Here is a 71921-nt window from a genome sequence, read left to right on the forward strand (position 1 = left end):
GGAGGCTGCAAAGAAGGCTGCTTACAAAGAAGGGGTTGAGGCGACAGAAAATCAACTGACAAAGGAGTTCGTCGAGCTATGCCGGGAGTACTGCCAACAAGTGTGGGCGGAAGCTCTAAATGTGGCAGGGATTCCCACAACTTCCGAGTTGAGGAAGCCTGAGAACATTTGGCTTCCTCAGGACATCCAAGTGCTCGAAGAGCTTCCTCCTGTCGCACCTACCCCCGAGACAACGCCTTCAACGCATCCATCCATGATTCCATTGCCCATTCCAACTCCTAAAGAACCTGCTGGTTCTAACAAAGAGAAGGAACAAGGCGACGGAGCCGAAAGTCTCAAAGCAAGAGTGCCGAGCCCAATGTTCCTCCACCAATGGCCAAAGACAAAGGAAAACAAGTCCATGCCTCATTCGAAGCAGAGCTAAAACAAACAGAGGAGGACAGCAAAGCAAAATGGGCTGCCAGCACATCCAAGCAGGACCCCCCTACCAAGGCTTAAGGATTAGGCCACTTAGGACCCCTTTTCTTTACGTCATAAGTTTTTTGTATTTAGGACTTTCATTTTAACCTTTTTATTTTTATTTCCAATGTATCCATTGACAAAAATTAATGAGAAATGTGAAAGGTTTGATCTTCAACAGACTTTTAACCTTCAGTACAACAATACTACTTCGCTTCTCCTTAGCGCTAAATTACATGAGTGGAACAATTAACTCCACCCCCTTAATACATAGTAAAGTCTTTACAACATTTCGATTAACAGTAACTTCAAATAAAAGTACATATACTCAGTATCAAGGTTGTCAAAATCGGGATCCTACGTAGGATTGTGGGAGGTAGGTAGGATCGGAGATCGTAGGATCGGATCGTGGATCGTAAGATCCTACTTATTTTCAGATTTTAAGAAAAAAACTTATTTATAGTGGCTTTGTATGTTATATAATCACTTAAAATATGAATCCATCCATTAAAAAAAAATTGCATCATAAAATGTAATTTGCACGCACTACATCGTTCTTATGTCATTCTAACGAAGCAAAATATATTTAACTTTTGACATAATGTATCTAAAAAGTTCAGTACATGTTTAATTAGCAACTAAGTACCAAAATATTATCTACACATATGGAAAGTTCGCTTAATTTTCTTTATAGCCAAAGTAGACATTGTATATTTGTACTAGAGCTGCAAAAAAAAGACACCAAGATATAGAGCATGCTAAAAAAATCACACAGAGAATTCATCAAACAGGTTGTGTGCAATTCTAAACTACTAATTGTATTTACTAATATTTCTCAAAGATTGAAATACTAAAGATCCTGTTTCATATTTTTTCAAATTTTACTTAATTTAGTTAACAAAATAGAAAAATAAAAACCTTAAAAGCTTTGTCAAAATCATATACACAACACAACAATATGGAATCAAGCTATCAAAGTACAAATAAATGATAAACTATTAAGTACTAACTACCAAAACAAATTACCAAAAAGCTTAAAGGCAGCGATGACTCACGGCAACATCATTGAGAGGGCTAAGAGGTGCTGAGTTTTTGACAGAGGGCTGAGGAGGCGCAGGACAGAGGTGCGTGTTGGAGCTTTGTGTTTCTAAATAGTTTAGGTTTTGTTTTTGAAAACGTTAAACTTATACCATAGGTTTTTTTTGAGATTTTATGTTGATATAGGGGTAAATTTGGGACTTCAATTCATTATTGGGCTTCTAAAACCCGTTGGGCTTGTGGGTTTAGGTTTACCTAAATGAATCCCACTTAAAAAAAAAAAAAAAAATTCAAGCCAAATGGTAGCATCGGTAGGATCTCATACGATCCTATACGATCCTACACTATCCTAACATTTTTACGATCCTGCTACGATTTTAAACTTTTTGGTGAGGTGGGATCGTAAAATCGTGCGATTTTACTATCCGAATCGCGATTTTGACAACCATGCTTAGTATATATATGTAAATTATGCCTCAAAACCACAACATACGTAATACAGCAATACACAATCTAAAATTTAATTTAGCATTTAGTTTGGAGCATAAAGCAATCCATCAAATTTACTGTGGCTCATCAATACATCAACACTCATGTGGTATGGTCTCTGCTAATTTCTCCAAAGTAGAGGGTCCGAGGACCCGACATAACTAAGGTTCTGTTTAACAGTCTATAGGATATCAATTTCCATGAGGTATGTGGTCCGAGGACTATGCACGAACAAGTTTCTATTTGATATTTATGAGTAGCGAATTGAAATGTTAATTTCCCCAAAGTAGAAGGTCCAAGGACCTGACATAACTAAGGTTCTGTTTAACAATCAATAAGATATCAATTTCCACGAGGTATGTGGTCCGAGGACCATGCATGACCAAGTTTCTGTTTGATATTTATGAGTAGTGAATTGAAATGTTAATTTTCCCAAAGTAGAAGGTCTGAGGACCCGACATAACTAAGGTTCTATTTAACAATCAATAAGATATCAATTTCCACGAGGTATGTGGTCCGAGGACATGCATGACCAAGTTTCTGTTTGATATTTATGAGTAGCGAATTGAAATGTTAATTTCCCCAAAGTAGAAGGTCCGAGGACCCGACATAACTAAGGTTCTGTTTAACAATCAATAAGATATCAATTTCCACAAGGTATGTGGTCCGAGGACCACGCATGACCAAGTTTTTGTTCGATATTTATGAGTAGCGAATTGAAATGTTAATTTCTCCAAAGTAGAAGGTTCGAGGACCCGATATAACTAAGGTTATGTTTAACAATCAATAAGATATTAATTTTCACGAGGTATGTGGTTCGAGGACCATGCATGACCAAGTTTCTGTTTGGTATTTAGCAATAAGTAAATCGAACTGCATAATGAAAATTTGAATAACGAATGACAAAAGTGCTTTTTATTAATAATAATACCTTCGCAGGTTATTTACATTCCAAGGGCGTTGTACAATTTTTTCATCTAGATCAGCTAAGCGATATGACCTTATATCCGCTACAGAAATGATCCGGTATGGTCCTTCCCAATTTGGTGCTAGCTTTCCCCACGCTGGATTTTTGGAAGTACCCATGATTTTCCTCAACACCAAGTCCCCAGGTGCTAGTGGCCTTAACATCATATCCTCGTTTGAGCTTCTGCTGATAATAAGCCATTTGGACCATGGCGGCCTCTCGCCGTTCCTCAACCAGATCCAGGCTTCTTTCCAAGAGGCCATCATTATTTCCCGGGCTGAAAGAACTCATCCTTAATGTGGGAAACCCAGATTCCAAAGGTATCACCGCCTCGGCCCCGTAAGTCATGGAGAAGGGTGTTTCTTTAGTGGATCTTTGCGGCGTAGTTCGATATGTCCACAAAATGTGTGGCAATTCCTCTACCTATCTACCCTTTGTGTCATCCAACCTCTTCTTAAGTCCACTAACTATAACTTTGTTAACGGCCTCGGCCTGCCCATTTCCCTAAGGATAAGCTGGAGTGGAGTATCTATTTGTGATGTCCAAGTCATTACAATATTTCCTGAAAGCTTTACTATCAAATTGCACGCCATTGTCTGAAATAAGTGTGTGAGGTAACCCAAATCTAGGGATAATGTTCTTCTAGATAAATTTCTTGGAGTCAACATCCCTAATATTTGATAAAGGCTCAGTTTCGACCCACTTGGTAAAGTAATTAGTTTCCACAAGTAGCCACCTTTTGTTTCCCACAGCCCTCGACAAAAAGGCCCAACTATATCCAGTCCCCATTGAGTGAATGACCAAGGACTAGACAAAGGATTAAAGATACTACCAGGCTGATGAATATTGGGAGCAAACCTTTGGCATTGGTCACATTTTCTTGCGTAGTCTTGAGCTTCTCTCTGCATATTGGGCCACCAATATCCCTGAGTTAGAGCTCTATGGGCTAAGGATCTCCCCCCAGAATGGCTCCCACAAATTCCCTCGTGCAATTCTTCCAAAAGTGCCTCCGTTGCTTCAGGATGTACATATAGCAGGTATGGTCCAGAAAAGGAGCGTTTATACAACTTCTGATTCTCGGACAACCAGAATCGAGGTGCCTTTCGACGAATTTTATCTGCTTCAGACTTCTCCTCGGGCAGAACATCGCTTTTTAGAAAAGTAACCACGGGGTCCATCCAGCTAGGTCCGGGCCTTATTCGATGGATATGGACGGCACATGTGGTGGTTAAAGTCGGTTTCAACAAGTCTTCGACGAGGATAATCCTAGGCAAACATTGAGCCGAGGACATCGCCAAAGTGGCCAACGAGTCCACATGCGTGTTTCCATTTCTAGAAACATGCGAAAGGATGAAATGATCAAACTTGGATTGTAAACATTTGACCTGGGTCAGGTACTCTTGCATTCTTGGATCCCTAGCCTCCATGGTCCCCGTCACTTGGCCCACAACTAATTGAGAATCCGAGGACATATGAATTGCCTTTCCCCTCATTCTCCGTATCATATCCATATCGACTAAGACAGCTTCGTACTCAGCCTCGTTATTAGTGGCCGAGAACGCTAATCTCAATGATTTCTCAATGGTAATTCCTTTAGCGGATACCAAAACAAGTCCAACGCCTGATCCCTTCTGGTTTGCTGCCCCATCAACATACGCTTTCCAAATTGGAGGGCCTTTGCATGTGATCATGCCAACTGATTTTTCATCCACGTGCGATTCCTTTGCAGTTTCTTTTAATAATGGTTCGACGAATTTTGCCACCAAATCAGCGAGAACCTGGCCCTTCATTGAGGTGCGTGGCATATATTTGATATCGAAAGCTCCCAGAATAGTTCCCCATTTGGCTACCCTCCCCGAGTAGTTAGCGCTTCGTAATACTGACTTGAGAGGCAATTGAGTTAAAACCACGACGGTGTGGGATTTGAAGTAGTGAGAAAGCTTTCATGTAGCATGGACTACGGCCAGAATTGCCTTCTCTAAAGGCAAATAACACACCTCAGCTTCATTTAAAGATTTACTAACATAATAAACTGGTCTTTGTATACCATCGTCGTCCCTTATCAGAACCAAGCTAACTGTATGGATAGCTACAGCTGGTATGCAAACAGGATTTCATCGACCTCTGGCCGAGACATGATGGGTGGCCGAGAAAGATATTCTTAAGTTGCTGAAAAGCTAAGGCGCACTCCTCGGACCATTGGAATCCTTTCCACTTATTTAACAATTGGAAAAAGATCTACACCTATCAGCGGACGGAGAGATAAATCTGCTGAGAGCAGCAGTCATCCCAATCAATTTCTGAACTTCCTTCGGATTCCGAGGAGGTTGCAAGCCCTGAATGACTCTGACCTGTGCCGGATTTACCTCTATTCCTCTATGAGTCACCATGTAGCCTAGGAACTTTCCAGAGCCCACCCCAAAAGATTATTTTGAGGCGTTAAGGCGCAGCTTGTACTTCCTAAGTGTTTGAAAGGTGTCGTCCAAATCTTTCACATGCATAGGTACTGTCTTACTCTTCACAACCATATCATCCATATATACCTCAATGGTCTTCCCAAGCTGCGATTTGAACATCCTGGTCATCATCCTTTGGTAAGTAGCCCCTGCATTTTTCAAACCGAATGGCATCACTTTATAGTGATAATTTCCCGTAGGAGTAATGAAGACAGTCTTTTACTGATCACCCAACGCCAAAGGTATTTGGTAATAACCTTGGAAGGCATTTAAAAAACTCATCCGAGGATGCCTAACCGTAGCATCCACTAGCTGATCGATGCGAGGCATTGGGAACGAGTCTTTTGGGCAGGCTCTGTTTAGGTCTGTGAAGTCCACACATACTCTCCACTTTCCGCTCTTCTTTTTTACTACGACAGTGTGCGCCAACCATTCTAGGTAGAAAACTTCTTTAATAGCTCCAACCCTTTTAAGCTTGAGCACCTCTTCTTTGACGGCCTCGGCATGTTCTTTCGAAGAACACCGAGGTGGTTGCCTGCTGGGAATAACGGCAGGGTTGACGTTCAAATGATGGAAAATGAAACTTGGGTCAACCCCCGGAGCCTTATAGGGATCCCATGCAAAAACATCGATATTGTTCTTCAAAAATATCACCAATTCCATCTTCTCTTGGTGTGGTAGCCGTATCCCAACTTAAAAGAACTTTTCGGGGTCATTATTTATGAGAAATATTTCCAACTCTTCACATGTGGTCTCCTCTGCTGTCACCGCACCTGGCGCATCCAGAGTTGTTAATTGCTATAAGTCTTCCACAGCCGAGGTTGAGGATTCTGATTCGGCTTGATGCAGCACTGTGGCCGATATGCATTGCCTTGCTACTGATTGGCTACCAAGAATTTCTTCAATCAATTCACCCGAGGGAAATTTTACTTTAACATGTAAAGTAGAGGAGACAACACCTAGGGCATGCAGCCAAGGCCTGGCGACGATGGCCGTGTATGGAGAATATGCGTCAACCACAATGAAATCTACATCAACCGTTTTTGGGCCCGACTGTACGGGCAAACGAATTTGTCCCTTCGGTATGACACCCTTCCCTTTAGAGCTTATCAATGTCGAATCATAGGGAGTGAGATCCTTCAGCCCTAACTTAAGCCCCTTGAATAAGTCAGGGTACATAATATCCGCACTGTTACCCTGATCGACCATCACCCTCTTGACGTCATAATTCCCTATCCTCAATGTGACCATCAGGGCATCGTCATGTGGTTGAATAGTCCCAACCTTATCCTCTTCAAAGAATCCCAAAATAGGCGTACTCCCTTTGATCCTCTTCGGCCTCGAGCCAGACTCCTCGGCCTGGGAATGTGACATCGACATCACCTTTGTAGGACATGAACCAAGCCTGTCAGGTGCAGCAAAGATGACATTAATCGTTCCCAAGGGCTACCGAGATGAGTTGTTCTTCTGATTATTTGAACCTGAATGATTTCCTTGTCCGTTGGGTTGATACAGGTGCTGTTTCAATTTTCCCTCGTTAACAAGCTGCTCTAAATGGTTTCAAAGGGTCCAACAATTCTCGGTAGTATGACCCACATCCTGATGATACTAGCAAAAGAGGTTCTGATTTCGTTTCGTAGGCTCCCCTACCATCTTACTGGGCCACTTGAAGTAGGGTTCCTTACGGACTTTCTCCAGCAATTGGTGCACTGGTTCTCGGAATACGGTATTAACTACTTGAGGAGTGGCTGAACCAGATTGCCCAGAGAAATCTCTCCTCGACTTATTGTTATGGTACCTGTCCGACTTGAAATTCCTTCTCTCTTGAGGGATTACCTTCGCCTTACCCTTACCTTGTTGTTGATCTTCCTCAACCCTTTTGTACTTGTTGATACGATCCATGAGGCGACGTACACTTCGCACGGGCTTTTTAGTCAGAGATTTCCTTAAATCGTGATCAGTCGGGAGGCCCACTTTGAAAGTGTTAATCACCACTTCGTCGAAATCACTGTCAATTTCATTAAACATTTTCCAGTATCTGTCAAAATACGCTTTCAAAGTCTCATCTTCTCTCATGGCCATGGATAACAATGAGTCTAAAGGCTGAGAGACTTTGCTGCATGTAATGAATCGAGACGCAAATGCCCTAGTGAGTTCCATGAAACAATCTACAGACCCCGGCTTTAGTCCGTTAAACCATCTCATAGCAACAGGTCCTAGGCTCGAAGGAAAGACTTTGCACATCAAGGTTTCGCTCTGAGAATGTACCGTCATCCTCTGATTAAAATGGCTCACGTGTTCGACTGGGTCTGTCCTGCCATTATAGATGGTGAAGGTGGGCTGAGTGAACCGCCGTGGGAGCCTTCCTTTCTCGATCTTGCATGAGAAGGGTGACTTGGAGAGTTGGTGCAACGCTCGGCTCATAGCATCGTTTCCCAAGCCCTTGGAGGGAAACTTTTTATGCTTACGACTTGGAAGCTTACCCTCCTCGTAAGAGAAGGTTTCGCTAGGGGGAGTCCTGGACCTTGGACTGTAACTACTTCCCCGGGACCTGCCAGAGGAAGGATTGGACGGAGATGAAGCCTGCCTTCATCTAACACGGCGTAGCTTTTTCTTAAGGTGGTGAATCTCCCTCTGCATGGCCTTGGCATCATCCTCATGGGTGACCCTGCTTCTACTACACGAATGGCTTGCATCAGGGTGTACTGTATGCACACTTCCCTCTTGATCCCTACGACGCTCAAGACGTTCAAAATGATCTTCGCGCTAGGACCCCTGAGACTCTGCATGATGTGAACCTAAGCCTGCCATGATGTTTCAATTCCTTCAACACTAGATTCCCACAGACGACGCTAATTGTAAGTGCACAATTTGTACCCGATCCGATCACTAAATGGACCCAGGACCAAAGAGTCTTATACAATGAAATTTGTAGAGTATGAGTTTGAAATCTAGATTGGGGATATTGGAAAATTGATAAACAGGCTAGAATACCGCAATCTATGCAAGTAATAGATGAATATGACAAAAAACTCTTCTCGAACGTAAGCCGATGACCATTTGTATGGCCTTTCTTTCTCTAAGCAAAAGATTACAATTTTGTAGTTTCTAAAAAAGGTTCCCCTCTTCTTTCCTCTCTCCTCTTCTTATAACCTTCTTCTTCTTCCCTGTTTCATCCACGTGTAACACAGATCTTCTTCCTAGATACTTGTCCCATCCACCACCTTCTTAAAGTCTTCAAATAATAGCTGGAAGGCTGAATACTACTGTTCAGAGGTCATTTCTCCATTAATGTGGCCAGAGAAGCAGATGCAGGACCTTTAATGCGGTGGTAGCAGTTTTTTCCTCATATATTTCTCACACGTTCCTCCTTCTAACGAGTGCTTGGAACACGCCTTTATCTAACAGATCTTCCAGAAGCCTGTTTCTAAATCCTTTAGCACGTCCCATGGCCTTTACAGGGTCCGTTCGAGGAGATACTCCCCCTCGGACAACTCCTCTGCCCCCTGTAGTGCGGACTGGCTTGTGGGTCTCGAAAACTCTGATTGAACAGACTTATACCAACTATCTAGGCCCAAGGCCCAAACGTGCATTTAAGCATTTTTACCCTACACAAAAGCAATAATTAACTTTTTTTTGCCAATTTACTATTTAAACCCTATTTTTAAGTTGTTGGTTAATTAATTTAGGGGCATTTTTGGCAGGAAAAAAAGTAATAACTAACTTTCTGAATCTTCTTAATATATACAGATATACAGATTATAAATATCTATACATATAAATATATAATATTATATATTTTAATAGAACCTCTTCCTTGCAAGTTTGTTCACAAACACGTTTAATTATTTTTTTTGTTTGAGGAAGACATTTTTAAATTTCATATTAGAGTAAAGATTATATTTAATAATCAAGATTATACTTGTATTTTTTTGAGAAACAATAATTGAGATTTTTTTTTTGAGAAAGTTTTAACCTATGTCATAAATTTTAACAGTGAACTAACTGATACCTACAATAATTGAGATTAAACTTAAACCTAAGTTTGGCTCATTTTTCTTTTATTTTTATTTTTTTCCGAATCAAGCTGTTGATGTACGGTCTTACCAGAATTTAGCTTAGACAATAGTTAATATTGCTGATAATGTATATATATACTTTTTTTTTTGTTCTCTTATTTCTTAGTTATTATTTAGCCAAGAAAAATGGGATCACTTGAAGTTGAAGGTTATATGCATTCATGATACATGCCCTAATCCTTTTGTTTCTCTGATACCGAAACATCGAATAAAAAATGGGAAGCGAGGAAGAGAGAGTTCTAGAGAACCAGCTGGAGATTCAATTGCAAGAACAAAGAGACTCACTTGCTGCTATCAAGGAAGCCCTAGCCTCCGACCCCGCCAATCCCGAGCTTCTCACTGTATGTACATCAAAACGCCTTCGTTTTGTCTTCACACAATATTCGAGTAATTGTTTTTCCATTTATTCTACTAATTACTTATGAAATTAAATTATACTGCATTCGTATTAGAAAAAAAAAAGGTTCAAATTATCAATCGCGCATAAATTATATTCCTGAATCAATAAAATGAATTTTGTGAAAGTTGAAGGTACAAAGTTACACGATAATAAGGCATTAATATTATTATTATTATTATTATTATGCTAGCTAGTGCTTAAGAAATCGTGATCTGGATAATGTTGTACTTTAAGATGTGTTTGGTGCATATGAATTAGTCTATGTGAATGGAATCGCATTCACCAACATTGATCCCGTGTTTGATCTTCTTTAACGAACAATTTTATTAATGAGTAGACGTTTTCGTAAGAGTTAAGGAAATATTTATGTTTCGATGATGTATCATCGAATGTATAGTCGGAGATAGGAATTTAAGTAAGGAAGGACAGTTTTGTTGGTTTTTCGGTCCAAACAATCATTAATGTCAGCATTGGTTTTGTGCTTCCGGCTTGTTTTGCTCGGGTCTAATGGTTTTATAGTACAGTAGATGTGTTATATAGCTTGTGACGCTTTGCTATTCCAAACTTTAAATTAAACCTTGTTAAAATTTAAATTGATTTAAAAAATCCGGTTTTGTTTACTTTCTTTTTTTTTTTTTGGGTTCACTGCTGCCTTCTCTTTATAGGCTGGTTTTGCTGTTATTGCCTAATCCTTCCCACCAACTGAAGAGTATCATATTTTCAAAGATGTTATATGTATTGATGCAGCAAAACACCCTTGAATCAATTTTGGAATGCTTAAGTGTGTCCATGGTTGTCAGATTTTTTCTCCTCTTTACTGATAGTTGTGTTTGGAAATTTCTGGGAAATTTTTGTATGATGATGGTCTTTAAGTCCTAGGGTATGGAAGATGCTTAGGGCATGCGCGCGTGCACACACACACACATATAGTTATATATAGTTATTGCACATTCCTTTTATGGAACGATAGTCTTAGATCAACTAACCAAGTTTTATTGTTGGTAATAAAGATCAGGTTGGTTGTTTATTTATGTCCAGATGCACACACAAGACACTTGCAGATGCATATGTTTATAATTCTTACATATTTTAAGTCTTGAGAATCTATGATTAGGTGTAATAGCATTATGGATCCTGCAACTTGATAGACGCTACTGTTTTATTGTCTCAGGTTTATGATGAGCTTGTTCAGGTAATTAAAGATGCAGAGGAAGGGCTGTTTCATTTAAAGCGTGCACGATTACTACGAGAAGCTGATTTGGTGCTAAATGGCTGCAATCATAAATCTGAGGATGTTAAACTAGAGTCTCTTGATCCAGCAGATGTTGAACCGGAACCGCTGGAGGAGCAAAGTTACTTAATTGGATCAAAATGTAGGTTCCGTCACAGCGATGGCCGTTGGTATAATGGTCAAATCGTTGAGTTGGATGATTCTGATTCAGCAAAGATTTCTTTTCTCAATCCAATATCTGAAAATATGTTGGTATGTACAATTTTTTGGTCCTTTGTTTTCTTGCATGGCTGTTTCAAAATTGTATATTTTTATTTTTTTTTATTTGGAGAAAAAATATTGTGTGATTTTTTTATTATCTATGTATTTTTGTGTGTTGTGTGCCAATGAGCTCTAGCTTAAATGACACCTCCTCTCATTGTAAGAGCAAGGTGGAGGATGAGTTCATGGTTTCAAGACCCATCGGCTATGTATGGAATTGACCTAAAAAAATTTGTGGATTGCATGTTCAATTAGGCAGAATTATCCTCAAGATACTTGGGTTTAGTATTAACATCATGTGGTATTCTCCTTAAAGCTTCAAAGGTTTGGGAGAGTAACATTTTGCTCATGAGATATGCACTTTTCCTGAACTTTGGTGGTGAAAGAGGAACACTTTCTGATTTTGTTTATGTGTGTGTGTGTGTGTATATATATATATTAGTGCTCTTTCAAATTTTAAGAAGGGGGAAAAAAGAATAAATCCAGGACATCATTAGTTGTGGGGTACTCTACCTAGATACTTGTTGTCATCTTTTTTGTTGAACCCTTGAACTCAGTGATTTATGCCCTACAACAAGATAACTGAACAATTCTACGCTTACTTGGAACTTTGGGGGTCATTGCAAGCCTGATGTAAGCTAGTTTAGGGAAAGAGTGCTGAAGGTAATCATCTGAAAATTTTTATAGTTTGTTTACAATATACATATCTATATGTGTGTGTGTGTGTGTGTACATAGAGACACATATACAAAGCACTACATGTCTCTCTTCTTAGCGAATAAGATTAGCTTTTGCTGACAAAACCTTTGTTGGCATCAAGCTATAGCCTCCTCCCTCTTATTTTATTTGTTTTAGTATTCAGTATACAAAACAAGATATCCTACTAAAATAAAAATATTAGTGCTGGTAATAGATATCCTACTAAAATAAAAATATTAGTGCTGGTAGGAGTAACTTTGTAATAGTGGTAAAAATTAAATAAAACTTTTGGATTCCCCCCTTCCCCTAGGAGGCCTGGCTACCTTAGATTAGCCAGATATTTTGTTCTTTTCATCTTCTCCGATCAGATATGGGGGGCTATCGCAGTTTCTTCATTGAATCCAAGCCTTTTCAATTAGTTATAGAGGAAGGGGGACATTATTTCTCGCTACAGATTTTCAAGCGTGGCAAATACTCTGTGAGGTCAGTTTTCATGGGGAAGAATGTAGCACAAAGGCTGATGAAGAATATTGAGCACATTGTCGTTGGGGTTAATTCCAAACAGTTTTTTACATTTAGGGACGGTGATATAGCTTTTACTCTCCAAAGGAGGGCCAACTCTTTTGGGCAGTTCTTATTATTGACTGAACTCAAAGCTGGTGGCTCTAGGAGGTCGGTCATTATCCCTGAAGGCGGAGCAAAAAATGGTTGGAGGATGTTTGGGATTGAATTAAGAAAGATGATGTATCCTTCACAATATGCGGTGGGTGGCTCAAGCCAATTGAAATTGGTTGCTCCGTTGCACAGGCAAAATTCGGAGATTTAGAATGCTAGAACTTTTGCTGAAATGATGCAAGGCTATCATGTAAAAGTAGAGGATAGAAAGCATCCGATGCAATTATGTGCCACAGATAGGGGAGGAGAAGATGGTGGTGCCGAAACTTGAACATGCAAAGAAGGTGGTGAGCGGTAGACTGGTGGTCAATTCTTGCTTGTTAGCTACTGGTGGAAGGGTTGTGAAACCTTAGAGCATTAATGGGGATATTAATTTGGGAGAGAAAATATCGGCAGGAAATAAATTGAGATTTCCGTTACGGTTTAATTCAAATTCAAAAGAACTGTTTATGGTATTGGGATTGATTTAAGGATTGCATGCTAGAAAGGGAAAGGTTTGACTGTGGAGATAGATGAGAAAGGAAAGAGGAGGGTTTCGTGGGATTATAACAAAGGTGGACCAAAGTGCTCTAAGTGGGCTCCATGGGAAACAAGTAAAAATTAGCCAACTGTGGGCTTAAGTTTGAAACTCGAGTTGGCCCAACCTTGTTTGGGATTTACTCAGCTGACCGTAGCAAGCTTCTCAAGCCCAAGCTCTCATGAAATGGGCGAGCCATCTGCCAAGGCTAGTCCGACACCCTTGGCCCACTCAGTGACAACGGCAGAAGCTCTCTCAGACAAACCCAAGTCCCCGATGCTCATTGAAGTGGTGGCAGATCGACAGGTAGAGCCTCCGATGGTTGTTCAACGCAGTTGTCTGTCTGGGACCAGCTTTGATAGTCTCACGGTGGCTTGGATGGAGGTTGGGATTAGCGCCGATGGTTCTGCGGTGGTTCTAATGATGGTCAATAGTGATTTATCTGTTGGTCTTAACTCCGATAGGCTTGTGGTGGGTCGGATGGAGGTTGGGATCAGCTCCGATGGATTTTCAGTGGCTTCGATAGAGGGTAGTAGTAGTTTCTCTAATGGTTTCAACTTTGCGGGTCTCGTAGTGACTCAATTGGAGGTTGGGATCAACTTTGATGGAAGTGCGGTGGCTCTGACGAAGGTTGTTTGTAACTTCTCAGATGGTTTCAACTCCGACGGTCTCGCGGTGCCTCAGATGGTGGCTAGGAATAGTTATGATTGCCTTGGGGTGGCTCCGATGGTGGTTAGATGTAATTCCTCTAATGGGTTTAGCTCTAAAGGCCACACAGTGACTCAAATGGTGTTGGATAGTGCTGGGTTAGCTTTGATGACTCCGTAGTGGCTCTGGGTAAGGCTGACAGGGTAGATACACCACTTTCAATGGGTATTTTCTTGGCAATACCCCTTCAGAGAATGATGGAAGCTGGGTTGGTGGATTTTGGTGTCAATGGTGTGGATAACGCTGGAAGTGGGAGTAGAGTGCATTTGATTCAAGGGGTGGATGACAAGTGCACCAGGGAGATAGATGTTGTAGAGACTGATCAACCCAATTTAGCGTTGATCCAAAGTTAGATTGTGGCCTATTTGATTTCGGTGTCTCGATGGAGGAGGGAGGGGCTTTCTCAGAAGTGGCTTTTTGGGTGAGGAGGAGAGTTTGGCAGATTGCAATCTGCTGTCCACTATTGCTCCTTTGGGGATGGACCTGTCGATGGAAATGCACAAGGATACTGAGGTGTTGGGTCTTGGTAGTAGGCTGGATGTTTCAAGTTGGGTGAAGCATAGGATCCTAGGTTTTAGTAAAGTGGTTGGGCTTTATGTGAATCGTCATGAGAGGTTGTGCATTGACTATCTTCACAGGCTAGAAAAAGAGATGGAGGTAGTTAACGAACAACAGAAGAAAGCAACGGTTAACCAAAAGGCAGCCTTCTCTACGGGTATAGGGAAAAGAGAGTTGAGAAATTTAATTTCCTCAATTAAGTATGATGGGCGATAGGGTGTTGTTAGTGCGGTAGAAGAAGTAGTGGGTAAATAAAAGTATTAATGAAGATGAAAATGATTTCATGGAATGTTAGAGGATTGAACGACTCTCAGAAACGTCTGGTAGTGAGAACTTGTTACGGGAGTGGAAGTGTGATGTTGTATACCTTCAAGAAACATTGCTTGATGGCATGGATAGACAGATGGTTTGCAGTTTGTGGAGTTGTCTGAATGTGGATTGGGTGGTTCTAGATGCTGATTAGACAGCTGGGGGAGTCTTGATTATGTGGGATAGAAGGGTTTTAGAAAAGTTGGAGGTTCTAGTGGGTTTGTTCTCGGTGTTGGTTCAATGGAAAGGTGTGGATGATGGTTTTATTTGGGCATGTTCAGGGGTGTATGTCCCAAATAACAACAATATAAGGGGTTATACGTGGGATGAGTTGGTTGGTATCCAGCAGTACTAGAATGTTCCTTGGTGTTGTTTTGGAGATTTTAATGTTGTTCGTTTTCCTAGTGAACTGAGGGGTGGGTCTCGGCTTACTTTGGCTATGGAAAAGTTTTCTGAATTTATTGAGGACCTAAACTTGATAGATTTGCCGTTGGAGGGAGGGAGTTATACATGGTCTAGTGGTATTGACTAGCCATCCATGTCCAGGATTGATAGAGCTTTGGTGTCACATGACTGGGAGCAACACTTTTCGGATGTGACCCAGCGGATTCTACCACGACCTGTTTCAGATCATTTCCCAATTCTTTTGGAGGCAGGGGTATGGCGAGGGGGAAAAGTCCCTTCTGGTTTGAGAATATGTGGTTGAAAACGGACGGGTTTGTTGGTAGAGTTGATTCATGGTGGAATCGCCATCCTTTTTCGGGTACACCTAATTATGTGTTTGCTAAAAAATTGAAAAAGAAGACATTATTCAGTGGAATCGCCAAGAATTTGGCAATGTTGGATGCAAGAAGAAAGAATTATTGGGGGCCTTAGAGTTATTAAATGCTAAGGATGGGGTTCTTGGACTCACTGAAATGGAGATGAATGAGAGAAATGAAGTGAGATCGCAAGTAGAACATCTTCTTTCTCTAGAGGAGATCTCATGGAGACAGAAATTGAGGATGTTGTGCATTAAGGAGGGTGATAATAGTACTAAGTTCTTCCACAAGATGGCTAATTCTCATAGAAGGTATAACCATCTGAGTTTCTTAGAAGTGGATGGGGTGATTTATGAGGAAGGAGCAGAAGTGGCTGCTCAAGTAGTTCAATTTTATAAAACTCTGTATCAAGAGTTTGAAGAGTGGAGACCTTTTGTGGAAGGTCTAGAGTTTGATCAAATTGGGGAGTTGGAGAGGGGCTGGCTAGAGAGGAGGTTTGAGAAGGACGAGATAATATCAGTGGTTAGAGATATGAAAGGGGATAAAGCTCCAGGTCCAAATGGCTTTTTTATGGCATTTTTCCATCATTGGTGGAGAGTTGTAGAAAGAGATGTTTTAGCAGTTTTTGAAGAGTTCTATCAGCACTGTAAGTTTGAGAAATCTCTTAATGCTACCTTTATAGCTTTAATCCCTAAGAAGAATGATGCCTCTAACATTCGAGATTTTAGACCTATTAGTTTGGTGGGGAGTATGTATAAGATCTTGGCCAAGGTTTTGGCAAATCAATTGAAAGTGGTGTTAGATCAACTGATATCTGAATCTTACAAATAGTTTTGTAGGAGGTAGACAAATCCTTGATTCAGTTCTCATTGCCAATGAGTGTGTTGAAAGCCGGATGAAGAGTAAGATTTCGGGGGTGATCTGTAAGTTAGATATTGAGAAAGCTTATGACAATATGAATTGGGAGGCACTTCTGAAGATGTTGAAGAAAATGGGCTTTGGGGAGAAATGGTGTAGTTGGATTCGAACTTGTATCTCTACAGTTCAGTTTTCTGTGTTAGTCAATGGGTCTCCAGCTGGCTTCTTTGGTAGCTCTAGAGGTTTGAGACAAGGGGATCTGCTGTCTCTCCCATGTTATTTTTAGTTATGATGGAGGTGTTTAGTAGGATGGTGAAGAGAATGGAGGGGGCAGAATTACTTAGTGGCTTTAGGTCAGATGGTAGGACTTAAGAGGGGAAGAGGGGAATGTGTTTCACATTTGCTGTTTGCGGATGATACTATTCTGTTTTGTGATGCAGCAGCGGAGCAAATCCTACATGTTCAATTGTTGCTACTTTGTTTTTAGGCTTTGATCAGTTTGAGGGTAACATAGCTAAGAGTGAAATGGTTCCTATAGGAGAGGTAAATAATGTGCATGCTTTGGTAGAGATCTTGGGTTGTAGGGTTGGGGCCTTGCCAATGACTTATCTTGATATGCCGTTGGGGGCGTCCCATAAGTCCCCCTCTATTTGGAACCCTATATTGGAAATAATTGAAGGAAGTTAGCAGGGTGGGAGAAGTTGTATTTGTCAAAATATGGTAGATTGACATTGCTTAAAAGTACCCTAAGACACATTTGTTGGGTTGGGACAAGGTGTGTATGCCTATTGCTAATGGTGGTTTGGGTATTAGGAAATTGACCGTTTTCAATAAAGCCTTATTAGGAAAGTGGCTTTGGCGTTTCAGGATCAAGGAGAATAGGCTTTGGAGGAGGGTGGTAGCTTTGAAATTTGGGGAAGAATGGGGGGATGGACCTCTAAGTTGGGAAGGGGTGTTCATGGGTGTGGCCTGTGGAGAAGTATCCGGATGGGATGGGAAGTGTGTAGCAAAAATGTCTAGTTTAAGGTTGGGGTGGGGGATAGAGTGAAATTCTGGATAGGCAGGTGGTGTGGAGATCTTCCTCTCCATTTGGCTTTTCCGGTCTTGTACAATTTTGCTGCAAACAAAGAGGCTTCCATAGAATCATTTCTGATATGTCAAGGAGCGGGGGATAGGAGAACTTGGGATGTTCGTTTCATTTGGGATCCTAATGATTGGGAGGCAGATGTGGTGGATGATTTTTTTCGATTCTTGGCATCCAATATACCTTTAGTGACTGATGGTGATCGTATGAGATGGAAGTTGACAAAGAACGGAGATTTTACTATCCGCTCGTATTATCATAAGTTACATGGTTCTTCTTCTATTGTTTTACCATAGAAAGGTATTTGGAAGGTTAAGGCACCCTGGCGTGACTCTTTGTTTGGATAGCTGCATGGGATAGGATTCTCACGAGAGATAACTTGCGGCTTAGGGGCTTTGACTTCGTTGACTGGTGTATTACATGTCGTTGTTGTGGGGAAACAGTGGATCATTTGTTGTTACATTGTGGAAAAGCTTTTTGGCTATAGTGCTTTGTCTTTAGAATTTTTGGGATTTCATGGGTCCCCTCATGTACAGTGTCAGATTTTCTTTTTGGTTGGTGGAATTGGTTGGAGAAGCATTCGTCTCACATTTGGAATTTAGTTCCGTTGTGTTTGATGTGGTGTATTTGGAGGGAACGCAATTGGTGGACATTTGAGGATTTTGATATATCCGATGACCAACTGCTTGCTCTCTTTTCTGGTTCCCTTTTTGATTGGGCTAGGGCTTGGAGACTCACGTCTAGTGATTCTCTTCCTTTATTCCTTAGCTCTCTTCTTCCTTGTAGTTGGTGCATTTTTTTGTTTTTGCTTTTCCATCTTTTTTTGTACTCTTGATATGCTGGTGCTACTTTGCATTTAGCAGTTTTTTGAATATACATCTTTCTTACCTATCAAAAAAAAAAAAAAAAAAAAAAAAAAAAAAAAAATATATATATATATATATATATATATATATATATATATATATATATATATATATATATATATATATATATATATAGTGCTCTTTCAATTTTTAGGAAGGGTGGAAAAAGAAGAGATCCAGGATATCATTAGTCATGGGTACTCTACCAAGAAATTTACTGTCATCTCTTTGTTGAACTCAGTGATTTATGCACTGAAACAAGATATTTGAATGATTCATTCTATGCTTGGAACTTTGGGGTTGTGGCAAACCTGATGTAAGCAGGCTTTAGGGAAAGAGTGCTGAAGGTACATCTGAAAATTTTCTAGTTTGTTTTAGATACTCATTTATATGAGTGCGCGCCTGTGAGCCTAGAGATATAGATACTAAATATCAATATATATCTTTCTTCTTAGTGAATAAGATTATTTTTTCTGACAAAGAAGAGATAAAAATTTACCTAATACTTGTTAAGCACCATTAACGTACATGCTAAACATACTCTAACGCATAGACACACATAAATATTTATAGATTTTATATATAAGTATTAGCTGCCTTAACTGAATCATATTTGCTTTTGCTGTTAAGACAAGCGATTTATATAATGCTTGTTAAGCACCAATTAGTGCAACCATTACTGTAATTTAATTCACATAGATACTGAGTAAAACCCCATGGTATTTGTCATGTCAGTATACTGATGCTAGACCACCTAAGTGCAGATGTGCAAGTTCTTTCTACAGCAACGGTGTCGATTTGGTACTAACTGCCGCTTATCCCATGGTATGTTGCAGTTGCTTCTATTATATGGATCAGGAGTCCTGCAATTCAAATTGAAATTGCTCATTCTTCTCGTTTTTGCATTGTTTTTACCATTCTTGGCAATGCATGGTATGAGATGAATGGGGGGATATAGTCAGCAGGGTAGAAGCTATGTTATGCCCACTAGGGGCAATTACTCCCACTGGAATTTGAAAAAATAAATGGACTTGGTTTGAAATTATCGAATTTTTGTATTTCGTTTGGCCCACTAAAATAAGATTAGGCAGGGCTGTGAAATTTAAAAGCATTCCACCATTAGTAGAAGATCAAGTATAGGTCTCTTTAAAATTTTAAATTTGGTTATACAGTTTTTAAAATAAAAAGTTTATGTTTAGAAGAGACTGACTCTATAAGGTCAAGAGTCTTGTAGCTTAATTGGTACTTCCTATTGTTTTCAATGGAGATGTCCAGGGTTCAAATCCCCCCCTCCCAACTATCGAATTATCAAAATAAAAAAAGAGAAAGAAAAAGAATCGAAATGCGGCAACTGTGATAGAATTGTTGGTAATTGCATATGGCAACGTTGCTTTTGGTTTTTTTTAATGAACTTAGGAAATATATATTACATAGTTTAATTTTTCTGTTATACATCTACCACGCAGCTAAGAAACTGTTGACCTGTATGCTCCACAAAACAACTACTGTCATTGTTGTCTTTAAATCATATGTTAACTACCAGCATGTTAGAGCTCACGAGTTTGTATGTTTACAGGTGTTGATGTCCCATTGTGCTCATTGAAGAAGTACATCCCAACAACTTGGGACCAGTCACTAGTGGGTTCAAGCATTTGGGCAATATCAGATAGTAAATCTGGCATTTGGAGGGAAGCTGAACTTGAATCGTGGGATGATAAACTTGGAGTAGGGCAAGTTGTTTTCCGAGATGATGGAAGCTGTGCAAAGCTTGGGGTGGATGCAATTACGTTATCTGAAAATGCCCAAGTGAGTGAGGAAGAGGAGAGTGATTCCGGCTCAGAACAATTTGATTCTAGTGACTATGAGGATGAGGATTCACAGGGTTTAGGATTTCTTGAAAGCTCCACCCAACAAAGAGGCATCCAGACAGAAACTGTGATATTTGCAAAGTGGGAAAATCACACCAGGGGCATAGCTTCCAAGATGATGGCCAATATGGGTTATCGTGAAGGGATGGGTTTAGGAGTATCTGGGCAGGGAATGTTGGATCCTGTCACTGTGAAGGTCCTTCCACCAAAGCAATCTCTTGATCATGCACTTGAGTCTCATGAGGGTGAAGAGACCAACAAGAAGCAAGAGAAGAAGCGGAGCAGAGGTGGAAAGAGAAAACGTGAGAAGAAGTTTGCAGCACTGGCTCGAGCAGCAAAAGAGGAGGAGGAATTGGAACCTGATGTCTTTAGTCTTATCAATAACCAACTTGCAAAGCATCATGAAGCTTTAAGTGGTAGGTCAGCGAAGAAGCAGCAAAGTAAAGGTTCTGGGGAGGGGAACAAAGTAGATAGACGGGCTTTGGTTGCTTTTGATGATGAGGTGAAGGACTTGAGGATGCGAGCCGAGAAGCTTGAAGAAATGGTTAATAGAAACAAAAAGGAGAAGGTAGTTTATGAAGCTGCCATGAGAAAGTTAAATGAAACTCGCAAAGCTTTAGCGGAGGCTGAGGCAACTCATGCATCTGCATCAAGTGCAGTTGTCAGCCGAGAAAAAGAGAAGAGATGGCTCAAGTTTTAGATTTTATATCAAATATGTAGTTTTGTAATTTATTTATACTGGATGGATCTAAACGAGGAAAAATGATTTGTTTTTGTTTTGAAGAAAAGCCTAAATCTAGAATCTAGATTGATTTTTATGCCCATGAATTGTTGTGGATTAGTAGTGATTATTTTTTGGCCTCCTTACCTAGAATTCTAGATTGAGAAATTATTTACTTAAAAGTTAAAACAAAATTGATTTATATTATAATCTCTATCATTTTTTAGCTCGACTGGTAAAGTCTTAATTTTCGGCTACATCAAAAATCAATTGGTGTCTTGATTTGATGATAAAGAGTAATCATCAGGAGCAGATGTCATAAGGTGAAATTCTCTTTAAATTTTTATTTTTATTTTTAATGAATGTGAATTAAAAACTAAATTAGAATTAAAGTAAACTATCATTATGAGCATAGCAGAGTGGTTCAAGTTCAACTCAAAGTCTCCAAGGGCAAAGGTGCAACATTGGGTCCCACAAATGATAGCATGGGCTTTACGCATCCTCTAACCGTTCAAATCGGTCCACACGAACACTTCCCGGCGCCAGTGACTCATTACTATTCAAACCAAAAAGGCAAAAAGCCTTCAACACTCAACGGAAAAAACTCAGGAAACCTCCCCAAGCAAAAAAAAAAAAAAAAACAAAACCCTGACTTTCTTACTTCCTCTCCAAGAACTTTATCCCCATAACGGTCACAACAACGACTCTCTATATAAATTATAAAACCCTTCACTCTCTCTCTCTCTCTCTCTCTTAGGGTTTTTGTTTTTGTTTTTTTTGTTTTCTATCTCTTTGAAATCTATGGGCGAAGAAGCAAAAGCAATGGATACACCACCAACGATTGGGGCATCAGTGATTCCAATCATGAACAAGCTCCAGGACATTCTGTCTCCGGTGGGGGCCGAGCTTTCGGAGATTTCGCTTCCACAGGTGGCGGTGGTCGGCAGCCAGAGCAGCGGCAAGTCGAGCGTGCTCGAGGCCTTGGTCGGCCGCGACTTCCTCCCTCGTGGCTGCGACATTTGCACGCGGAGGCCGCTCGTCTTGATGCTCGAGAAGCGTCCTCGGAATGCGGCTGCTGCTGACGACGACGGTGCCGAGTGGGGCGAGTTCCGCCACTTGCCTGGCAAGCGCTTCTACGATTTCTCCAAGATTCGCCGCGAAATCCAGGTGCTTAGATTTAATTGCCTTTGATTCAACTTTCGTATTGAAATTCTTTGTGCTATTGAGAAATTCATTTGAGTTGCAAGCATTGGTGGAATTAACATAACAAATTCAATCAAATGGTGTTTGTTGAGTCTGAGTCTGAGCTTTTGTGTTTGGGGGTAGTGCAGGCTGAGACTGAAAGAGAAGCGGGGCGGAACAGAGGGGTTTCAGATAGACAAATTAGCTTGAGAATTTCATCTCCAAATGTACTTAATATGACCTTAGTTGATCTACCTGGTGTTACTAAGGTTCCGGTGGGAGATCAACCCACTGACATAGAAGAGAGGATTAGGAAAATGATAATGGCACATATCAGGCAGGAAAACTGTATTATTTTGGCTGTTACTCCGGCCAATTCTGATTTGGCAACTTCGGACGCACTTCAGATGGCTAGAGAAGCTGATCCCACTGGTACCAATTTTTTGAAATTTGGTTTTAGTTGTTATATTGAATGCACTTGGTTCTAGTGTTTGATACTTAATGTTGTGGAACACTGACATAAATGTTTCAACAGGTTCTAGGACAATTGGTGTAATCACCAAGGTTTGTGTTTTTTTTTTTTTTTTTTTTTTTGAGCATTCTTTGTAAGTTGTCAGTATATTAATATGCTTGATTAACGGTATAATGTGGTATTTTTGTGCTGTTTGTAGCTTGATATAATGGACAGGGGTACCGATGCCCGAAACTTTCTGCTTGGAAAAGTTGTTCCACTTCGTCTTGGTTATGTTGGTGTTGTGAATCGCAGTCAGGAGGTGTATATTCTTATAAACTTATTTTGCAATGTCCATATCTTTTTATTTACACCATAGCTACCTGTATGGTTGTTGAAATTGTTCGTCAAAAAGAAAATAACGTGTCTTTGATTACTTTAGAATGGGGTGGAGGGTTCAGAAATGAGAAAGTACTTAAAATAGGAGCATGATTTAAGCTGCAGTACAATGTGTTTTTGGTTATTTAGAGCTCAAACCTATTCTATAAACTTCACAAAAAGCAGCATGGTTGGACTATTTTGTCACCATCATCTGCTCTTTGGCTTTGGTGGTATGCTTATTAGGTTTTGAGAAAATTTGATGAAACCTAAATGGCTAAAACTTAAATCTCGTTTAAATCTTCTTGCATTTTTATTTTGCATGGATGATCTTTGAATGGGGCCATCATGTGTTAGTCTTTATCATTGTCAGATGCAATACACTTGACTAACTTTTGCAACCAAATATTTGTGACAGCATGGTATATGTAGCCCCTTTGGGAATGGATACTGATAAAATGAAAATACTAAACCATCATGAATTAGTACAAATCTGTTAACTAAGTTCAATCATAAGATTTATGTGGTTATATACTTCTTTGTAGTAGAGATCCTGTCCTCTACAAACTTGTTGAGCAACAACATTCCATGTACAGATCACCTTTGCAAGTAGGACCTCTAGTGATGGTCTTTCTTTTTCTTTTTTTAGTCAACAGTTGGACTGCTGAAATCATTGACATTCTTGATCTATCAAAGTGGACTGTTGGGTATACATGTGTTATTGAATTCTTACATTGAATAATAATAATAGTGAGTGGTTAATGTAACATAGTTGGGCCCAAACTCATATGCTTAAGCTTTTGGGTTAAGTGATATCCCTATATATTATTTTTACTACTCAATTGGAGTCTCCCCAACATGGACCAATCAAATGGCATTCCTCAGTCTAAATATAATCATGATGTCGTGGCAATGTGCTTGACTATATTGCGTTTAATTGAATCACAACTGTAGATGAGCTGAACCCTGTATTAGCCTCATTTTTTTGGCTACTTTGAGATGTTCAAGGGGAATTCCTAGATCACCCTTCCCTTCTTATAGCACATTCAAAAAAATTTCCTTGTGTACCATACACATGAAGAATTACTGATTAAAAAATAAAAACTACACACATGAAGAATCTAGAAGGTTTCCCATTTACTTCAGTGATGCTGAACTTTTTTGGCCATGTGTAACAGAAATCTTAAATGCTTGTTCTGCATATTGTATTGAAAAACCATTAGTGATTAGCCTTTATAGTGGATGTTGGATTTTTCTTTGGTTATTACTAGTTAGTTACCTCTACTTTTGTTCTTGTGTCACAGGACATTAATAAAAACCGGAGCATTGCAGAGGCTCTTGCATATGAGGAGCAATTTTTTCATGATCATCCTGTATTTTCACTTTCTCAAACCATAATTTTGGCTTCACTAATGCTTTACTTTTGACTTGATATTGAATATTTGCTTTTCTTGAATGCCATACATGTGGAAGGTGTATAGTGGTCTCTCTGATCGTTGTGGCATTCCTCAGTTAGCAAAAAAGCTAAATCAGGTTCGTCCGCTCCCCATTTCTTCACTCTGAAAATTATCGCTTTGTGAATGCATTTGCTGTGTACAAATGATTGTACCAAGTTTTTAGATAAGCTTATATTTGTCTGGTATCATTGTTGCATTTTGTTATTAAATTAACCCCAAGGGTAGGGACCATGTCATATTAGGCAGTATTCACTAGTTCGAATCTTCCCTTCTCCCTCTCTTGGGGCCAAAACCTATAAAAGAGAGGCCGATTATTATTAATTAGGGGTTAATATTAAGCTTAATTTCATTTGGCTTATGGAAATTGTAAATGGTCCCATTGGTGATACAGACAGGAAACAGCTGAGTGCTTTTCTTTTCATATAAATCACTAAATGCATAGCTTGCATGAGATGATGTACTTTTTACTAAATAAACTTTTTAGATATTGGAGCAACGGAAAATGGAATGGTTGTGATTCTGTGTTCCTTTCAGATTTAGACAATTTGTTGTCTTAATTATTTTTTCTTTTCTGTTTTTTGATTGGTCATTGTTGATTTTGTTTGTTTTCTATTCAGATCTTTTACTCTTTATTATTTTCTTTTCTTTTTTTCTTTTGATTTTTCATTGTTGATGTTATTTGTTTCCTATTCAGATTCTGGAGCAGCATATCAGAATGGTTCTCCCAGGTTTGAAGGCTGAGCTAAATTCCCATATGATGAGTGTTGTTAAAGAGCTGCGAATGTATGGAGAAGCTATGGAATCTAAAGTAAGTTACGCAGTATAAAATATGCGAGTTGCTAGAATATTTTTAGCCTTATGTGGTGCTTAAATGTAGTGTGCAAAGTTTGGGGGAAATGGTGTATTTGCATATATAATGCCATAATTGTACTAAAGTACTAGTAAGATCGGATAATCTTAAGTATTGTATCCATGTATGATGCCGTGATTTCTTCATCATGGAATCTGATAATCAATATTTAGATTTATATATTTCTTTATAAGTGTATATTTAGATTCATATATTTCTTTTATAAGTGTATATTTAGATTTATATTCTGCTGGAAGCTGTTCATTTGTGCTATATGATGAACAACTTAAGGGCATATGATGCCATAATTGCATTAAAGTACTGGTAAGATCAGATAATCTTAAGTATTGTATCCATGAATGATGTCATGATTTCTTCATCATGGAATCTGATAATCCGCCGTATTTAGATTTATATTCTGCTGGAAACTGTTTATTTGTGCTCTATGATGAACAACTTTAAGGGCATGGTTTTTTGCTAGATTTTTTATTAAAAAAAAAAAATATTCTTGAGCATTTACGATTCTCTTGAGTTTTTAAACTCTTGGCTATTTGATTCCTGTGTAATTAGATCTCAATGTAGGCTGTATGGCTAACTTGGATATGACACTCTATATACCAACATATGCACACAAATGCACACACTTGTATATATTCAATTAAATCAATAATGAGAAAAATTATAATTCACAAAGCATAATGCTAATAATCTGAAAATTAATTAAATTTCCATTATAAAAAATTATTAATTTTAAAGCTTACTATTACTATTAATTTATTTTAAAGCTTTCTCCAATTAAAATTATTTGAATACTTCGAAGCTATCACTCAGAATAACAAAGGTGCTTCAATAACCATATTTTCCTTTGGATTTTTCATAAAGCAATATTCTTTTTAGCTTGAGAGAGATACAAATAATGCTTTCGAAGCTATCACTCAGAATAACACAGGTACTTTAGGCCCTGTTTGGTTCTAACATCACTCATATTCACTTTTCATATCTCAATTTTCATTACTCAAAACACATTCTCATATCTCATATTTTATTCTCTACTTTTTTCTTAACTCATTCAATAATGTGTTTGGCTCAAGTATTTGGGTTTCATTTTCAGCTTAAAACCCAACTTTATCTCAAAAATTGTGGAGCCCACGTGTCTGTCTGTTTAGAACGATAACAGTACAACCTGCGAAATTTTCTCTTGGCACTCCTCTTTCATTTTTCTCTGAAACTATGTTCTTCTTTCATTTCTCTTTACCTCATGCATCAGAAGAAAGAAGCTAACCCAAACCCATGAACCCAGCTCATAAACATTGAGCTTTTAGGCAACAAAAACAATCCTACCCCAAACACAAATGAAGGATAAAAACATACAAACATAAACCCACAAATAGCCAAATCAGAACCCACGGGCACAAATCTCATAAACATACATACATAAACCCACAAATAGCCAAATCATAACCCACTGATACAAATCTCATAAACATACATACATAAACCCACAAATACCCAAATAAAAATTTCATTTTATGAATCCTCAAATCTAAATCAACCAAATCCCCAAACCCACAAACAACCAACAATAGGGAGATGGATTTTCGGCCATAGGTAATGAAAAAATAAGAAAAAAAAGAAAAGAAATAGAGATAGTGGAGAGAGGAACTTGAAGGCTTCAACCTTGAGGTTTTGATCTAGAGAGGATGAGGAGAGAGGACGGGTTAGAGGAAGCTAGGAGAGGAAGAAAGAGCGAAGAAAGAAAGAAAAGAAGAAAGAAAGAAAAAAAGAAAGAAAGAACGAATCAGGCTTGAAGAGAAGAAGAAAGAAAGAAAAAAGAAAGAAAAGAAGAAACAGAGAAGCAACGTGAAGAGAAGAAGAAAGAAAGAAAAAGAACCAAAAAGAAAGAAAGAGAGTTTCAGCAAAAAAGAAAAGAAAAGAAAGAGAGTTGATTAGACAAGACACTGGCAGTGGGTCCCATTTAGTGAATGAAATTACAATATTGCCACAAAACTCATATTTCATAACTTGAAAACAAGCTTTTCTTGTTTCCGAATTTGTTAACTCAAATCCCTAAAAACTGAGATATTTTAATTGAGTTAGGTGTTTGATAAATCATCCTAACAAGCTTGGTACCCATGGGGCTCACCGATTTTGGGTTATTAGTTAACAAAATTGAGATATGTTAACTCAGTTTACCGAAATCCAAACAAGGCCTTAGTAACCATATTTTCCTTTGATTATCTTGTAAAACAATATTCTTTTTATCTTGAGAGAGGTACTCCATAATTCAATAAGAAGATCATAATCATCATTTGAAATTTTCTTAACTTCTTCCATTAGTAACTTCATACCCACTAGTGCCAACAAACATGATGTAAAGAAACTTACTTAACCAAAGAGTAGCAATGTACTTATATTCATAAATCAGAATGGGGAAAAGAAAAAGAAAGGGAATTCACATTTTCCACATAAAAGAATATATATTAGCTAGCAAAATGATATATTTAGATTAGGAGTATATACAAGGAACTTTCTTTATGGATATCCTATTGGACACATCTCATAGCATAATCAGTAACTTGTGTGTATTAAAACAAATTAGTGAGAATAACAGGTTGGGGGTGATATTTGAGAGATGAAAGGGAGAGTAATGAATATTCCGAAGATAGCTAGGCAAAATTTATTACCGAAGGTTTCCCAAAGGAGGGAGAAAAATTACTTCGAGAAGTTGAAGTCTAAACATGACGGTCTGCTGGGATTGCTCTGTTCTGTTTAGGTGTGCATTTATCAATTTCCGGTTTTGTGCGCAAGGTGTGGGAGATCAAATTTCCTAATATTTAGGAATCTCATAAATTGTGGGAATTGCGATATGCCGAGAATTTCTAATTCCCATAATAATAGTTAACCAAACACTAATTTTGGTAATTCTGAAAATTTTGCATTCTCATTTTAGATTCCTACCAACCAAACACAGTCTAAAAGATCTGGGTAAGCTATTAGTTTTTGCTTTGCTACTAAAAAATTAAAAATTATTGCTTTGGCTTGTCTAACAATAGCTTTTGACACAAAAGTAATCTCTTACTCTGCAGATGCTTCCTGAATGTTTTGTATATGGATATGTTAACACAATTACTCACATTCACCTTTACTGATTACTATATTTTTATTTGGTGTGGGGTGTGTTGGAAAGGAAATTTTCTTATTTTGTTCCCCTTACCTCTATTCTCTCTAAGCATTTTTTTTTACATGCCATTAACTAGGGGGAACAAGGGGTGATTCTGCTGAACATTTTGACTCAATATTGTGAAGGTGAGATTACGTTATCCTGCTATAGTTTTTGTCCAGGATTTTCACTCATTTATCTAAATTGTTACTACATGTCATATCCCTATAGTGATTACTTTATGTTTCATTTACTTAGTTAGATTTTTCAACCTTTTTACATTTTTAATTGTTTCATATAAAAGGGTAAGTCGATTTTTTTTTTCCTTCCTTTTCTCTTAAAAGGCCCCTTTACCATTACTATTGGCTGTTAGAGAATTAGCACTGTCTAGTTTAGCTAAAATTTGCATGTTGAAGCCCAACCCAATAAATCATTATCATCCCACATTGGACTAGCAAGGTCCTAGGCAAAATACATCCTATCTACTGTGCACATCCATACTTAACTAGCACTGTAGCTTACCAATTGGACTCTTTTATGTTATTTCTGCTAGCTACGGTGTGTGCTCTCTTCCTTCTCTCTCTCTATGTGCAAACTCACTCTGTTTCCTTCATCACGTTGGTGGCCCACTGCAAGATTGGCATTGTCATCTATTTGAGTGATGGGAGTGCCTCCTCCTTCCAATGGGTGGTCCAAGTCTTCCCTTGTTGAGGGGACTTTACACCATGATCATCCTCCACATGTGGTCCACAAGAATGCTCTACGATGCTGATTATAGGGAATCATCGACCTAGATGAGGTTGAAGCTGAGACTGAGAACGAATGGTCCAAGCAGAAATTAGAGGACGATTTGGATGTCTTAATGGTGCCCTTGTTTTGTGATGTGGGTGGCGGCATGGGCAAAGTTGTACAGTGAGGTGTTGGTGAAGGGCGAGATAAATGGAAAGAGATATTGAAAATAACAAGAATATAATATTTTAATTGAATGGAGAAACAAATATTGAGTCAGATGTGGGATGTATTGAAACCGAGTATCTAAAATACAGAAGTAGCTTTTTAAGTTAAAATTTTCCTTAAAAACATTGCCTTAGTGTTGGACAAGGAGGCTTTGTTATCCTTGTATCTAGTGGGTCCATTAGAGGGAGAGGGGCAACATAGGAGTCCTCTGTTTGTCCGACCTTTTCAGAATTGGGAGTTGGAATTTGTTGATACTTTTCTTGAGGTATTTTATGATAATTTGCCTGCTTCTTCCCATCAGGATCAAGAGGTGTGGATGCCATCTAAGAAATGAGTATTTTGGGTAGAGCCATATTATAATGCTCTTAACTCTTAAGTGTTATTCAGGTAATTTACTTGGAAGAACATATGGATGGCCAAGGTTCCATGAAGGGTGACTTTCTTCATGTGGACTGCAGCCCTTAGGAGGATTCTAATTGTTGATAACCTTTGTAAGAGGCATATTTTGATAATTGATTGGTGTTGTTTGTGAAAATGGAGTGGGGAATCTATTGATCATCTACTTCTCCAATGCTCTATGGCAACAAATATATGGTCCTTTGCATTCACCTTGTTTGGGTTGGCTTGGGTGATGCTCAAATCAGTGCTTGATTTGTTAGAATGTTGGGAAGGTGAGTTTCAGTGCCACAGAGGAGCGAACTTGTGGTGAGCCTTGCCCTTGTGTGTCATGTGGATTCTGTTGTATGAAAGCAACAGGATAGGTCTTTGATGGAGTTGAACATCCTACATTTGCAATCAAAAATCATATTTTGTGGTCTTTGTTTGACTGGATGCATGCTCTAGGAGGCAACCACCTTTTTGTCTTTTGTTTGAGTTTATTGATTCTCCATATTTTTTATATGTATTCTTTGAAAGGGACTTGGACAATTATTATTCTCTTTCCCTTTTCTGTTTCTAATAAATTTTGTACTTGTATAAAACATCTTTAAACTTTTATTTTTTATTTTTTTATTTTATGGGAAAACAACTTTAAACTTGATCCTATTGTCATGCTGGGAATATTTGGACTATGGAGTTTGTGTGGACTGCTTTTATTTGTATTCTTTGAAAGGGGCGTGTGCCCATTAATGCGTAAGTCTAATGGGGAGTCTGTGAGTCATCTGTTTTCTTGATTGTTTAATGGTGCTAAGCCTCTTTAGGGTTAGTTGGGTGATGCTGGGCTTTGTAATTGAGCTTTTAGCGAGGAAGCACGGACACTTCATTTAGGGTGCTGTACCCGTGTTGCATCCGTGTCATACCGGTGTTGTACTGACCGTTTTATGTTATAGTTTTTCTAGAAATTGCTTGTTTGATCTTGTTGTACTTGTGTCCGTGTCTGTGCTTCTTGGGCTTTTAGCATGTTGGAAGGGGATTTCAGTAAGCCGCAGTGTTGCTAAGCCTCTTGGAGCCTAGGTGCAAAGTGTAAGCATGCACTTGATTGAAGTGAAGCACACATAAAAAAAAAATTTCAGAATAATTATTAATGAGAAATACAACAATCAAATGATTAAATTATCATATAAATTGAAATAAAACATATTATATAATTCTTATAATATTTAGATAAGCCCTACTTGGAGATATGCGCTTTGCTCTTAAGCGCGCTTTTACCAACACTAGTAAGCACACTGGTAAAGTGTTTTGAAAGTCAATTCCTTTGTGCCTAACATGGACTATTTGGAGAAAGGAATAGACGCACCTTTTGTAGGAAAGGAGCTACTGACAGTGCAACTGAAATTCTTATTCCTTAGCACTCCCTCTTTGCACTTTTTAATGAAATTACTTATCACAAAAATTGTGCCCATGTGCAAATCCTTTTGGTTCATTATCCTTCATTTTGTAGATCTTCAGCATAACTCGACTATCTTTGCTAATTAGTTATGTATTTGGTTGTAATAGCTTATAATCCAACTTCCAGGCTTGATGTTAGTCTGGTCTTATGCAAAAATTTATCTTTGATCTCCCCCAGCCACAAATTTTTATACATTTTAAATTTGTTTCTTCTTCTCTCTTCTATAAACTCCTGTGATGTTTTGATGCCTAAATGTTGTCAGCCGAACTTACTGCTTGGCAATTTCCTGGTTTGGGCAATAGATTGATTCCTATGCTTAGTATATAAACAAAGTGACCGTCTCTTCGTCTTCGTTATCTAGAGTGAGTCTTAGTAGTAATTCTTGGATGTTATCAATATTGATTTTTTACTAATTTTTTTTCCCCTTCTTTGGATTGATTTCTAAGGGCTTTTTTTTTTTTTTTTTGCTTTTGCTATGCCAAAACACAAGATATAGGTCAAACATTAGTATTTTAGATTCATCTACTTTTAGTTCTATCTGTGATAGTTCAATATGCCTTTGGTTCCCATAAATCCAATTAGTAATATTTCTTAGAATAAAGGGAAACTGCAGCATCGTTGTATTTAGGAATTGATGCTATCTTTCCCTTGTTCACGTATTGGTTTATTTCTGTCTGTCTTCTCTGAATTCTAATCATCAAATTTTTTTATACCAATCTGTAAAAGTAGCACTAGTTCAAGTACTGCTTATTTACTTTTCGTGGGTTTGTTGCCATGCTGATTTTCCCTTCTGGCACCTTTTTAATCATTGACAGCATTTTCTTCCTTGGTGGATGGAAGAAGTCAGGAGATGTCAACTAAAGAGTTGTCAGGTGGAGCCAGGGTTCACTACATTTTCCAGTCAATTTTTGTAAAGAGCTTGGAGGTGCACAATCTCTTTTCAGAAGCATATTCTATCTTCTTTAGTGCTGCTTCTTTTTTATACACAATTTAATTCTTTGATATGTTTTAACCTAGAGCCATATTGCTATAGTTCAAGCCTATATTCCTTCCTTCTGTTTCATCCTGTTACTTTAGTTGATGTGCATGCTCCATGGAGTTAAGCTTAAACTAGATGGTTTTATCTATTGATTCTATCTGTAAATGATGTTAAACTTTGTCTATTATTTATCTGCTGAAAAGTTTATTGGTGACAATGACTGTCAACCATTACACTAGCTGCCTGCTAACTACCTGGAGTATTTGTAGGAAGTGGACCCTTGTGACGATCTATCTGATGATGATATCCGAACGGCTATTCAGAATGCCACTGGTCTTAGAAATACTTTATTTGTGCCAGAAGTGAGTATCATGATGATTGCATATGATTTATTTGTTTTGTGTTTCCCATGGGTGATTGGATGGTAAATTCTGGCATTGGTGTTTCAGGTTCCATTTGAAGTTTTGATTAGAAGACAAATTGCTCGGTTGTTAGATCCTAGTCTTCAGTGTCTCAGATTTGTTTATGATGAACTGGCGAAGGTGACGTATACACTAGTTAGCTGTTCTCTTATGAGTTCCCCACTTTTGTGTTATTGTGTGATGAATTTCAAGATGTAGAATATTTTGTTTCCCTGCAGATGAGCCGTGCTTGTGAGTCAACTGAGTTGCAAAGGTTTCCCTTCTTACGAAGGCGTATGGATGAAGTCATGGGAAAGTTTTTGCGTGATGGCGTAAAGCCTGCTGAGAGAATGATAGTGAATCTTATTGAGATGGAGGTTATTTAATATCTCCGTTCAATTAAATTTTGCTTTTTTCTCTGATGGAGATTTTAGACTCTTTGCACTCATATCGCTAATCTTTTAGCTTTCTTTTGTTTCTTTCTATTTTTTTAAATTTCTGTATACTTCCTGTATGTGCTTTTCCAATTTTAATAAATTACAATTACTTATCAAAAAAACAAAGCTGTGGGCAATGATATTATACTTAAAATCTAGGATGGCACGTAATTAGATATATGGGTGGCAAAGTAGGCACTAAAGTATTTATAGCTAGAACTTCTTGTTGCATCTATGCTAATTGATGGTAAAGTGGAATCATCAAGTTTCAAAATTCTTTTGAAATCTGTTATTACATATACAAATAGCTTTCAAAATGTAGACTGGAATTTTAACTAGAAAATGAAGTACAATACTCCACCAAAAATGGATTAAAGTGGTGAGGTTTTATCTATAAGTGTTTGATTGCTTACTACTAGTTGGATATAAGAAATCAAAAACTTATATCCTGCTATCAATAGAAACAAAACCATGGTGTTGGCTATACAATAACATAAAGAACAGAATATGAAAGCTTGTATCCTGAAATTAAGCATCATGAATTACTGAATTACAATACTTTTGCAGCTTTCAGTCACCTTGAAAATATCTTGCTTTGCTCACTTAATATTGTTGGAATTATTTTCACTAAAACAAAGCAATTGTGCTTGATTAATACACAAATTTTACAGTATGCTGTTTGCTATCTTGAATGATTTTTATCAAATAATATCATTACACCTTTGATGTCCTTGACAATCTGTTGTTTTGGTCACTTGCTGGAATGAAAATGATTGATTCATTTGCTTTCTTGATTCTTACATGATAAGTGATTGTGCTTTGGTACGACTGAAATTTCATATTATATGGCAGTCTTTCTACTGATCACGTCTTGTTTTCAATAACATCAAATTTGACACACAAATGCCGGTATTGTTTTCTGCTGATATATGAACTTATTTCATTCAGATGGATTATATAAATTCTTCACATCCAAATTTCTTAGGCGGGAGCAAAGCTGTTGAGATTGCTATGCAGCAGCTGAGATCATCGCAGGTATGTTCTACCACTTTGGTTGAACCATTTATATAGGATTAGACAGTTAGCTATGTGATATGTGATTGAGAACTATGTTACATGACTGTCAATTCAATGTGAATATGGCCTGATATGAGTTCAGATCCAACTAGATACTCTGAAATTCATGATCAATATGAACATCTGTTAACAGATCTGAACTGATTGCATATTAAATTTTTGTATCACTGATTTTGTGATTGAACCCATTAACAGCCCTACCATAAAGAGTATACTAATTCTATCTTTAAAATGTTTTTCCATATGATTTAGCGCAATATGGATGTTGAAAAGGTACCCACCTTGGAGAAGGGCCTGAATTCTCGAGCTGTTATTCCTAAGTCGATTGTGAACGGTGTTTTGCCTAATCAGGTACTCCCTTTGTTCTAATTTGTTTGTCCTGTTTCAAAAATCAAACTTTTTAAAGGAACATAATTTATTATCTGGTGTATAAAAATGCATAATTTTCCAAAATTACCCTTAAATAATGGTTTTGGAAATAAAGTAGGGGCATAATAGGAACATTAGTAAATTAATGGTTTTTAATTTTAGAAACATGACAATATTTTGAGACATCCCAAAATGGAATAGAGGACAAACAAATTGGGATGGAGGGAGTATATTTTTATTTTTACCCAAACTTTAAAAAAGAAAAAAAGGAAAGAGAATTTAACCAAAAAGACATGTAAAGAAGAGAGTGGATAGAGCAAATATGAAATGCCAAGAAACACTTAAAGGGAGGAAATGAGTCAAATGACCCTCAAATGCTTTTAGGTTAGGATCTTTATTTTTGAGTTTTAGATCAGTTTTCTTACAAACTGATTTCTGAATCCAAGCGAGAAGAAATTGAAAAATGAAAAAGAAAAGTATCTGGGCTGAAACATCTTTGTTACTTGCACATATGCTCACTGGCTTGTATACTGTCCTTTGCCCAATTTTAATGCTGGAATATTCTTATTGATCTACCATATCAGTAATATGTATTAGGTTGTGTACGATTGGCATGAATTTAAGGAGAAAATTTAATATTTTTGGGAGTTACCAAAATTATGGGTGTGTCTAGTTCACTAATTCCCACAATTTATGGGGCTCTATAGTCTTGCCTAAAAGTTAAGAATTTTAATCCCACACGTTTAGCACTTAAATTAGAATAGTAACAAATCACACATATAACTAGTTAACATTCCTGATCAGGTCTCACCTACTGTAATGGTCACATGAGTTGTTTTCTCCCCATTAAAATTGCATTAAAGCCTTGGGATTTCTAAGACTAGCTTTTTAAGACTTGGTGAATGCTAAGATCTAATTTTTTAGGAATTCAAACAGCTAATAGTTTAAAAGTGCGTTTGGGACAATGGTTGCGTTTGCGTTTACAGAGGTTACTTTTTTTGGCTGGTCCATGGCACTATTCATGGACCAGTCAATTGAGAAAAACGCATGAATAGTAATTTGCAGCAATAAAAAATATTTTGTTACAGTATTTTCAGCAATTAGTTTTCAGTTTTCAGCAAAATAAGTGGTATTCAAACGCGCACTAAGTTCATGGGAATCTAAAATTTTCAAGAATCAAAATATTTTTATTTTGATTGACCGGTCCATCTTGTCTTTCACTTTTATTTTTTCCTCTCTAATATAAGATTTCTGTTTATCTATCAAAAAAAAAAAGTACTAAATTTTTTTTATTACTTACAAAAAAAAAAGAACTTAAAAAGAAACAAAAATACAATAAAGAACCTAAGGGGTATATAAATCGTTTACCCATAGATAGTTCAAAAAATTACTAGTAGCGCTTCCATAAAGTCAATGAGCATAGGTCTTTTTGGATCTACAAATGTCAAATGAAATAGTGAAGGTACAAATTGTAAGTGAATCTCTAGTGTAGATGCTTCTCTGTCTTCAAAATTCCTCCTATTCCACTCACTCCAAATGAACGACATAAACATCCTGCAACTGCATTCCATACCTTATGTTTGAATGATTTTACCGTTGCCACTGTTGTAACATTCCTTTCACCGTCTCTATCCTCAGTTGGAGATAACTCACTTAAGTGGGTTGGAGATAAGTCATTTAAAAGGTTCTATCCTCAGTTGTATGTGTGTTCTAATGACAAGGGAGATTGCATTTCTGATGTTTTATACTACTAGGAGGGTGGTATCGATAGAATTTGGAATTTGAGAGGGATTTTCATGAAAGGGAATTAGGGGTTGCCTTCTCTTTCCTTGAGTTCATTCAATCTTGGATCCCTAGGGGTGGTGGGGGTAACACTTCTCATTGGTGTCTCAAAGGGAATGGCAAGTTTGATACCCGGTCCTATTACAATATCATTAGGGGTGTAGCTGCCTCCAACTTTCCGTGGAAGGGTGTTTGGAAAGCTGGATCTCTAGGAGGGTGGCATTTTTTGTGTGGACAGCGGTTCATGGATAGATTTTTACATTGGATAATCTTATGCTTAGGGGGCGTATTTCGGTGAATAGGTGTTTATGTGCCATCGGAATGAGGAATCTGTGGATCATCTTCTCCTCCATTGTTCGGTAGCTCACTCTCTATGGGTTTATATGTTTCAGATCTTTGGGACACAATGGGTCGTGCCAGGCAATGTGGAAAGCTTGGTGTATTGTTAGAGTTTTTGGCTGGGAAAATGTAATTTAGACATATGGAATATGGTTTCTGGTTGTCTGATGTGGATTGTTTGGACGGAAAGAAATCGGCGCTGTTTTGAGGATACCGAGAAATCCTTGGTTCAATTACAAGCTCTATGCCAGAAGACTTTATTTGATTGGTCTAGGTGTTGGGGCTTCTCGGATTGCTCTACTATCGTCGAGTTTATTTCTTCTCTTAGTTTGATTTAATAATATTCTTATTACCTATAAAAAAAAAACATTCCTTTCACCGTCATAGGCATCACCCAAGTTATTTCAAAAGCTAGTAAAATGAGTTTCATTACCCCACTGCCACAAGACAATTAAGCAACAAATAATCAACTGTTTCTTCACCATTTTTACACGTGATGCACCTATTGGACAGAAAATTCTAACGTGGTAATACAAGAATAAATCCAACCTCTTCACTTTTCACCAAAACCCATCCTCTCCAAGAGATAAAGAAGAAACTCCCAATTGACATGATCATAGGCTTTTTCTATATTTAGCTTGCATATAGTGCGGGGATATGACTCTTCATCCTACTATCCATACACACTCATTAGCAATAAGCACAGAATCCAAAATTTGCCTTCCTTTCGCAAATGCATTTTGTGATTTAGAGACAAATTTATCCAAAATACCTTTCAATCTATTGGCTAACACCTTGGCCATAATTTAATGCACTCCCGATCAAACTGATAGAGGCCTAAAATCCCTATTGATAGCATTTGTCTTCTTGGGGATTAATGCATCAAAGGAAGTATTAAGGGTGATAAATTACCGATTTCCCTAAAAGCTTAAGTTGTTGGGAAATATGAATTTAATCACTTAACTATAATTCTAACACTCCCTCTCACTTGTGGGGCCTAAAATCTTCCTTAATAAGTGGGGCCTAATTCCTAACACATGAGTTTTTTTAACATTTTAATTGGAAGGTAGAATGGAGGCAAGGACCGAACTTAGGATTTTTTGCTTTGATACCGTAATAAATTGCCTATTGTGCCAAAAGCTAAAGCTCTTAGGAAAAAGTGAATTTAATCACTTATCCAAGATTCTAACAAAGGGAAAGGGAGAACCTAGCCAAAGCCTCACCGTAGCCTCTCTGTTTACAGCAGCCTGAAACATCAAGGGAAAGGAAGGAGCTAAACTCCTATCAGAATACCATGCATCTTCCTAAAATCTAATCCTTTGTTCATCATTTAACCCAAAGCCAACAAGCCTAGTGAAAGAATCCATCCTGTTCTAATTTCCTTCCTTTTAGAGACCACAACCATAAAGAATGTTTCACAAGTTGCAAGGTACAACTCCCCACTAATTTATCATATTTTGTCCCCACCAGCCTCCTCCATAGATTACCTCATTCCTGATTGAAATGCCAAAGACAATTTGTGAATAATTCGCACTTAAAGGTATTCAACTTCCTAATCCCCAACCTACCTGCTTCTACAGGTGTAGTAGCAAGATCCAATCTACAAGATGAGTTTTTTTCTCTTCCCCCAATCCCCCTCATATAAAATCCTGTTGAAACTTCTCCAACTTGTTGGCTACATTTATGGGCACATTGAAGAGCGACAAAATATATAGGTAATTCAATAGTGTACTCTTCATGAGTGTGACTTGTCCCTCCTAGGAAAGGTATATTCTTTTCCAACCGGCCAGTTATCTCTCCATTCTCTCAAAAGATGTCATTCCATATGTGCCTCGCCTTAAAATAAGCCCCCAATGTGAGTCCCAAATACACCTTATGTAAGGAACCAAGTCAGAATCACGAGAACAAGAAAACTTTGAAACATGTCTACGTCCACCAAAATGACATGATCCCACACAAAATTTCAGGGCACACGCAAACACAGAGCTCTGCCAATGTGCCATGGCACACCTAAGTTGAAATGTTGTTGGATTTTCGCCTGGAAATTAAGCCGAAATGCTATTGGATTTTGGAAGTGAAAATAAGTCAAACTGCTGGCAGATTTTGTTGTGGAAATAATATAAAACCATATTGGTGCACGTGTGCTCATTTGCTTATTGTTGAAGTATATTCAACCATCATCAGATGACATACCACATTGTTCATAACTGAACGATGAGATGTATATGATGAATAACAAAACAAAAGTGTGGAGACTTGTGCCGCATTGCTTGATGTGGTGTAATTGGCGTGAAAGGAATCCTAGAAGTTTTGAGGGATTTAAACATTCTATGCTAGAGATTAAGTCTTTTTTCTTGCAAAGTCTCCTTGATTGGAGTGTGGCTTTGTCTCATTCTTTTTGTTTTTCCCTTCTTGTTTTACTTGATCATTGTAATTTTGGTTCCTGATTTTTGCCCTCACAGTACACCCCTATGTACTTGGGTTGGCTACTTTTTTAATAATATTTTACATTACCTATCAAAAAAAAAAAATTCAAAAATATTATCAAAACTCTAAAACTACAATTTCCTCACTTTTACCCAGTCTAAGCAAATCAAAAATCAAAATCATCGATTACACCCTGCTTGCATTATTCTTGATGCACATATGGTATCATTGGACATGCACCCCTAAACCTTAAGTCAAATGTTTTAATTTATTTTACTTTGAATAGTATTAACTATTAAAAGGCATAGTCAAAAATAGGTATTGTCTTTGAGGGGCTTTTGGCAGGGAAGTCATACTCCTTTGAATAGTATTAAGAGGCATAGTCAAAATGTTTTAATTCATTCTACTTTTTTCCTGGATTTTGGCAGGGAAATCGTCCTCCTTCGAATAATGAGAGACCTGTATCATCAGGTAAACTCCTTTTTATGTTGATAATTTCCCAAGTTTGGTTATCATCCTTAACTTCCAGGATAATTAGCATGGATAATTTTCTGAATTTGGTAATTCCAGCTCAAAAGACACTTCCTCCTTCCTTAAGAGTGGTGGGTGAGATTATAAGTTCAAGTCCCACTAGATGCTTGCATAACTTGGCAATAAAAATACATTTGTATTATTATTATTTTATCTCTGTATGCAGTCCTTTAGGGGAAATTTCTTTGCTTTCTTAATGTGTATTTCAGATTTCTCTCTGTTAATATAATATTGATATTACTTATAGAAGAATTAATGCAAGAAATATCAATATACGTTAGTAGCATGCTTTGTAGTATTCAAATTTATAAGTGTATTTTGGTATCAGATACTTTTAGTAACTATAAAATAATTTGCTGGAGGATTTTGGAAAGTTCCAAATATCTTTAAAAATGTAAACATGCATTTGATGGATGGGAAGAGGATATATTTCTGTTAAATGCACATAAGTCGCTGAAACATTCTGAATGGCACGTTCACTCCTTGTAAGAGCAGGGTGGAGGGTGAGTTTATATGCCTTCAAGACCCATTGGATGCATAGATTATCAATAAAAAAGGAAATCTGATATTTATAAGCATGTTTATGGTGTGCACACATGGATGGCTATGGCCGGACATTTGCCCATTGTGGTTGCTATGCTCATTGATTACATGAGTAGTAAATCTTTTCATCAATGCAATTATTTCCCTCAAAAAATGAAGTTACGCGAGCGGTACAGTATTACTTGCAATGTAGGAGGTAATACAGCCACAAGGACGTGGGGAATTTCATCAATATTTGGCAGCAAATCATCACCTGGAGAGAGTCAAGCTAGCAGATCACTTGGTGAAACTGCTCACCATGTGGAGCAGATGCCCTCTATGATCCAATTGAGAGAGGTAATACTGTTGTTCACAGAAGTTTATTTCTATGTAAGTAATTTGTTCTGTGTTATTCATTTCCTCATTTTTCAATTTATATTACTCTCTTGTCCAGCCCCCATCCATCTTAAGGCCACTTGAAATGACAGAGCATGAAGCAGTAGTAATAACTGTAACAAAATTACTCTTGCGGTCTTACTATGACATTGTCAGAAAGAACATTCAAGACTTAGTTCCAAAAGCTGTAATGCACTTTCTGGTAAGTCTCTATCCCTGTCCATTTGTTGGCTTTATATTTGGGTAACTTTTGTCATCCTTTCTTTTGATATCTTGTCTGGTCCATTTAATGTTTATTTTATTGCTGATGTATTCTAGGTCAATCATACGAAAAGGGAGCTTCATAGCATCTTTATACAAAAACTATACAGGTACGTGTTTAACTCAGGGACTCTTAGGTCTTTATTTATTTATTATCATCAGTTTTTTGGCACTGTTGGAATTTAAAAAAAATACTTAAAAAACATCCAGTATATGTGATATGCCATCTCCTTTTCTGTGTGTCTACTTAGTTAATGCATTTCATTTTAATTAATATGTGTCACTTTAGATCCCACTTTGTGAAATAAATATATTCACCAAGGGTCCATTGTACCCCCAACAAAATAACTAGTCTGTTTAACTAGTTCTTTTACTACTTGATTGTTTTAAGTTTAAGCGCCTGAAATAATCCTTAAAAGTTAAAAGTGGGTCCCTTGACATGTGAGGTTTAAAATTTAATGAAAGAATTTAGATCATGTTTCACTGCAATCAACTGATTACAGAGAAATTGAAGTGATGAAGTGATTCTGATTACCCAAAAGTCGATGGACTCTTTGGGGATTGTGGTATAGTCCCTGGTTTCATTGTGGCAGCTTTATTGTAATTGGAACTTCAAGTCATAAGAAGTGGTGTTGGGACTTCAAAGATATGAGAAGTGAGAACCAACCTATAAAACTCCTCTAATTTGCTCGAAATGATCGACTCCTCTGATTTGCTCAAAATGATACATTGTGTCAGCACTCTTGACGAATGAAAAGAACTGTATGGGTGAGGACTCCCTGTCTTCATCTGGATCAGCTGATTTTTAGGCTTGCTAATGATGAACCATGGCTTGTGTGAAGGACTGTAATGGACATGTATTACTTTTGTGGTACTTTATTAGATTGTTGTTGAGAAACAACTGTGTATAAATGTTAATGGTGAAATTTGAGCTTGTTTTTACTGGTAATTATGCAGAGAGAGCCTTTTTGAAGAGCTATTGCAGGAGCAGGAAGAACTAGCTGTAAAAAGAAAACAGACGAGAGAAATGTACCTTGTTTTGCAACAGGCTATTCAGGTATTTAACTTTTAAATAGTACAACGAGTAATATAATTTTTTTTTGATAGGTAAAGATCCTTACTTGTACAAAGATTAATATAATAAGTAGTTTTGTCTAGAATACTGCGATTGTGAAAAGGGGAGGGATTATGTTGGTGGCAGTCCAGCTATCTCTGGTATCCCTTTTTATGGCCCAATTTCCAGAAATAAGATTTGCAGCCATCATGAAAACCTAACCAACATAACTGACCTGAAACAGCTTCAGTTGGTCAAATAGGTTCTTCCACTGGTAACTTCATTAGATCTTGTTCTTATGTTAATATGGTGGAAAAGCTCTTCGATATTCAGCGGTTGCTTTCAACATTTTTGACTACCATGAAGGATCCCCCCTCCCTCCCTTTCCTTCTTTTTTTCCCTCTTTATGTACTTGACTGAATAATTCCTTGGAAATTATACATGGCCTTTCACCAATTTACCTTATGAAATATTACTGTTGGACTACTATGGGTTTTATGTATTTCCCATCTTGGCGAAAAACCTGAACTACTATCTGTTGTTGTTTGTAGACACTTGAGGAGGTTGAATCTGTTGTATTACCCCAAAATTCAAACTTACGCGTGGGCACGGATACTACCACTGGATTGCCAAGGATCCCAGGCTTTTCATCCCCGCTACCCTCAACAAATTATAATGATAGCAGATCATCCTACATATCATCATTTACTAACTCTAAAGCCTCTAGATTATTCCATTCAGAAGAGCATTCAATGTCCATCAACTCAAATGGACTGTAACTATCAGGTGGTAGGGCTGGACATCTACGCTACAAACACCTGATGTCAGATTGTACAGTGCTTTAATTTCTATATTGAAATTCAGCTAGTGGCCAATTTACTGCAATATTGGTTCATATGAATGAAGGAATTAATTGTTTGATGACAAAAGGTGGTAACTCTAATTTAAACGGAGCAGAACTACCACATCTCTCTCGGTCTTGGGGTTTTGGTTTGCACCCAAATAAAAAAATTAAAAGGGCAGAGGAGAGGCTGATTGTATATGTTTTAAGAGCAATGGCATGTAGTATTTGTGTATTATATGTGTTAATTGAGGCTTAATACATATGTTTGTGGTGCTTGATTATTGCTATTGTTACTGTTGTTTTAAATTTATTATTATTATTTTTTTCAATTGTGGGTCCGTTTGGATAGAACTTATTGCTAAAAACTGAAAATACTGTAGCAAAATAATTTTTAAATGTATAAATAGTACTGCGAGACTCATTCTTAATAAAAAATTGCTGAAAAAGTATATCTACAGTGCATGTACAGTGCGTGCACTGCAGTTTTGCCCCCCGGCAGAAACGAAAAAAAAAAAAAACGCAAAAATGCAGAAAAAATAATTCGGATCCAAACGCATTTTGTATGTCTTAGTTGACAGAAGTTATATCTGGAAGAGTTTAAAACATGCGATTCCTTGAAATTGTTACATGCCATGGATATGGAAAGCGTCATAAGCAAAGTGTTTTGCGAGTGAAATTAAATGGGTAAATACTGTAAGATGTTATTCAGCCAAAAAAAAAAAAATACTGTTAGACGTTCTCATCTTGTTTGAACGGGAAGCTGTATTTGTTTAAGCTTCTGATATGTAAGGGGAAAAACAGCCTTGATATCAAAATTAATTATTCACTTCTTTTGGAAGTTAAAAAAGATTTCACTTTGAGTTACCAGTTATGGTAGCTTTGGACGTCTCTATCAAGCAACTCTTGTTGTTTCTCATCAGTGGTACCCCTCGCCCTTAATGCGGAATTGGGTTCAACCATTCAAGCATTGATAGATTGGGAGGAGCTGGAAGATTCTCGTGTATGTAGCTTAATAATTAACATTACTATTGGATTTAACACCATAAGGAAAAATAATTTGCTTGTTTTTGGATTTGGGTTCTCCCGTTAAGGTGTTTCTGAATTCTTAATGAAAAATAAGTGGTTTAGGTGCGCTAGAGCCTAATATTAAAACAAAGCTTCAGGATGGATGCCTAGATCATGACAGAAATCACAATAATTTTACATCAGTTAATTTGTGTACCACATCACACATGGACCATTAAAAAAATTTATATTGTAGATTTTAGTGGGCTCAAGTGTGATGAGGTGGGCAAATTAGGTGGAGTAAAATTATTGGGAATTTTTGTTGTGATTCAGAAGGCTATCCAAAAAACCCAAGAAAACATGAGCAACTGGGTAGCTGATGGTAATGGAATAGAAGTGTTGCTTGTAAATACCACCATGTCCATAGCATGGACACGAAAATGCACTATTTAATGGATCTATTTCTTTGGAGCGCAAATAGGAGGCACCGGTGCAATACGAATCTTGACGTAGAATAAATCCCAATACAACAATCTATTTTCAGATACTATATTATCCTTCTAGAAGCTTTTAAATCCTATGATCTTCTTGCCTGAAAGTAATTAAACGTACCAACTGATCACTTACAATCTCCGATGAGTCCTAATGAAGTTCGTTGTGTTCATTGCAATAGCAGTTGAGCATCCATAAACTCCAGCAGAACTCACTGCTGCCAATACTAAAAGAATGGCCTTCCACTGCCTTGCAGACACTAGAATTGCCAATGCCACCAGAGCAATAGCTGCAGCAGAAAGGGCATTTTTCCAGGCTTGGAAAGCTTTAATGACGGTTCTGCATCCCTTGCAATGGACCACATGACGAAAATACCGGTTGACCACGTTTGGAGCATGCATTGTTCCAATCCCTCCCTTAGCCGGAAAAGAAGCAGAAAATCCAGCAACTAGTCCGGCTGGGGCATGTTCAATGACAGCAGGCTGTTTAGGCAATGAAATAGTGCTGTGCCCAAAATGATAGGGCATGCCATGCCCTACTTTGTCCATCCACTTCCTATATTCAGCTACCCATGTATCAGAGGATTTAAGATTAATGTATAGTTCCTTGGTGGGAACTTTTTCTTTCATTAGAACCTCATTTTGGGACGAGAGGAAACCCATGTCTTGCTCAAAGACCTTACCTGCATTCTGATGGAAGTACCATTTCGGGAAAAAATTGGCTATGGGGGATCTTTTTGTTCCTCCAAACCTTACAATAACCATGGATTTTCCTTGTCCAGTTGGTCTACAAAGGAATAAGCCTGTGAAGTAGTGCTTTACCCCCTTCTCATCAACAAGTTCCCGGTTATTTTGAAGAACACAAGGTGCTTCAAACCGTAAGAAGTTTGGCAGGGGTTGATCACTTGCCTTACCCCACCAGCCTGCAAATCCTCCATCCGTGCGTTCAGCCACTTCAAAACCTAGTGGCTGAGCATCTTCCCTTCTCGCAGTCCAATCTGTCCTATCATGTGAAATCGGTATGTGGGCTGGATCCATGAGGTTTTCAAGAAGTACAGAATGATCATATGGAAGCTCATGGGTGGTTGAAGTATCTTGAAAGCCTGGCCTGGCAAAGTTCTCAAACCAAGGTAGTTTATCAAGATTAGGTGGTGTCTTTTGAGACAGCCACACCCACACAACTCCTTGGGAGTCCCTCACCTCATACTTTCTGAGACAAGCTGATCGAGGAATTTTGGCATCAGCTGGAAGCTGTAGTAAAGAAATTTGACATCATTATTCATTAGTTTGCATTATGAAAGTAACTGGGCAACTCATGTACAAAAACAAACAGCGACAAGAGCCTTATAGCTCAGTGCCATTGCCTAGTCTCCTTTATCAAAAGAACCATGGTTCAAATCCCTCTCTCACTTGTTGTAACTATTAAATTATTTATTAAAAAAAAAGGGACAAGATATACTGAGACAGACCTGAGGTATCTTTACGCATTTACCATCACCTTCAAATTGCCAGCCATGGTAAAGACATTCTATTCTTCCATCAATCAACTGGCCTTCAGATAGTTTTGCTAACCTAAATCAAGCAGCACCAAGGTCAGTTTTTTTCATGAGGGAGTCGATATTTCAAAAAAGCTACCATGTTTATATGCATGTTATCAATTATTTTGGCATTCTGTTTATCAGATCTTACAACTAGGCTGAGTAAGATTACCTCGTCCACAAAATACAAACTCCCCACAAACGATAGGTTCATAAAAAGCATGGCATTGTAAAGACCTCATATCAGGAGATTCAAAATGTGAAACATATCAATTTATTATAACAAACAAGATAGTCAGAAACTATTAGCTTACGAACTTATGTTAGATTTGTGAAACATGAATATCAATGCAGATAATAAATCAATTTTTTTTTTAAATCACTAATCTTAGTTGGTATCTACTTGAAACGTAAACCATGTAGATTGAGGTGAGGACTTGAAGACTCTCTCAGCAATTTCTACTAAATTAAGAGATGGGATACAACTTATGAGATCAAAGCTCAGGGACTTACCAATTAAATGCTATAGAGTTCTCAGGATAATTCTAACATAGAGTTTTTAAAATCATAACCACTGCAGGAGGCAAATAAAACAGAGGACAAAACAGATTAGGACCCAACTAAATTATTACAAGATCAGAAGGCTAGCAAAAAAGCTTTGAGATCATCAATAGCTAAAGAAACATTAATTAACACTAATTTGACATATACTTAGATTCTTATTGATGTACAAGGATCTAAACCACTCAAATAAATGATTAGAATTTTTATAATTCTGTAGTAGAGTCATACACTTATACCAGGAATTCTAGAGGATCCTAATCCGGGACTTACAACAGGTTAAAAGGAATAGATTTATTGCATGTCTGGGCCATCTTAGTTTGATTTAAAGAAGTAAATTAAAGGGATAATTTTTATAATAAATTTCATATATTGGCCTTGACTAAAAACAAACAGAGATAGCATTAAAAAAAAAAAAATTGTCCCTAAAGCATGAACCACAGAATCATCAAATGTGTGATCATACACAAACAAACTCAAAACCAGAAATTTAGACATCCAATACTATGTTTGAATGAATCATATGCACCACTTTTCTAACTTGGACTTCAATTTACAAAGAGAAAGAACTATGGTCACCTGTGGGGGCAGCGATCCTCATAACAGTGAATTTGGCCATTGCCATCCTTGTACAACACGACCTGCTTGTCAAACACAGTGAGACCCAGAGGTGCATCATCAGGCAAGTTCTGTGTGAGGTACAGTGGATACCACTCTTGTGTCCAGTCATAGTTCACCGCCACCCTCTCCTCTTCACTAGAGGGACCCACCAGAACCTTATTGTCCTCCTCGCTCTGATCAAGTGAAGTTGTAGCTTTGATATCTACCACTGCACCGCACTTGAAGTTGAAGGTGTTGCTTTTTCTTATGTGTAATAATTGTCTTAAGGGTTGTGAAAGAGAAACAAGTGGTAGTGGTGGTGGTAGTGTGAGTTTGGTGGTGGGGGAAGATAGAGAGAAAGAGAGTGAAGAGGTGGTGTGAGAGGGAAATGAGAGCAAAAAAGTCATTTTTGGTTGGAAATTGTAAAGGGAAATGAGTGAAGAGAGGCTGGAGTAGAAATGCAGCCATATGTTAAGAGAAAGATGGGAAGAATGTCAAGAAGAGTTGGTGTTGCTTGCTGGAGTGTTGCGCCAATACTCGCCACACAATCTTGCTGAAGTTATGGGTCACATCGTCACTTCAAAAATGGTAGAATGCTAATTTAAGTCACTTTCCTTTCTTGAAATAATTGAGAATAGGGTAATCATTGTAGTACCATAAATGAGCGTTTTTTCCTTTCATATATCTATAAGTTCTATTAATTAAATTTATGATAAGATTGCAATTCATATGAGAGGAGAGAGTACGCATTTATAATTCTCCTGAAATATTCAATAATTTTCTTAGAGAATAACCAAACTTAAATAGTGAAAATGAAGAAAAAAAAAAGTTTGGTTATAGACTTAGTTGTTGCAGTAAATGATTACAATTTAACTCAATATTATTTTATTAGATTGGTTGTAGTAAATGACTACAACTTCATTCAATATCATTTTATTAGATGCAAATTTTAGCAAATTTATTATTATATTTTTTTATTCTCTATATTTGCAAAATTTCCAGAAGATCAAAGATCAATAACTATATCATCAATCAAATATTTAATTTTAATTTTTTAATATAAAATTATGCATAAAAAATAAGTTTGGGACAAAGTTTAGCTATAAAACTGGTTGTATCCTAAAACTACAATCTTACTCAATAAAATAAAAATTACTCTATATTTTGAAAATCCAACCGTTGAATTGCATGTTCTGTACGCTCTTAATACACAAGTTAAATTTTGTGTCAATTAGATATTATTTACTATATAATCTATAATCTTATATTTTATTCATAATTTTAAACTACAGAACTTACAATTTAAACAATTTATTAATGATATAGCTATTGATCTCTAATTTTCTAGAAATTATGCAAGTATAAAAGATATAAAAAGAAGATGTAATCCAATTGTCAATTTGTCAAAATTCACCTCCAATAAAAAGATATTGAGTAAGGTTGTAGCCTAAGGTTACAACCAATTTTTGTAGCTAAACTTTGTTCATAAGTTTATGAGTTGAATAGTAAAAAACATCTAATTAATACGAAATTTGACATGTATGTGTTAACAACATAAATAACACGTAATTCAATGATTATATTTTCTAAATATGTTGTCATATTAATTTTTTTAGTGAAAATTGTAGTTTTAGGTTAAGACTAGGGGTGTCCAAAAGACCCATCAACCCGGCAAACCCACCTGTCGCCACCCGATTCGACGACTCCAGCAGTCGGACGCGGGTTCCGAACTCAATAACCCGACCCCACGCAGGTCAATTGTCGGTTTTTCACTCTAAAACCCGTGACACCTAACCCGAACCAAACCTTTATCCTTTCCGGCGAAGTATAACGAATTTTCGACCAGATCCGGTGAGATCTCGCCTTTATCCAACGAAATCTAGGCCAGATCTTGATGGATCCGGCCATATTTCTGTTCGATCTCGACGAATTCGGCCAGATCTCGATGGTTCGGGCCAAATTTCGGCTAGATCTCCCCGGATTTGGCCAAAAATTGTTCTTGGCGATGAAAGCCGATACCCGACCAATACAACCCGAAACCGACGATACCTGAACCGAAAAATCCGACCAGATCATCGGGTCGGTTTTGGGCCATATTTTCCTCCACTTGAATAATTCGGGTCGGGTCTGAATTGGGCATAAACCCGACCCGTGGACACCCCTAGTTAAGACTATAACTAAGTTTGTAGCCAAATTTAGTTTCTTGGGTATTGCTTCTTCTTAATAATAGAATATTTGAAAGTAATGATACGAGAAAAGATGAACTTATTTGTTATATTTATAAAAACTAGTTGATGTCTTGTCCAATGTGCAAGTTTGCTAGTTTACTTTTAAAAATTTAACAAGTTGTTTTTATGGTTCATGTATGATACTCATTATATGTTATAATATTTGAGAAATTAATTTTGATTATATTGGATGTTATCGACTATATTTGAAAAACTAGTTTCAATTATTTATAAGTTTCTAAAATGAGTTAAAAAATGTAAATATATATATATATATATATAGAGAGAGAGAGAGAGAGAGAGAGAGAGAGAGATTGATTGATTGATTGATTGATTTCATGGATGGAATTGTCATCCCCTAACAAAGTTATTAATTTGTTCTTTCAATATTAGTTAAAGTTTAATTTAGTATTTCAATTATAGTGTTATCAATTTTATCACTAAATATCTCGAAGTCAAATCAATTTTATCATTGGGTTTTTTCTCCGCTAAAACTCTTAATTGGCTCATTTAATGTAAAAAAAAATGGAGCATACATCAGGTTTGTTTGGATAAACTGTTGCAAAACAGTATTTTGGACTTAAAATGAGCATTTGTAAAAAAATTACGAAGAGTTGCTATTGTAAAACAAAGTTTTGGAGTTTAAAAATATGCTTCTAAACTCTCAAAACGCATAACTAGACGAACCCATCATATGCGTAATTTGTAATCAACTTCAAAGAATTGGCCTAGTGGTTCTTTAGGGCCCATGTATCTTAAGGCCACCTTCAAAGAATTTTCCTTGATAATTATATGATATGTGTGGAATAAAGGGGACCGGACTACATATATGTGTGGAATAAAGGGGACCGGACTACATAATTAGGCAGTGCATTAATTATTTAATGCTCTGTTTGTTTCAATATAAACATTTTCTGGGAAATGGTTCATTTTTCAAAGAGCATTTTCTAGAAAATTGTATCATTTTTCAGTGTTTGGTAACGACCTTAAAAATGAGCTTGAGAATGTTTTTTGGTGTTTGGTATGCAAATTTTATTTTTATTTTTTATATTTCTTGTGTAATTTAAAACATGTGTATTATGTAAACCAACTAATGTAATCAATAAAAAAAAACAAGAATGAATTTGGTTTTCATACTAAAATTTTGACTATTGATACAATTAAAATTAGTTGTCAAATTTTTATAATTTCTACCATTCATCTTGCTCATATATATGGACAGTAACGTCTATACATACATATACATATACATATATATATATATATATATATATATATATATATTTATTTATTTATGTATCAACCATTTGTCTATATACATAAAATTGACATGAGAATACATCTTAAATAAGTACAAATAACAATAACTTTTAATTGTCTATTCTTTTTGTTGGTGCACTAATTGTTTACTATGGTCAACCACAAGTTTTTAATATTACTCGAAATTATGTTTTTATATAATGTATCTACATAGTATATTATCACTGCATAGTATCTGCATAATGTATCTACCAACAAATACATTTCCCCTAAACAATTATCATTCATTATATAACAATATTATTAATTTACTGTAAAGATTATACTATGTAAAAGCAATTTAAAGCTAGCACTATGTTTAAAATTTTCGTCTTTTACTTCATTCTTTCTTTCTTCTTCTTTTTTTATTTTTTTAGCACTTTTGTGTGCAAAAAAGAACTACCTGGAATCCATCGAACCAAAAATTTCTTAGAGAAAAAAAATAAAATCAAATTTGAAATTCAAAGTAAATAATTGGGGTTTTGGTAGAGAGAAATGAAATAATTACCACTGCAAACATGTTCTCCTTTGCAAGTTGGTAGAGAGGAATGAAATAATTACTGAGCAATGAGGGGGAAAAAAATCTAATTAGAGAACTGTGTTATAAAGGGGAAGAGAAACATGGAGAGAGAGAGAGAGAGAGAGAGAGATCTATTAAAGAGGGGAGACCAGAGTTAGTGACAGTGAGGGTGTGAGGAAAGAAAAAGAAAAGGGAAGAGAGAAAGAATAAGAGAGCGTACCGTGAGAGAGATTGTTTTCCAAAATTTTTTTTTTGGAAAACAACCTAAAGAAAACAAGCCTTATTTTTATTAGGGTTTTTCATTGACTAAAAATAGTTTTTTGTTGAGCAATTTTTTTGTGCTACCAAATACTGAAAAATGTGGAAAACTATCTTTACAAAAAGTTTTTCAGCGAAACAAACAGAGCTGGAATTGATGTGAGAAATAAATGATTTAAAATATGGTATTTTCCCACAAATTTAGTTGCTTTTGCAAAATTGAAACAAAGTCCAACAAAAAAAAATTATTTACACACATTAAAGAATATAAAATTTAATAGTTGAATGATATTTGCATTCTTGGGTAGTTATGTAACATACCAATTTATATTAGTCACTATGTCATGCGATTTTCAAATTTCTAAACACATATAGTATGATCATATCACTATACCACCCTTATTGTCCTTTTATTTTAGCTATAAAATAGAACACTTTACAAAATAAAATTATTGAAATATTGAAAAAAACTAATAAAAATTAAGTGTCAATACAATTTCAAAATGTACTCCATATCGTGCGACAACTTGACCAACTGAAAAGAAAAGTTTAATATAAATAAATAAAATAATATCTTAAAGCCTTACCGTGCAATATATATAGTGTCCACCCTCCATATATGATGGGTATATAGGAGACATATAGGGTCTGTTTGGATAGAACTTATTGCTGAAAATTGAAAACTGAAAACACTGTAGCAAAATAATTTTAAAATGTGTGAATAGTACCGCGGGACCCATTTTTAATGAAAAAGTTGCTGAAAAGTGAAATTTGTGGGTCCGTGAACAGTGCACGAATGCACTGTTCACAGAAGACTGGGTCAATAACTGCGGCTGGAAAAAAAAAAAAAAAAAAAAAAACTGAAAACGCAAACACAGGGAATTTTAGTGGAATCCAAACGCCCTCATAATCCTTTAATTCTAAAGTAATTATCCTGGTCGCGTGAAATTTTGATGTATTCTCCATTGCTCCAATGAAAAAGAATTTTGTGTGCTGAAAAAAAAAAAAATATTTTATCAACTGCAAATTTCATTGGTTTTTTCTACCACACCATATTCCTTGCCTTCATATAACATAGTAATAGATTTTCCAAATCTATAGTTTTTGAGAAATGTTAACAGATACCTTTAGGATATTGGTTAGTAATTTATTTAAAGAAAATTTTTATGGGAAAAGAAAAAAAAGTAATTAATGTTTTGACAGCTTTTTTCATTTCTCATAAAAGTGGTGTCAAATATTTCTTAAAATGAATTGTTAACCAGTGTCCTAAAAGCACTTGTTAGCATGACCCATATTTTTTTTTTTGCCTAAAACATTTCTAAAGAGGATTTCAATTATGGCTGCAATGGTCACATCGAAGCAAACTCTACTTAATTTTTGACATTTAACATATTTTCCAACCAATCTCAATTTTTAGCTATAACCCATCCGACCTTATCCACTTTTTGATTAATGTTCACTCAGTTTATTAGTAATACTGGTTGATGTACCTTTCATAATGCACATATATGTTATAAGTGTAAGTGCACAATTGCGCCTGGACCCAAAGACAAACGTGGGCTCAGGCCCAATGAGCCTTAAACAATAAAATTTGTAGAGCGTGGATTTGAAATCTAGTTTAGGGGTGTTGGAAATTTGATAAACAGGCTAGAGTATTACAGTATTTGCAAATAGCAAACAAATGTGACAAAGGAGCCTCCTCGGACGTAAGCCGAGACCGATTTGTGTATTATTTATCTTTCTCTTTCAAAGATTACAGTTCTAGTTCTTTTTCAGTTACCTCCCCGATCCCCCTTTCTTTACTCTCTTCTCTTCTTAAATACTTCTTCTTCTTCCCTCTTTGTCCACGTGTCACACAAATCTTATCCTTAGATCCCCCCCTTCCACCACCTTCCTGAAGTCCTTAAATAATAGCAGGAAGGTTGAATTCTACTGTTCAGGGGTCACTTCCCCATTAATGCGGCCAAGGAGGTAGGTGCAGGGTCTTTAATGTGGAGGTAGCAGCCTTTTTCTGAGATATTTCTCTCACACCATCATGTTTAGAGGGTACTTGGATCCCCTTCTTAACCAACAGTTTTTTCAGAATTCTGCCTTTAATCTCCTTGGCTAATCCCAAGGTCATCGCGGGTCTGTCCGAGGGGAGATTTGTCCTCGGACGGATCCTCGGACCTTCGTCCTGTGGGCCGACTTGCAGTCCTAGAGGCCTTTAGTCAAAAACGAACTAGCGCCCATCAATAAAGCCCAAGGCCCAAATACTTGCTCAGGTCCTTTTACTCCCCACAATAGCCCCTCAAAACTTTATTTTTCCCCATCCGAGGAGAAAAATAGAGTTTTGATCCGACCAGAATACCCTCCACACGTTTCGTACATCACCGCGCGTGTGGGGATCTTTCTGTTCCCCAGAAAATGCGCGTGTGGCGCTTCAAATTTCAGAACGCATGCATTTATGACCACAAGTTACACCCTGTTCCCCACGTTCAATGGTAAGATGAACATCTAATGGTTCGTGTCGCCCCTTGAAAATTTGGGCGGGACGAATCCAATTTCGAGGCCGCCTCCCGTACGTCATAACGCTTGGAAATCCGCGCCTTCATTCATTTATTCAGAATTTAATCACATCAAAGTATCAGTCATCATATTTTCTCTCTAGAAACCTGTGGAAACTCACATAATCGAATCTCGTAAGTTCTTGCTTTCTTTGCTCCTTTCTTCTCGGATTCTGTCCTCGGCTCCCTTCTTAACTATTTTCCCTCTAAAAATTTACCTTTTCTTTTCTCCTAGATGGGTAGGTTTAAGTGCTTGGTAGATATTGCCGCTGGGATGGAAGGCTTTAGGGCCAAATACCAGATTTCCAGTGACATAGGCTTTAAATATTGTCCAGCAGAAGCCGTAGGTGGTTCTAGGAAAACGGGGGAGGTTGTCATCCCTATGATTGCCTTCATAGAAGGTGGGATGACTCTCCCTATGAGAAGTGTAACTAGGGAGTACCTTCGCAATCATAGGTTATGCCCAGACCAATGCGCACCCAATGTGTTTAGGGTCTTAGGAAGTGTCGACGCTCTAAATGAGCAGATGAGCTTGAACCTTACCTGGCACGATGTTGCCTACATGTACGAATGCCACAAACTCAAGAGTGTAGGGTATTACATCAAGTCGCAGTCTAGCGTAGTTAGGTTGATCTCCTGTCTGCCTAAGTCCAACAAAGGTATGAAGGACGACTACCTCATCGCCTCAGGCAACTGGCACGACGACCCTCATTGCCCTGTCGTATGGAGAGGCCCAGGTGTGACTCCTTAGGAGTTAGTTTTTCTACCATATGATTCAATCTCAACACCTTTTAATACTTTATTTCTTTTTGCACGTTGTTATTTCTGATTTTTCACGCTTATCACAAATCTAACCATGTTTGTCTCCTCAAGTGTCGCTTTTGGCAGATAAACAGCACGTACGCCCACGCTTGAGCCACTGTAACGTTGCCGACTTAAACCGCGTTCTCCGTTCAGAAGTCTTTGTGAGTGAAGACTTACAAGTAAGAGCGGCTCACTTAATACTAGGATACGACCCCATATCCTCAGATTTCCAAGAGATAGAGAACGCGATTATCGCGAGGGACAGGCGACGCAAGAGGATCAACGTAGCAAGGCCGCACTTTCTTGCCGATCATGATATCCCTGACGAACCCAACACAATCCTATACACACGCCCCATCGCTGCAATCCCTCTCTCGGTGCACTCTCAAACAACCGCCGCCTCGGAGGAGCAAGTGTCCTCATCGCACTCGTTGGATGAGGAGATAGACCAGTTTTAGCTCGAGGACATCGAAAGACCCCGAGGAAACCCGTTTTTCGTACTCTCTGACGAGGAGGACGAGCCCGCCGAGGCCTCCGGAATTGCAGGTTTAATAGTTGCACGCCCTGAAAGCAGTTCCGAGGAGGAAGAGATGGACGTGCTTAAAGGACTCATGAATAAGAGAGGCGAGAAAATTGCCAAAAAAGGAGCAGGGGGGTCTCAAGTTCCTCCGTCCTTGCCACCACCCCCTCTTCCAGCCGATCTTAAGCCTCCTGTTGAGGAGCCCAAGAAGAAAAGGAAAGGAGTGGCCGAGGGGGCTGATGGCGAAAAGCAGAAGAAGTTAAAACAGCAGCAATAACAAACTCAGCAGCAAAAACTGGACAAAGGTAAGGGACGTGCTCCTTCCGTAGAAAGCGGGGAGATAAGGGATCTAGCCGAAGTTGCGCCGAGCACCGGCTACCTGGTCTCCCGAGCTGAAACTGGACGGGGCACCAATCTCCTACCAATCTAACATTGGGGCATACCAACAAAGCCATGCCCTCCACCTGGCCGATGCGTTGGAACGTCCCCTTCTTCTGCCCAAGGACATGGAGGCCTTGGAGAAAATGAGTCAGCCTCAGCTGTTCCTTTCTTTAAAAAGGGACTTGGCCCTGGTAAGTTTCGCTCCTTATCTACATTTCATTTTTCATGATATCTGACTATTAGTGAATGTTTTTATGCGTCTAACTCTCTGATACTCTGTCACAGGCCGTTCAAGAGGTCTTTGCTGCCGAGAAGTTCGTGGAGGATTCTCAGAATAAGGCTGGAATGGAACAGGAGATTCGAATGGAGACTGAGAAGTCCCTAGGCCAGGCCCTCGCAGAAAACGAGAAACTCTCCTCTCAACTGGAGAATCTAAAAAGAGAAAGAGACGGTGCCGAGGCCAGCCTGAGAACGATGAGGAATCAAGTGGAGGGGCAGCGCAAGCTTCTTCATCAAAAGGATGATGAGCTCTCCAAAGCTCAGAAGGAACGCTCTGACTTGGAGAAGGAGCTTGTGAAAATGAAGGAGGAAGCTCGCACCTTCAAGGATTCGTTGGAGGCCGCGAAGAAGGCTGGTTACAAGGAAGGGGCAGCGGCGACAGAAGACCAGCTGACAGAGGCGTTCGCGGCCTTGTGCCGAGAATACTGTCAGCAGGTCTGGGGCGAAGCCTTAAACGTAGCAGAGGTTCCTTCGGCTTTCGAGCTGAGGAAGCCCGAGAATGTTTGGCTTCCCCTTGACATACAGGAGATAGAAGAGACTCCTGCTGTCGTACCTGTCCTTGAGACTCCTTCTGCTCTCCCTCCTGCGATCCTAGAGCCCATTCCGGATCCTACAGAACCTACAGGTTCCAATAAAGAGAAAGAAGTGGGTGGAGGCGCTGAGAAGGACCTAAGCCAAAGTGTTGAGCCCATCGTCCCTCCGTCAACTACAGCAGACAAAGGGAAACAAGTCCTGTCTTCCTTTGAGTTGGAGTTAAAAAACACTAAAGCTACCAGTACTTCCCAACAAGACCCCCTTCCAAAAGCTTAGGGCCGAACCTAGGGCTTCTTTTTTCTTTGTAACTAAGATTTTCCATGTAATGTATATCAAAAACAATTAATGAAAGTCAGTTTCATTTGATCTTCATTTGACTTGTATTTATTTTATCTTTGTGTTTACCATAAGAGTTCTCATTAGCACACAGCAAAAGAATGAATGGAACAGCTAACTCCACTTTCAGTAGTTGATCAATTACAACTTTAAACAATAGTACACATACTTGCCTTGTACCTCGCAAATTACATCTTAGAAGTGTAGCAAGCATGACACAATAACGAACGCCTAACAAGCTAACTTGAATTTTTGCTAACATCTGTAAAGTAAAGTGTTCAAGAACCTGACAAAAACAAACTTTGTTTAGATGGTAAGTACTGTGTCAGTTTGCAAACCAATGTGACACTTAGAGTTCGTAACTTGAAACGTAGATTTTAACCAAGTATGGGGTCCGAGGACCCTACACTACCAAATTCCTGCTTGATACTTAAAAATGTATAACTTAAGATTCTATTTAACCATGGTTCCGTTTAATAAATAATAAGATATCAATTTCCACAAGGTAGGTGGTCCGAGGACCATACATAACCAAGTTTCTGTTTGACACTTGGGAACAATAACTTAAGATGTTAATTTCCCCAAAGTAGAAGGTCTGTGGACTCGGCATAACTAAGGTTCTGTTTAACAAATGATAAGATATCAATTTCCATAAGGTATGTGGTCCGAGGACCATGCATAACCATGTTTCTGTTTGACACTTAAGAACAGTAACTTAAGATGTTAATTTCCCCAAAGTAGAAGGTCCATGGACTCGGCATAACTAAGGTTCTGTTTAACAAATGATAAGATATCAATTTCCACAAGGTATGTGGTCTGAGGACCATGCATAACCATGTTTCTGTTTGACACTTAAGAACAGTAACTTAAGATGTTAATTTCCCTAAAGTAGAAGGTCCGTGGACCCGGCATAACTAAGGTTCTGTTTAACAAATGATAAGATATCAATTTCCACTAGGTATGTGGTCCGAGGACCATGCATAACCATGTTTCTGTTTGACACTTAAGAACAGTAACTTAAGATGTTAATTTCCCCAAAGTAGAAGGTCCGTGGACCTGGCATAACTAAGGTTCTGTTTAACAAATGATAAGATATCAATTTCCACAAGGTAGGTGGTCCGAGGACCATACATAACCAAGTTTCTGTTTTACACTTAGGAACAGTAACTTAAGATGTTAATTTCTCAAAAGTAGAAGGTTTGTGGACCCGGCATAACTAAGGTTCTGTTTAACAAATAATAAGATATCAATTTCCACAAGGTAGGTGGTCCGAAGACCATACATAACTAAGTTTTTGTTTGACACTTAGGAACAGTAACTTAAGATGTTAATTTTCCCAAAGTAGAAGGTCCGTGGACCCGGCATAACTAAGGTTCTGTTTAACAAATGATAAGATATCAATTTCCACAAGGTATGTGGTACGAGGACCATGCATAACCCTGTTTCTGTTTGACACTTAAGAACAGTAACTTAAGATGTTAATTTCTCCAAAGTAGAAGGTCTGTGGACCCGGCATAACTAAGGTTTTGTTTAACAAATGATAAGATATCAATTTTCACAAGGTATGTGGTCCGAGGACCATGCATAACCATGTTTTTGTTTGATACTTAAGAACAGTAACTTAAGATGTTAATTTCTCCAAAGTAGAAGGTCCGTGGACCCAGCATAACTAACGTTCTATTTAACAAATGATAAGATATCAATTTCCACAAGGTATGCGGTCCGAGGACCATGCATAACCATGTTTCTGTTTGACACTTAAGAACAGTAACTTAAGATGTTAATTTCCCCAAAGTAGAAGGTCCGTGGACCCCGCATGACTAAGGTTCTGTTTAACAAATGATAAGATATCAATTTCCACAAGGTATGTGGTCCGAAGACCATGCATAACCATGTTTCTGTTTGATATTTAAGAACAGTAACTTAAGATGTTAATTTCCCCAAAGTAGAAGGTCCGTGGACCCGGCATAACTAAGGTTCTGTTTAACAAATGATAAGATATCAATTTCCACAAGGTATGTGGTCCGAGGACCATGCATAACCATGTTTCTGTTTGATATTTTGGGAGTTATAATTTATGAGTCCATATACATTCATAATTTAAACTACGAACGACAAAAGTACCTTTTATTAATAATAATACATTCGAAAGTTATTTACATTCCACGGGCGTTGTACAACTTTTTCATCTAGATCAACTAGTCGATATGATCCTATGCCTGCTACAGAAGTAATCCGATATGGTCCTTCCCAGTTTGGTCCTAGCTTACCCCAAGCTGGATTTTTAGCAGTACCCACAACTTTTCTCAGCACCAAATCCCTAGGCGCAAGTGGCCTTAGCTTCACATGGGCATCATACCCTCGTTTAAGCTTTTGCTGATAATAAGCCATTTGGACCATAGTTGCCTCTCGCCGTTCCTCAACTAAATCCAGGCTCTTCTCCAGGAGGCCGTTGTTATTTTTTGGACTAAAAGAACTCGTCCTTAGCGTGGGGAAACCAGATTCTAAAGGTATCACTGCCTCGGCTTCATAAGTCATAAAGAATGGCGTTTCTCCAGTGGATCTGCGTAGCGTAGTTCGATACGTCCATAAAACATGTGGTAGTTCTTCTACCCATCTGCCCTTCGCATCGTCCAGCCTTTTCTTAAGTCCATTGACTATGACCTTGTTAACAGCCTCGGCTTGCTCATTTCCCTGAGGATAAGCTAGAGTGGAGTATCTATTTATGATGCCCATGTCACCACAATATTTCCTAAAAGCTCTACTATCAAATTGAACGCCATTGTCCGAAATGAGTGTGTGTGGTACCCCAAACCTAGTGATGATGTTCTTCTAAATAAACTTCTTGGAATCGACGTCCCTAATATTTGCTAAGGGCTCGGCCTTGACCCATTTGGTGAAGTAGTCGGTTCTCACGAGTAGCCACCTTTTGTTTCCTACAGCCCTCGAAAATGGCCCTACTATGTCCAATTCCCATTGAGCGAAAGACCAAGGACTGGAGAGAGGATTAAGGACTCCTCCGGGCTGATGAATGTTATGAGCGAACCTTTGGCACTTGTCACACTTTCTCGCATAGTCCTGAGCTTCCCTCTGTATATTGGGCCACCAATATCCTTGAGTCAGGGCCCTATGGGCTAGGGACCTTCCCCCAATATGGCTTCCACAAATTCCCTCATGCAGTTCTTCCAAAAGCACCTTCGTTGATTCGGGATGCACGCATAACAAGTATGGTCCGGAGAAGGATCGTTTATACAATTTCTGATCCTCGGACAACCAGAAACGCAGTGCCTTTCGACGGATCTTATCTACTTCAGACTTGTCCTCGGGAAGAATGTCATTTTTTCAGAAAAGATGTCACAGGGTTGATCCAACTAGGTCCAGGCCTTATTAGATGGATACGGGCTGCACTTACAGTGGTAAAAGTTGGCTCTAGCAAATCTTCGACAAGGATAATCTTAGGCAAACATTGAGCCGAGGATGTCGCTAAGGTAGCCAAAGAGTCTGCATGTGTATTTCCATTTCTAGAAACGTGAGACAGGATAAAGGAATCAAATTTAGATTGCAAACGTTTGATCTGGGCCAAGTACTCTTGCATTCTTGGATCCCTAGCCTCCATGGTCCCTGTCACCTGGCTGACTACTAACTGAGAATCCGAGAGCATATGAACTCCCTTTCCGCCCATCCTATGTACCATGCTCATGCCGACCAAGACTGCTTCGTACTCGGCCTCGTTATTAGTAGCCGAGAACGCAAATCTCAAAGATTTTTGGAAGACAATTCCCTCAGGGGACACCAGAACAAGTCCGACACTAGACCCTTTCTGGTTAGCTTCCTCATCAACGGACACTTTCCAAGTCGGAGGTCCTATGCCTGTGATCATGCCAACTGATTTTTCATCCATGTGTGATTCCTTCACAGTTTCTTCTAACAATGGTTCGGCAAACTCTGCCACCAAATCTGCAAGAACCTGGCCCTTCACCGAGGTGCACGGCATGTATTTGATATCAAAGGCTCCCAAAATAGTTCCACACTTAGCCACCCTTCCAGAGTAGTTGGCACTGCGTAACACTAACTTGAGAGGCAGTTGGGTCAGAACTACCACGGTGTGGGACTGAAAATAGTGAGGAAGCTTCCGCGTGGCATGAACTACGGCTAGAAGTGCTTTCTATAAAAGTAGATAACGCACCTCGGCCTCATTCAAGGATTTACTGACGTAGTAGACCGGTCTTTGCACCCCACCGTCATCTCTTATAAGGACCAGGCTGACTGCATGGACGGCTACTGCCAGATATGCAAACAGGATCTCGTCTACCTCAGGCCGAGACATAATGGGTGGTCGGGAAAGATACTGCTTAAGCTGTTGGAAGGCTACCACGCAGTCCTCAGAGCATTGGAACCCTTTCCATTTATTCAACAGTTGGAAGAAAGGCCGGCACCTGTCAGCTGACCGAGAGATAAATCTGCTGAGAGCAGCTATCATTCCGGTTAACTTCTGAACTTTTTTTGGATTCCGAGGCGGCTGTAAGCCTTGAATGGCCCTGACCTGTACTGGGTTTACTTCTATCCCTCTATGAGTAACCATATAACCTAAGAACTTTCCAGAACCCACGCCAAAAGAACAATTTGAGGCGTTAAGGCGCAACTTGTATTTTCTAAGTAATTGAAAGGTGTTGTCGAAATCTTTCACGTGTGAAGGTATTGTTTTACTCTTCACCACCATATCATCCACGTATACCTCAATGGTCTTTTCAAGTTGCAGTTCAAACATTCTAGTCATCATCCTTTGGTAAGTAGCCCTAGCATTCTTCAATCCAAACGGCATAACCTTGTAGTGATAATTGCTTGTTAGGGTAACAAAAGCAGTCTTCTCCTAATCTTCCACGGCCAATGGAATCTGATGATAGCTTTAGAAGGCATCCAAAAAGCTCATCTGAGGATATCCAGCCGTGGCATCCACAAGCTGATCGATGCGTGGCATAGGGAACGAGTCTTTTGGGCAGGCTTTGTTTAAATCTGTAAAGTCCACACATACTCTCCACCTTCCGCTCTTCTTCTTCACCACGACCATATGTGCCAACCACTCTGGGTAGAAAATTTCCTTTATAGCCCCAACCCTCTTGAGCTTGAGCACTTCCTCTTTAACAGCCTTAGAGTGCTCCTTGGAAGAACGCTGAGGTGGCTGCCTTCTAGGAACAATGGCAGGGTTGACGTTTAAATGATGACAAATGAAGCTTGGGTCTACCCCCGAAGCCTCATAGGGATCCCACGCAAAAACATCGACGTTGTCGTTCAGAAACCAGGGAAGTCTGTTTCGTACCGTACCGGCTGGTACGGCCGGTATTTACTGTTTCGGCACCTTGGCCGGTACAGAAACAAAGTTGTTTCGTACCGAAAAATATACCGGCCATACCGGGCTATTTCGGCCATACCGGAGGAAAATTTCAAATTCCGGCCGGTAAATGCATACCGGACCAGAAAAAGAACTATGTTTTTTTGTCACTCTCACCTTCCACCGGCGAGGCGGCGACGATCTCGAACCTCAAGTAGGGGTCGTTGACTGATTTGGCTGCTGCTGCTCCTTCATCTTCATCTTCTTCTTCTTCTTCTTCTTCTTATTCTCTGGCATCTCTTTCTCAGTTTTCTTCTTCTTCTCTGGCGTCTCTTTCTCTCCCTCTTTCTCAGTTTTCTTTTTGTTTTTTGAAACATTGCTTTTTTCAAGCCTGCCGATCTGCCCAAGAAAGACTTCTGCCCAAGAAAAGACATCATAGCTTTTGATATTTTCAAAGCTTGAGATGATAGGTTGGCATTTATTGAGTGGGTGGGTCTTTGAGGGTTTTTTTTTTTTTTTGGCTTTTTATTTTTATATTAATGATGATAACTCTAAAAATATATATATATATATATATATATATATATATATATATATATATATATATATATATATATATATATATATATATATATATATATATATATATATATATAAAGTTGTCAAAGTGATATATTGAGTTATTAGAAATATAATTTTGTATATTATATAAAATAATAAAAAATAGCGGTAAATTCGAAACGGTATACCGGTATTGACCAGTACTCGAAATATATCGTACCGTAGACTAAACCGGTACAACCTCCGGTACGGTATTGACTTCCTTGTCAGAAACTCCAACAACTCCATCTTCTCCTGGTATGGTAAACGTATGTCAACTTGAAAGAACCTTTCAGGATCATCCACTATCAAAAACTTCTCCAAATCTTCGCATATGGCTTCCTATGCTGTCACCGTGTCGGGCGCATCCAGAGTCGTTAATTGCTATAAGTCTTTCACTGCCGAGGTCGAGGACTCTGTTTCGGCCTGATGCAACACTGCAGCCGATATGCATTGCTTGGCCACCGATTGGCTGCCAAGAATTTCTTCAATGTATTCCCCTGAAGGAAACTTGACCTTAACATGCAAGGTGGAGGAGACAACACCCAAAGCGTGCAACCATGGCCTGGCAAGGATGGCTGTGTATGGGGAATATGCGTCGACCACAATAAAATCCACCTCAATCGTTTTCGAGGCAGATTGCACGGGCAAACGAATCTGTCCCTTTGGTACAACAGCTTTACCTTCAAAGCTTATGAGTGGCGAGTCATAAGGAGTGAGATCCTCCAGTTTCAACCTTAGCCCCTTGAATAAATCAGGATACATGATGTCGGCGCCGCTGCCTTGATCAATCATCACCCTTCTTACATCGTAATTCCCTATCCTCAGAGTGACCACCAGGGCGTCGTCATGGGGTTGGATGGTCCCAACCTTATCCTCCTCTGAAAATCCTAAGACGGGTACATTCACCTTCAACCTCTTCGGCTGGGAGCCCGCCTCATCGGCTTGGGTGTGCGAAACTGCTGTCACCTTGGTGGGACATGAGCCAGTCTTACCAGGTGCAGCAAAGATAACATTGATCGTTCTCAAGGGCGGCCGAGATGAATTATTCTTCTGATTATTCGAGCCGGACTGACTGCCCTGCCCGTTAAGTTGGTACAGGTGCTGTTTTAATTTTCCTTCACTAACAAGCTGCTCCAAGTGGTTTCAGAGGGTTCGACAGTTTTCGGTAGTATGACCCACGTCTTGATGGTATTGACGAAAGAGATTCTGATTCCTCTTCGCATGGTCCCCCGCCATCTTACTAGGCCATTTGAAGTAGGGCTCCTTACGGACTTTCTCCAGTAGCTGGTGTACTGGTTCTCAGGACACAGTATTAACAGTCTGAGGTGTTACCGAGCCAGCTTGTTTGGAGTAATCTTTTCTCGGCTTGTTATTATGATATTTGTCCGACCTGAAATCCCTTCTTTCCTGCGGGATAACCTTTGCCTTACCCTTTCCCTGCTGTTGGTCTTCCTTGACCCTTTTGTATTCGTCAATACTATCCATGAGGTGACGTACATTCCGTATGGGCTTTTTGGTCAAAGATTTCCTCAAGTCATGATCAGTAGGAAGACCTACCTTAAAGGTATTGATCGCCACCTCGTCAAAATCACCATTTATCTCATTAAACATCTCCCAATACCTGTCGGAGTATGCTTTCAACATCTCGCCCTTCCTCATAGCCATAGATAATAGTGAGTCCAGCGGTCGAGGAACTCTGCTGCATGTAATAAACCGTGACACGAATGCTCTTGTAAGCTCCCCAAACGAACCTACAGACCCTGATTTAAGGCCGTTGAACTACCTCATAGCAACAGGTCCTAAGCTAGAAGGGAAGACTTTGCACATCAGGGTCTCTTTGTGAGAATGCGCCACCATTCTCTGGTTAAAGTGGCTCACATGTTCCACTGGATCAGTTCGGCCATTATAGATGGTGAAGGTGGGCTGGGCGAACCTTCTAGGGAGCCTCCCATTCTCAATCCTACATGAGAATGGTGATTTGGAGAGTTGGTGCAATGCCCGGCTCATATCATCGTTCCCCAAACCCCTAGAGGGGAGCTTCCTATGCCTACGACCTGGTGGGTCATCCTCTTTGCAAGAGGATGTTTTGCTAGGGGGCGACTATGACCTTGAACTGTAACTACTTCCCCAGGATTCCCCCGAAGAAGGATTAGATGAGGGTGGCGCACGCCTCCGTCTGACGCGGCGCAGCTTCTTCTTAAGGTGATTAATCTCCTTCTGCATGGCCTTGGCACCATCTTTATGGGTGGTACTGCCTCCACCATGAGTATGACTTGCTCTAGGATATTCGGTGTGAATACTTCCCTCCCGATCCCTCCAGCGCTCAAGACGCTCGAAAAGATCCTCAGGTTGTGATCCCTGAGGTTCTGCATGGTGTGAGCCTAAGCCTGCCATGGTGTTCCAACTCCTCCAACACTAGATTTCCCACAGACGGCGCCAATTGTAAGTGCACAATTGCGCCTAGACCCAAAGACAAACATGGGCTCAGGCCCAATGACCCTTAAACAATAAAATTTGTAGAGCGTGGATTTGATATCTAGTTTAGGGGTGTTGAAAATTTGATAAACAGGCTAGAGTGTTACAGTATTTGCAAATAGCAAACAAATGTGACAAAGGAGCCTCCTCGGACGTAAGCCGATGCCGATTTGTGTATTATTTCTCTTTCTCTTTCAAAGATTACAGTTCTAGTTCTTTTTCAGTTACCTCCCCGATCCCTCTTTCTTTACTCTCTTCTCTTCTTAAATACTTCTTCTTCTTCCCACTTTGTCCACGTGTCACACAAATCTTATCTTTAGATCCCCCCCTTCCACCACCTTCTTGAAATCCTTAAATAATAGCAGGAAGGTTGAATTTTACTGTTTAGGGGTTACTTCCCCATTAATGCGGCCAGGGAGGTAGGTGCAGGGTCTTTAATGTGGAGGTAGCAGCCTTTTTCTGAGATATTTCTCTCACACCGTCACTTCTAGAGGGTACTTGGATCCCCCTCTTAACCAACAGTTTTTTCCAGAATTCTGCCTCTAATCTCCTTGGCTAATCTCAGGGTCATCGCGGGTCTGTTCGAGGGGAGATTCGTCCTTGGATGGATCCTCGGACCTTCGCCCTGTAGGCCGACTTGCAGTCCTAGAGGCCTGTAGTCAAAAACGAACTGGCGCCCATCAATAAAGCCCAAGGCCCAAATACTTGCTCAAGTCCTTTTACTCCCCACAATAAGTTTATTTCAAATATATAATAAGAAATTCATTTTATGATTAATTTATTATATTAAAAAAAAAAAAGGAAAATGTAAACATTAATATAATTAAGTATATAAATGTTTGCATAAATTGGCAAATATTTAAATACTTTTCTTTCTTAAGAACATAATTATTCTTTTATGTTCTTAACTGGGTGTTAAATTATTTTGTTGAATTTTGTTTTATTTTCTAAGAATAGTTCAAATTGTATAGCCGTATGTTACTTATAATGCAATTTGTGGGATGGCGAGTTGTAAATGATAATGGGATGTTAATGGGGTCTAGCTAATAACAAATTGGCATAAATTGATGAGAGGGGCTAAAAATATGGTTGAAGTGATAAGTGGAACTTAAAATGTTAGCTCCACTGCAGTGGTTCTAGGAATTTTCTTCAGATTTGTCATTAAAAAACTAAATTTAAAAAAATAACAATAAACATAAAGCTTGGATATATTGATATCACCAAAAAAAAAAAAAGCAAATACATAAATTTTAAAAATTTGCCTAAATTAGTAATTAACAATATAGACAAAATGCATAATTATTTTTTTAGGATATGTTCCAGCCAATTTTAGTATTCTTTAAACCAATTAGGATTAAATCAATGCAATGTTCCACTAATTTTTTTTTAGGCAAAATTTCAAAACTGACCCTCTAACTTTTAGCCTTTTCAATTTCAGTTCTATACTTTCAATTGTTGTCAATTTGGTACTCCGTTAGACTTCAGTTGCCTGTTGCCATTAAGTGAGCCAAAACGACGTCATTTTGACTTTTTTTTAATAAATTAAAGAATTAAAAGAAAATAAAAAAAACTGTTATTAAAAAAAAAACATTTAGAGAAAAGGATTTGGGGAAAGAAATTCCCTAACACTCTGTTTGGGAGTTTATAAGGGAATGAAATGGAATGGAATGGAATGATCATAAAGGAATGGAAAAGAATGTATTTAAGTAAGAGAAAAGAATGAAATGAAATGAGATTAAGTAACCTTGATTGGATGTTTTAAAATAAATAAAAAATGAAAATGAATGAAAATGAATGGAATATAAGTAATCTTGTTTGGGAATAACATGGAGGGAATTGAATTTTGTGATAATATTACCATTAGACCCCTATTTTAAAATAAATGGTTGAATATATAGGGAAATTTTGAGAGTTTTAGTAAAAAATTTATTAAATCTAATTTCATTTCCTCTAATTCCTTCTAATTTCGAAGAGAATGAGAATTTGAAGTTTCAAGGGAATAGAGTGGAATGAGTGTTCCTTCCTACCTATTCCATTTCCTCTCATTTAAACTCTCAAACAAGAGAATGGAAAAAATATTCTAAAATTATTCTGTTCATTCCTTTCCATTCCCTCCTCCCAAACGAGGCCTAAATCATAGTTCCAATAGAATTCCCACACCATAGTATCAGATCACAATATACAAACACCAATAAAGCCACCATTTTGAAAATTGAGATTTCCCCAAATTATCAAATTCAGTCACTTTCAAGCTCAGATACTTAAACTAGTGGAATTTAGATTCAAAACCTGATGACTCAGATCATAAAATCCCAAAACAAAACCATTTCTAAACTTATGAAGAAAAAATACAACAATTTCAGATTGGCACCAAAATGGCCCAAATCACAAAAATCCCAGAAAAAATTGAAATAAGGTTAGAGAAGAGAGGGATCGAACTAGCTAGATAAGAAGGGTCCTTTAATTTCTTAGCCGAACCAGACCTGCCACCAGAGGCAGAAGCAGAGTCAGTGAGCACCTCCTTGACCAAGAAAATGTAGGAGAACCCACCCTCGCCGAGTTGCCTCACGACCCTGAACTAGTTGTCATTGATCCACACATCCCCTCCTCCATTAACAGTGATGTATAGCGCATTCAACCCAGAAAATGAACATCCCATCTTTTTTCTTATTCTCTCTTTTGCAACTTGGTCTCAATATCAAAACTCCATCACCTTCATCTCGGTCTCTCTCTTTTATACTCGGTCTCTTTCTCAAACCGATTCAGTCTCTCTCTCTCTCTCAAATTGCCGACCAATTCTTCTTTTTCCCCAAATTCTCTAAGTTAGGGATTTGGGTGTCATATTTCTTTGTTTTTGATTTGACGTAAATGCACTTTTAGTCCCTACATTTTGACTTTTTTTCATTTTGGTCCCTATATTTTATTTTTACCACTTTTAGTTCCTAAACCAATTAGCGTGTCGTATTTTAATCCTTTCTGTTAGCTAACTAGTGGAAAAGGTTGATGTGGTCGACGGAGCAAATAAAAAAATAATATAAAATGCCACATCATCAACTAATTTTTTTTAAAAATAATTTATCAATTTTAACTAAATAAAAAAAAACAGAATTAAAAACAATAAAATACATAAATTTAGATCTAAGAACATGAACATAAGAATACAAACCCATAACCAAATACAAACTCAAATTTAAAAATACAAAGAACACAATAACAAACTATTTTAAACAAACTAAAAAAAAAAAAACCCATGGCTGACCCGTGACTGCCGTCAAATTACAACCACAAATCCACCACAATCTGCCACAAAACCATCAACTATCCACCACAAATCCAAAACAATAAACCCATCCACTACCCACACAAACCCATCGGAGCAAACTACCCCACCCAAATCTGATTAAAAAAAAAAAAAAAACTCAACTAGTCCAGACACCATTCCTCTTCGATTTGAGAACAAAACCCATCACCAAACTCCAATCTGTGAACGAATCCCACCACCAAACTCCAATCTGGGCCATCACTGAAACCCTCCACCAAACTCCAATCTCACCCATTGAAACCCACCACCAAACTTCAATCCAACCACTGAAGCCCACCACCAAACTTCAATCCAGCCACCAACCATTATCGATCCAGCCACTGAACAATCATGCAACCCATCACCAACCGACCCAAACTCTGATCTGTGCCATCACCAAAACTCCACCACAGACGCCAATCACCACAAAGCCACACCCTTCACCACGTCGATCCACAAACTCAGACCTCCACCACGCCGATCCCCACAAACCCACACCCTCCACCTCACCACAGCAAGTCGGCAACACCATATGCATAGAAACCCAAAAAAAAAAAAAAATCAAAGGAAAATCCACAAAACCCACAAGCACCGAGCAAGTAGAGAATTGAGATAGGAGAGTTTTAGAGAGTTGTGATTTGGGATTGTGGTGTTTTGATTTGTATTGGGTGGGCTTGATTTTTGTTTTTTTATTTTTTTCATTTAGTTAAAATTAATAAATTAATTTTTTTTTTAAATTTAGATGCTGACGTGGCAATTTTTTAAAACCAAAATAGATTTTTTAATTATTATTTTACTGTGCCGTCTGTTACGTTAGCATTTTCTGTTAGTTGGGTGACGGTAAGGACTTAAATGTCACACTTTAATTGGTTAAAGAACTAAAAATGGTAAAAATAAAATGTAGGGACCAAAATGAAAAAAAACCATAATGTAGGGACTAAAAGTACATATACGCCTTTTGGTTTTAGGTAAGGGGAACGACGTTGTCGTTGATGTTGATCCCTTAAATGTTTTTTTATTTATTTTAATAACAGTTTTTTTTTTTTTGAAATTTATAAAAAAAAAGAGCCAAAATGATGTCGTTTTGACTTATTTAACGGCAGCAGGTAACTGGAGTCTAACGGAGTACCGAAACAACAATTGAAAGTTAGAGGACTGAAATGACGAAATTGAAAGTTAGAAGACTGAAATGAAAAAAAACTAAAAATTAAAGAGTCAGTTTTGAATTTTTGTCTTTTTTTAAAGAGAAATTATGGCTAAAAGGTTGACAAGAACCTTTTGTAAATATATTTTCTTATTTTCATCATGATCATTATGATCAAAATATGAGACATTTCTCATATCCTAGGATTAAAAAATAGATTGTTCAAGTTAACACGAATTCGCTTAGAAGATGAATCTTGCAATACAAATGATTTCCTTATAAGAAGTTCGTCCATAGTGCTAACAAAGGAATAAAGGATAAACTATAATGTCATTTAACATACTCAACTTGGGCATTCAACTATTACATTAATCATGTTCAATAAAGCATTCATGCATTATTTTAGTGCACATACGTATGTACAAAATGTATCACATAAATTCAATAAATTCCAACTAAAGACTAAAGCAAGTACTACTCGATCAGCCATATTTGAAAATGTGTGTTTTTTTTTTTTTTTGAATAAAACAATTGTGATTTCAAAGCATGCTTTTTGAAAACTCAATTTAAAAATCATAATTAAGCATTTGATGAAATTGCAGTTTGACAATTGAGCTATTGATTAGGGTGTTCGAAGGTTTTTTCTTTAAGGGTAGTCAAGTTTTTTTTTTCCTAGGTGGTCAATAACCCATATTAATTAAGATTAATTTTTTTTTTCTTTGATATATAATTTTTTTTTTCAAGTAAGGGTGACCACCCTCCCCAACACATAGATTCGCCCTTGCTCCATTGATTTCATACTCTATAAAGCTGGTGAAATAAAACAATCTTAATGGTAAGTAGCAAACTCTTATGAAAATTCATAACAAATTTGTCCTGAAAATTATTGTGAACCTAACATTAGGAATTACGAAAATTGGTGTGCTTTGACTTTGAGACTTAAACAGGGTTGCAAAATTGGCCGACACAAGAAAGGAAAGCAATTGTGAACGTATCACTTGCAAGGGTTAGCAATGTGGCTAGGATTTATTTAAAATAGATCAATGGCTTATAATGTGTCACCTCAATTAAAAACACCAAGAAATTAAAAAAAAAAAATCTATAGTTATGAGTGAAAAATTGAAAATTGTTTGAGTAACAGTCAATGTAGATCCTTTATTAATCTTCCTGCAGCCAATCTGGGTCTTTACTCGTTACGGACACAATAGTTATGGATCTGAGTTTTGTTCTTGTTCTTGTTCTTGTTTTACTTTATTTTATTCATTAACGAGCTTTAACTAACACCGTTAGGTTGGGCTTTAGTTTTAACTTTTAAGTGAGATATGTCAATAAAGTAGACTAGAGTAGGGTTTTAGGGTTTAGCTTTGCTTTTGTCTTTGTAAAAACGTTAAACCCAGAATTGGGTCTGGCTTCCCTCCACAATCCACACTCCACACTCCAAAATCTCTCCAGAATGAGGATAGCAATAGAAGGGTGTATGCATGGGGACCTTGACACTGTCTACAAAACTCTTCAGTATGCTCAAACCAAAAACAACTTCAAAATCGACCTCCTCCTCTGTTGCGGTGACTTTCAGGTTAGTTCATCTCTCTCTCTCTCTCTCTCTCTCTCCCTCTCATGCCCATTTCAAACCACTAAACATAAAAATGCTTCCAATACCCAAAATCTCAAATTTTTTTGTTGTTGTTTAATTAGGCCGTGAGGAATGAGAAGGATCTGGAGAGCCTAAACGTGCCACGAAAGTACCGCTCCATGAACTCCTTCTGGAAGTACTATTCTGGCGAAGAAGTTGCTCCCTTTCCCACCATTTTCATCGGTGGAAACCACGAGGCCTCTAATTATTTGTGGGAATTGTCAGTCACTCTCTTAACTATCTGATTATATTCTTTGCTTTTTTAAATGTGCTAGTTGTGTTTAAAGCAGTTGTAGTGTTTGTTGGAATGACTTATTAATTTGTAAATATGCTGTTTCAGTCAAATGGGTCTTTGTTGGATTACAGTTTTGTGTTTATTTAAATTGATTCCATATATTTTAAATTGTCTTTGTTGTTGTTAGAATTATGGGTAAATTATTAAATTCACGACTTCCACTTAAACGCCTTAGCCCATCAAGGGTGAATGCCCCTGGATTATTGGCAGCTGGTTCTGGCGGCTGGTGTCAGTTGCATGTAAGTTTTATTGGCTAGAGAGGGCTCTTCTTTAGAAAAGGTTCTCTACATTATTTAAAAAAAAAAAATTCACCATTTCTTAATAGCTTAATCCTTTGGGACAATTGGTACTGGTATTAGATTATGTGGGCTTGAGTTTGAGCCTTATATTCACTTTACCTTCCATTTAAAATGTTAAAACCCCACATGTTGGCCCATTTATTAAGGGGTAGTCTAGACCTGCATGTGATTGGGAGTGTTATAATTATGGCTAAATGATTAAATCCACCTTTTTCTAACAACTTGAGCATTTGGGATAATTGGTAATTTATCA

The 71921-nt window shown here is 38.0% G+C and overlaps 4 protein-coding genes across 5 annotated transcripts in view; 3 read left to right on the forward strand and 1 right to left on the reverse strand.

Annotated features, from left to right (window-relative positions):
* The first annotated feature begins 9567 nt into the window (after positions 1 to 9567).
* LOC142621477 (zinc finger CCCH domain-containing protein 22) lies at positions 9568 to 21105 on the forward strand. The gene is made up of 4 exons (XM_075794729.1): positions 9568 to 9829; positions 11060 to 11371; positions 19180 to 19240; positions 19992 to 21105. Exons 1-4 carry the CDS (start codon positions 9704 to 9706, stop codon positions 20981 to 20983), a joined length of 1491 nt encoding a protein of 496 aa, XP_075650844.1. The 5' UTR covers positions 9568 to 9703; the 3' UTR covers positions 20984 to 21105.
* Positions 21106 to 21423: 318 nt separating this feature from the next.
* LOC142613260 (dynamin-related protein 3A-like) lies at positions 21424 to 42973 on the forward strand. Of its 2 annotated transcripts, XM_075785517.1 has the most exons (20): positions 21424 to 22171; positions 22336 to 22618; positions 22722 to 22750; positions 22858 to 22959; positions 24320 to 24388; positions 24489 to 24548; positions 25167 to 25280; positions 28580 to 28628; positions 32086 to 32195; positions 32519 to 32611; positions 32699 to 32791; positions 32890 to 33027; positions 34036 to 34122; positions 34417 to 34515; positions 39510 to 39552; positions 40349 to 40491; positions 40589 to 40732; positions 40849 to 40901; positions 41749 to 41848; positions 42397 to 42973. In XM_075785517.1, exons 1-20 carry the CDS (start codon positions 21806 to 21808, stop codon positions 42622 to 42624), a joined length of 2403 nt encoding a protein of 800 aa, XP_075641632.1. In that variant the 5' UTR covers positions 21424 to 21805; the 3' UTR covers positions 42625 to 42973. The 2 variants fall into 2 exon arrangements, with proteins under 2 accessions (XP_075641632.1, XP_075641636.1); XM_075785521.1 differs by lacking the exon at positions 34417 to 34515 and having other exon boundaries at positions 21676 to 22171.
* A 1162-nt stretch (positions 42974 to 44135) lies between these two features.
* LOC142622671 (protein TIC 55, chloroplastic) lies at positions 44136 to 47409 on the reverse strand. Its single transcript, XM_075796199.1, has 3 exons — positions 46864 to 47409; positions 45655 to 45757; positions 44136 to 45436 (listed from the first exon to the last, which is right to left on the reverse strand). The coding sequence occupies exons 1-3, from the start codon at positions 47289 to 47291 to the stop codon at positions 44318 to 44320; spliced, it is 1650 nt and encodes a 549-aa protein (XP_075652314.1). The 5' UTR covers positions 47292 to 47409; the 3' UTR covers positions 44136 to 44317.
* A 23351-nt stretch (positions 47410 to 70760) lies between these two features.
* Positions 70761 to 71921, forward strand: part of LOC142621875 (lariat debranching enzyme-like) — an 18324-nt gene continuing 17163 nt past the window's right edge. The window contains exons 1-2 of the mRNA XM_075795248.1: positions 70761 to 71017; positions 71137 to 71294. Of these exons, the coding sequence (XP_075651363.1) occupies positions 70895 to 71017; positions 71137 to 71294 (281 nt within the window). The 5' untranslated portion in view covers positions 70761 to 70894. The remainder of the gene's footprint in view (positions 71018 to 71136; positions 71295 to 71921) is intronic.

The sequence above is a fragment of the Castanea sativa genome, chromosome 1 (genome assembly GCF_040712315.1).
Source record: "Castanea sativa cultivar Marrone di Chiusa Pesio chromosome 1, ASM4071231v1".
NCBI lineage: Eukaryota > Viridiplantae > Streptophyta > Magnoliopsida > Fagales > Fagaceae > Castanea > Castanea sativa.

Excerpts from the sequence above, each read along its gene's own strand:
- LOC142621477 (XM_075794729.1), top strand. The coding sequence starts at position 9,704 with ATGGGAAGCGAGGAAGAGAGAGTTCTAGAGAACCAGCTGGAGATTCAA. Across the intron at positions 9,830-11,059 it reads CCAATCCCGAGCTTCTCACT|GTTTATGATGAGCTTGTTCA; the intron begins GTATGTACATCA and ends TTATTGTCTCAG. Across the intron at positions 11,372-19,179 it reads CAATATCTGAAAATATGTTG|ATGTGCAAGTTCTTTCTACA; the intron begins GTATGTACAATT and ends ACCTAAGTGCAG.
- LOC142613260 (XM_075785517.1), top strand. The coding sequence starts at position 21,806 with ATGGGCGAAGAAGCAAAAGCAATGGATACACCACCAACGATTGGGGCA. Across the intron at positions 22,619-22,721 it reads TAGAGAAGCTGATCCCACTG|GTTCTAGGACAATTGGTGTA; the intron begins GTACCAATTTTT and ends ATGTTTCAACAG. Across the intron at positions 22,960-24,319 it reads TTGTGAATCGCAGTCAGGAG|GACATTAATAAAAACCGGAG; the intron begins GTGTATATTCTT and ends CTTGTGTCACAG.
- LOC142622671 (XM_075796199.1), bottom strand. The coding sequence starts at position 47,291 with ATGACTTTTTTGCTCTCATTTCCCTCTCACACCACCTCTTCACTCTCT. Across the intron at positions 45,758-46,863 it reads GAGGATCGCTGCCCCCACAG|GTTAGCAAAACTATCTGAAG; the intron begins GTGACCATAGTT and ends TGCTTGATTTAG. Across the intron at positions 45,437-45,654 it reads AATGCGTAAAGATACCTCAG|CTTCCAGCTGATGCCAAAAT; the intron begins GTCTGTCTCAGT and ends TCTTTACTACAG.